The 72,089-nt window shown below is 39.0% G+C and overlaps 2 protein-coding genes across 9 annotated transcripts; both read right to left on the reverse strand.

Annotated features, from left to right (window-relative positions):
- Positions 1-1,850: 1,850 nt before the first annotated feature.
- YEATS4 (YEATS domain containing 4) lies at positions 1,851-10,862 on the reverse strand. The gene is made up of 7 exons (XM_042469931.1): positions 10,604-10,862; positions 6,953-7,072; positions 6,425-6,491; positions 6,226-6,320; positions 3,643-3,735; positions 3,484-3,571; positions 1,851-2,653 (listed from the first exon to the last, which is right to left on the reverse strand). The coding sequence occupies exons 1-7, from the start codon at positions 10,652-10,654 to the stop codon at positions 2,484-2,486; spliced, it is 684 nt and encodes a 227-aa protein (XP_042325865.1). The 5' UTR covers positions 10,655-10,862; the 3' UTR covers positions 1,851-2,483.
- Positions 10,863-14,086: 3,224 nt separating this feature from the next.
- Positions 14,087-50,949, reverse strand: CPSF6 (cleavage and polyadenylation specific factor 6). 8 transcript variants are annotated; one of them, XR_006103957.1, is made up of 12 exons: positions 50,794-50,949; positions 43,916-44,125; positions 41,971-42,074; positions 40,532-40,677; positions 38,487-38,660; positions 35,743-36,247; positions 34,345-34,437; positions 33,313-33,428; positions 31,792-31,945; positions 30,905-31,097; positions 30,075-30,125; positions 14,087-19,745 (listed from the first exon to the last, which is right to left on the reverse strand). XR_006103957.1 is itself a non-coding variant. In XM_042466841.1 (11 exons), the coding sequence occupies exons 1-10, from the start codon at positions 50,851-50,853 to the stop codon at positions 30,908-30,910; spliced, it is 1,752 nt and encodes a 583-aa protein (XP_042322775.1). In that variant the 5' UTR covers positions 50,854-50,949; the 3' UTR covers positions 14,087-19,745; positions 30,905-30,907. The 8 variants fall into 8 exon arrangements, 6 of the variants coding, with proteins under 6 accessions (XP_042322775.1, XP_042322774.1, XP_042322772.1 ...); XR_006103956.1 differs by having other exon boundaries at positions 14,087-29,731; XM_042466841.1 differs by lacking the exon at positions 30,075-30,125.
- Between the last annotated feature and the right edge of the window lie 21,140 nt (positions 50,950-72,089).

Consider the following 72,089-nt stretch of genomic DNA (forward strand, 5'->3'; position numbering starts at 1 on the left):
TACTTCAGAAAAACATCATTATGCCTGTTACCTTCAAAAGTGACACACTGGAATAATATTATTTCTTATAGTGTGCTGCTTATAATGCCACGCCTTGCACATTACTCATGAAAACAATGAAGAAATGTTTCAAGATAATTGAATTCAATATGGAAAAAAGCATACCCATCAGCTTTGAATCCAACTGATAGTAAGCAACTTGTGAATGCAAATATAGATCTATGAATAGAAGAGCTTGTGAGCAGGTCTGGGATAGAATTATAGAAACAGAGTTGGAAGAGACCACAAGTGCCATCCAGTCCAACTCTATTCTCCCATGCAGGAACTCACAATCAAAGTACCCACACCAGATGGCTATCCAGCCTGTTTAAAAATCGCCAAAGAAGGAGACTTTACCACTCTCTGAGGGACTGTGTTCCACTGTCAAACAGGTCTTATTATCAGAAGTTCCTCCTAATGCTTAGGTGGAATCTTTTCCTGTAGCTTGAATCCATTGCTCCTTGACCCAGTCTCTGGAGCAGCAGAAAACAAGCTTGCTCCATCCTCAATGTGACCTCCCTTCAAACACTTAACAGGGCTATCATATCACCTCTTAACCATCTCTTCTCCAGGCTACACATACCCAGCTCCCAAAGTCTCCCCTCATAAGGCATGGTTTCCAAATTGGATAGTAGTAACCTTTCCTGCTCTGGATCCATGGTGCACCTTCCAGAACAGATTTACTGGAGAGACATGAGAAAATTCTATTACACAAGTGGATATCCACTCATACACTAATCCCAACCACTCTGTGCTACTGCCACTCTTCTTCTCACATCTGATCTCTTCTCATTTGGTTAAACCACATTAGATACTGTATCACTCTTCTTTGCGAAAATAAAATACACCATAACACAATCTAATTCTGCTAAGTTACTTTTCTCCTACTTGGAAATTTACCTTTCAGTAAAACAACTTATTGATTCTGGTGTTTCATTTGGGAATCTTTAATGTTAAGGAAGTCTTCTAACACCATTAGAAACATGCATGATCTCCACCCTCTCCTCAGATTTAGAAAGACCTGACAGATGAAGTACACAGTGGGCAATGGTAAATTTACACAAAATGACATTTAACACTAAAAGTCTCAACAGCTTAATTAGCTGACATCCTGAACCTTACCAAGGTCAGCCCAGCATAATATTCTCTGCATGAGCTCCAGCAATCAGGCATTCCGTGTGAACAAAGCAGGCTGAACACGCAAATAGGGAGGATCATGCAGGGAGCCCTCATCCCATTATACCATGAGGTTTTTGCCTTGCCTCTTTTAGTTCAGATCTTGTCTTTTTCAAAAATGGAAAGGCATCCTGGTTGCAAGTAGAAGTTTTTATGCAGCTGATAAAGCCACGGGTCTGTGTTGGATATCTGTACTTCTATCCAAGAGAATGCAAGCAGTTCTTTCCAAGAGCTTATTGCTTTTAAAGGCAAGAATCTGAACATAATGAGGGGCTAGCTTGTCCTGGGATATGGGGTAACATGAACAGCTTTGCACCTGCATACATTCAGGCTGAATGTCTGAACAGGGTTTATAGTTCACTTAAAATTGGTATGTGATTCAATAATGAAGCTATCTTTCTTTACCTATGAAAAAGTATGTTTGATTTTACTCACACTAAGCAGAAAATCAGGAATTAGTTAATTTGCAACAAGCTGATAAAAAGGCAACAGCAGTTCTTTTTTTTTCTCCTGAAGACTAAACAGAATAATGTTCACATCAAATGGTATGTCTTGCCAGTTAGCAGTAAGTTTTATAATCTCTGATAAAGAAGCATTATTATGCAGTCACAAGCACTAAAGAAAAGATATATCAATGTTTCATAATGGTATTTTTTATTCATGGAACTCAAAGCAATAGGTATAGTTACTATCATCAATTCACTTAGAATTATGATCAGTTTTCAATTTGCACCAATGTAAAATCCATCAGTGATTCTTCTTTCTGCAATGGCACATTCGTTTTATCAATGATTTTGATAAAGTCAAAAAGAAGTGGCAAGTAACAACACAGTTACTTTATCTACCAGTGCAACACAGAATTTCTTTTTATCTAAGTCAACAAATGCTTATCATGTAAACAAACAGTATGTTTTCTAAACATTTTCTAACCAATACTGTGGTGAGATTTCACATAAGGCTCAGCAAATTACAAGAGGAGCATGTCTATTAACTCTCAAGGATAACGGGGGGTGGGTCTATTTTTCCTTCTTTTTTTATAAACAGAGCACTATGCTATTAAAAGAAAAAGAAAAGACAATTGTATTTAAACTATGAAAATAATCTTTATTTTAAAAAACTTTTAATAGTGAAATGTCATATGCTGAATCTCTCTCGCATACACATTCTCACTCTCCTACCTTTGGAGCCTTGTTATATGCCATCACCTCATATGTTAACAATTTAATTACAAGAACAGAGTTTAATTCCAGTCCCAGAGCAAATATAAGCTATATCTCTTTAGACTGATCATCATCCTCAAGTTTCTTGATTTCATTTTTCAAGCAGTTGATAGTTTCACGACTTGCTTTTAATCTTTCTTTAAGTTCAGCAATCTCAAAACTGGTTTTTTTCTTGGCAGCTTCTAGCTTCTCTCGGGTTTTTACCTCTACATTAACAACTGCAAGGAAAAAGGTATACAGCATTTATTACCAGTCATAATCACTCCAAAGCATATATGAATATTTAGGAAAAGATCACTATCCCATTTCATCTACCGTAATTTTCATGCATTGAAAGACATTAAGATGTGTACACAGATACTGTATTTAACAAGCTTGATTTCTGATTTGAAATTCAATTCTAGGTGGAGCTTAAGAATTGTATGTTAAGAAGCTAGAATTTATGTTAACACACATGACACAACATTCTGCACTAGACTGTTTTTAATTTTGCTAGGATGCTGCCATATGATCTGTGTATAGGAAAGGTTTTCTTATACAGTAAGCCCTTGGGATCCATTCAGGTTTGATTTCAGGACACCCGTGAATACCAAAATCCATGGATTCACAAGTCCCATTGCTTACAACAGTGTAAGAAAATGGTTTCTATTATATAAAATTGCAAAATCAAAGTTTGCTTTTTCGATGTTTAAAAAAATGTATTTTCAAACCATAGATGGTTAGATTCATGGATGAAGAATCTGTGGATACGGAGGGCAAACTGTACTGCATTTCAAGACTGATCAGAATGCACAGCTATTTTCTGCAGGTTGATTGACCTCTATCTGCACTAACAGAGGTGGAAACCAGATGGGGTTTCATGCAAATTATAGCCATCACAAAAATAAATTTAAATAACAGTAAATTCTTCTTTCAAACTATATTTAATATAAATTATAAAGAATCTTGTAAAGTTGTGTGCCTAGGCTTCCATCCTCAAAAATAGTATTTAAAAATCAAAGTCTAATTCAACAAAACTTTGCATGTAATTGTGGCATTCAACACTTACACTCGGTTTCATGCTTATAAGCACCAAGCGTTAACTGACGCGATGTGGTCAACAGCTGCTGCATCATAGCAGTTGGATCCTGAAAAATCTAATGAAGAAAAAGTAATGAATTTCTCAAGCTAAGATAAACACATTTTCTTTGATGCTTTGTTTTCTTACCATCTCATCATAAAATTCAGAAACTACAGTTTTCTTCCCCAAGATTGCATTAGTATCAGATTGAAACAGCTTCAAAAGATGATACAAGGTCACCTGTGCAAGAAAAAAGATCTGTTTACTACAAACTACAAAATCTATGCTACAAGATAATTCAATATTTTAACTTTCTGCATATCAAGACAAGTTTTAATACTAAAAGCATAGTATCACAGAAAAACTAGTTATCTAGTCTTATATATTCAAGCGTTATATTTGTCCATGTGCGTTTCTAATTTCTAAATTTGGTTTCAAAGCACAAACATCAGTTTTGCTGTGAGATTCAACATTTTAAAAACCATGGCAAGTTACAGACCGCCTGTTTGGGGCGGCCTGTAACTGGTCCTTTCCCCGCTGTATCGGGGCCTCAGCTGCCATAACGGCAGCCTCTGAGGCCCCGATCCGCCGCTTTCCAGGCTGCGGGGAAGCAACAAAAGGCCGCTTCCCCACGGCCTGGAAAGGGGTGTCCTTGGGGCTTCATGCCCCAAGGACACCCGGTGGCTGCAGGCCCCTTTCTCATTTGTGTCACTGGTGCAGCCATGTAGAGGCTGCGCCAGCGATGCAAATCCTGGAAGGAGCTCCAAAACAGAGCTCCTTCCGAGGCTGCAGAAAGGGTGCCCCAGGCACCCTCGCACAGCCCCACTACGTCACTTCCGCACTGCCCCTTTTAGAGGCGGCGCAGTCATGACGTAGTCATGGCGGCGCCCATGTGTATAGGGCACTGCCATTTTCTACGCGCTCTGTGCGTATTAGGGTTAGGGGTGTCAGGAAGTGACGCCCCATCCTAACCCTAATACGTGCTCCATGCGTACTTTGTGCACATCTATAACGCGCCCATGTTTTGTAATAAACACTGTTATATATATATATATATATATATGGTCTCTCTGCACTTACACTATTGCTATACTGGTTTAACATAAAGCAATGGAGAGATTAATGGCTGAAACCAGAATATCCCTGCCATCAGAGATGTAGTTACACTGGGGAGGGGGAGAATGAGGGCATAGTCCTTCAAACAAAAATTCTGCCTCCCAGATTCAATTTTTCTTCTGTCCCCTTCAGTTTCTAGCATTAGAGGAAAGCACAGAAAATGTTCACACATAGAGCTCTTGTATTTGCTACATTCACATTTCCTTTGTAATTTTATCTGCCCCTTTTTCTTTGGATGCCTAAAATGCATTTCTAAATGGTCAACTCAGTTTTAAGTTATTGCAATATTAGAAATTTGGGGACAGAAGGAAAATTTCATTAGGGGGAATAGAATTATCATTGGGAGTCCAACACCCTCATTTCCGCCACAGCAACACCCCCACCACCCATTAACAAAAGGGATTAAGATCCACCTGTGCTTCCTGTTGAAGAAAGGTGATTTTCAACTATTCTTCCCTTCCTCTCGCCATATTTCCTTTTCCACGCAATTTACATACTGGAAGATCCAACAGCCATTTGGAACAGGTTTTCTGGATCCTGAAGGGGGAAGGAAGAGAGGGCAAAAACCACCCCACTCCTCCAGCAGGATCATACCAGAAACAAAGTTCTGTTCACAAGAAACTAGGGATCCAATCCAAAAGAACTGAGCTACATCAAGACAGTGTTCAGAAAGCCATAGTTCATTGCGCAAATCAGGTAAACCTAAGTACACTAGTGATGCCCAGCAAATAAACAGATATCAAAATTGGTACACTGGGCTGTTACTATGGGTTTAAAATGAAGAATTTCAGCAGACCCAGTTTCTCTCACTGTAACAGAGAAACTGTACAGCACGGCATGAGTGCAGGAATAAGGGTAGGCTGAGATGGTGTATGGAAGTGGTCTAGAGCATGCAACCTGGGAGCACTGTGAAGCAGCCACCAGCACCATTGCTTGCCATACAGTTTTTCCATTTGAGCATACATGCACATGAGTGGCTAGCTGCACCGTTGACTGATCATACCATTGAGTTGTCAAACACCCCATGATGCAAAAGTAGAACAAACATGGCAGGTCGCCAATAATGCAATGGATGTAATTAAAACATACACAAACAAGACAGTCCAATGGAGGTATGGGGTGAAGGGGGGGAGTGGGCATGTGTGTATGGCCTCCATGATTATTCTTTGCCAATGTGTCACTGGGTGCACAATCATTGCATGGGTGGTGAACCACTCATGCGACTGTGTGGCTAGCCACACAGGGTATCCAATGGGAAGGCAGCTGGGCAGGAAGAGAGAGGCAATTGCCAGTCCCAGATGGTGTGTTTGTGCGATGATGGGCATGCATGGTGGGGAGGTGGGAAAAAAGAGGAGTGGCTTGATATGGCATAGTGCAGACTGCCTGTGTTTGGTTCGCCATGGGAGCGGGTTGTGCAGATAGACTTGTCTCCAACCAGTTTTGGAAAAACCAAGATCAGCTTGGTTTTCCCTGTCAGCTCAGCCCCAAAGGCACGCTTCCGAAATGATTCCAGCAAAGCATGTAGGAGCCAACATGTAATCAATACGAAACACCAACATAATAATTAGATATGAAAAACAGGACTTTATTATTTGTGGTGGAAAGATTACTTACAGGCCTTTCATTAGGGTCGATAAAAAATATCTTGATGATGATTTCAAATTCACCCCACCCTGTTTCAGTGATTTCGTATGGTGGTTTAGTTACAACTAAAATAGAAAAAAAGAAGAAAGAATGCAAACCACACAGTCTTTGAAAAGCGAAGAAAATTTGTACCTACTAAATAAAATAAACAGATCACATTTAACCATACCTCTCAGTGGATTACCATAGCTTTCATGTAACTTAAACTGGATTTTCTTTACGTAAGCAGACATATCCTAGAACAAATACAGCCAACACTTACTTACACATTCAGAAATACATTTTATACTCCTTCATTGTCCCCTTCTAGTCTGTTCTCTCTGCAGCCTACCAGATTGGTTTAGACTATTAGCTGTTGTTAAACTGTGGCTTCTTGCAATATTTGTGGGACCTGTAATTTTCCCCCAAGAAGCTTTCTGAAATAAACTTCCAAGGCTGAGTAAATTTACTAAGAAATGAAGTGTGTTCAACCTAAAGATAGCAACGAAAGGGGATTCCCCAAAGGTCAATTGCTTCAGGTCACCATTTTCCCCAGGTTATCCCAGTAAGTTTTTTAAATATAACTATCATTTGTTTACTGTATAGTTTCTGTTTTTGGAAACAGCACTTATGCTTACCTTAGATAAATCTGTATAATATTGTACGTTTTTAGGATAGGGTTAAAATATTATTTTATATTTTCCTCCTTTTTACATACCTCATTTCTATAAGGTTTAACATAAACTGTCCATTGATGTGTGTGTCCATCTTCTTCTCGTTTCTTCCCAAAATAGCGTGCAACATTCCCATACACTATAGGCTTCACAATAGTTACACCCTTCAGAAAGATTTTTAAAAGACACACAAAATAATTTTCAGGAAATGGTCACTTTTCAGATGAGCAAGTTTTCTATCACTCACATAGAATTATAGTAAGGTTCATTTTTCCCCTATGTGTGTGTGTGTGTATATGTGTGTACACACACACACACACACACACACACACATAATTTCCACATAAATACATGTGCAATTATCAAAAGACTTATATCTCATCCTCAGTGACAGGACCTCAGGGAAATGAATATTTAAAACCAATTTAAACAATTTAAATTAAATGAAAACAAAGGTAATTTAAGTGGACTAAAACATTTATTTTAAACTGAACCTTCTCCCTGTCAGATTAGCTCTCATTTGAATTTTTACAAATAAGCAGCTACAATTCTGGGCCTATTTTGTTTTGTTTAAGGAATTCAAAACTGCCCAAGTCATGAAGAGTTTATCACACTAGCAAGATCCCATGGGCAAAATGGATTTAAATGCAATTTAACGTGAAGAAAACCCAGAAATGCCTGAAGTTTATCACACAACCTCTCAGTTAACATGAAATAGTGTGAAGTTAAACCACAGTTAAGGGTGGAGAAAACTGGCAGCTTTTTACTTTTGGAACATCCTGAAAATAAAAAGCTGCCGGTTTTCTCCACTTTAAATGCGGTTTAACTTCGCGTTTTTTCATTTTGGGAGCAATTCGGTGTGATAAATTCCCCAACTTTGCAAGTTTTGTTTAAATTCGAATTTAATTTAAATCATGTTTAACTCCTGTTTGTCTGTGGGATCACACTAGTGTGATAAAGCTCATAGACACACCTGCAACAAACTAAATAAAATGTCAGTTTATGATTAACTTTAGTCCAATGAGTTCAAGGAGTTTACTTTATATAATATGATTATTTAGATTCAACCCAAGTTTTCAATCTCTCTTCCTGAATTCTAATGAGAATAGATTTTAGAACTTCTAGTTAATTACATCTTCCAAAATCCACAAAATAATAAGATACATATTTGAACCTGCCTTCTGGTAGTTGTTAAATATGCATTGTTATTGCCGAGCCAATATGGTTGTAACCAGTGCTTTGAAGGGACATATTTATTATTCATAATTATTTATTTCACTTGTATGTTCCACCTTTCTCTCACAATGGGATCCACGAGGGAATACATGTGCCAGGATTTGAATATACAAAATAAACCACTGGGACTTGGATGTTATGGAAGAAGAACTGGGCTGCCAAGGCTCAGAGGCTTAATGCACTCCATCTCAAAAAAGGACACCTCAGGACTGCAATGTAGCAGTGCAATCCTTTCTTATTATTATGCGCCTTTGAAGTAGTTTCGAATTCATGGCGATTCTGAGGAAAACCTATCAGGGGATTTATTTTGGCAAGTTTTCTTCAGAGAAGGTTTGCCTTTGCCTTCCTCAAAGGTTGAGAGAGTGTGTCTTGAGCAAAGCCACCCAGTAGGTTTCCATGGCTGAGTGGATATTCAGACTCTGTTCTCCAGAACCACAATCCAATGCTCAAACCACTACACCAAGCTGGTTCTTGCAATCCTATATAGGTGCCTATATAGTGTGGAGAACAGATGGATTAGCTTAGCAACAATCATGAGCCAGCTGCCCTCAGCCAATGAGATGCTGGCAGGGAGAGATTGAAAGCTCAGCTGTGACAATTAAGAACTTCGGATAGGGTTTGGCTTTCAGAGCAAGAGGGTCTTGCTATGTCCAGAGAGGGACAGTTATACGTAAAGCCCAGAAGGGAGGGACATATAGGGTCCAGTGTTGAGGGACTCCTTACACACAGAACTTCCAGAGAGGGAGTTGCTGCGGGGTCATATCCTGAGGGATATTTAGCCTTGGCGGCTGGTATAAGTTTAAGAAAGAAACCTAAAGTGAAGGACAGTGTGAGAGTCCTGGTGGATATAAATTTGTTGATTACAGGAGAGAGTGGGGAGAAGTTAACTAAATCTATAACTGAATAAAACTAAGAAAACAATATCTGTAAAATAACACACATAAATATTTGTTATTTTCAGATATTGTTTTCTTATTGATACCATATCAATAACCAAAAATACTGTTTAAACCTTCTTGTAAATAAAGTTTTATTTGTTTGATTCAAGGAGGACTTGTCTGGACTTGAGTTAATGCCATGCTACTCACATTACAAAACTCGGGTGGCAGAAGTGGGATTAGAAAACCCCATAGGGCTGCCATCTTAAGGAGAAGAAATGAGGTGAAGGAGTGTTGTCTTCACATATTTTGGTGGCAGCTTGACATCATAGGAGTGGATTGTGGTGGGTGCGCATCATATAAATTTGGTGGCAGCAGTGGGATAAAAAGGCCCAGGGTGCTGTCATCAGTGAAACTTAGTTGTGTGTGTCACAGTCCTTCACCTCAAACGCCAGCGAAGGTGGAGGGACCTCTGTATAAAGTAAAAATAAGTATGTGTAACACTGTAGAAATAAAGCAGTTTGACACTACTTTGCCATGACTCTATCCCATGGGATCCTGGGATTTGCAGTTTGGTCTGAGAGCTTGGGTGCGATGGGAGGCAGTGTGGTGTAGTGGTCTGAGCGTTAGACTACGGTCAAAAACGAACCACAGAAATAATCCAGTTTGAGATCGCTTTAACTGCGCTGGCGAAGTGCTAGGGAATCCAGGGAACTGTAGTTTATTAGAGCTCTCTAACAGAGGCTAAACATCCCACAAAACCACACTTCCCAGAATTCCCTAGCATTGAACCAGGGCAGTTAAAGACGTCTCAAGCTGATTGTTTCTGCGACGTGGTGCATCCTAGACCAGGGTTCAAATCCTGGCTCAGCCATGAAAAACCCACTGGCTGACTTTGGACAAGTCACACCTTCTCAGAGGATGGCCATGGTTAATATGTTCTCTCTAGGAATATCTGGGTCCTCCAGTGCAACTCTATGGTCAACTTTAACTCAACATTGCACTGAAAGACCTAGAGATTATTCCTAGAGAGACCACTCTACTAGGCCTTTGTAGCTCCTCCAATGTCTGTTGGACGTTGGCCTCAGAGTTGCTCTGGAGGACCTAGAGATTCCTAGAGAGGCGTCCTCTCAGGTAAAAACATGGTGTTCCTTTGTAATGTGCAGCTTTTCCATATTCACGGGGGTCTTGTGCCTCTAACCCTGATGAATATGGAGGGACAAGTGTATTTATTAGCTTGCTGTATGTATAACCTCTCTTCAGCCAGAAAGGCTCTCAGGGCGGCTTAGAGATAGTTAATTAGACATCTCTCAGGTTTACAATCTAAAAAGGACATGGCCCAAAAGGAGGAGGCAATGGCAGGGATATGATAGGTTCCCCTCAGGCTCAGGGTAGAACTTGGAAACGGAGCCCCGCCCACCTCGGGGACCTCCCTGGCTGTCACTCAAAAGTGACCGTTAGGACCAACGGGGGCGCGCGCGCGCGCCTCCCCGCCCCTCCCACTCCGTCGAGTGCGCGTGCGCGAGCAACCCCGCCCCTCCCCTTTCTCTCTCTCTCTCTCTCTCGCTCGCGCTGTGGCACCTTCACTCTCCCGCCGGAGTCAGGCCCGAACTCAGCCATTCTCTTGAACATATTGCACCGGAAAGGCAGGCTCCTCGCGCCGCTCGAGGGGCAGCAAGGCCCAGCTGCTCAGGGGGAAGCCTCCGCCATCGGCCCTCTCGCCTTACCAGGCACCCGTACAGTCGCCGCCGCCGCCGCTCCTCTCTCCACGCGGTTATTCCCGCTCTCCGTGGCTCCCATCCCCGCCAGGGCTATCGCCCGTACCCACCCACTCCTCACCCACCCAACTGCTTCCGGGTCAGGAAAGTTCAGTGTAGCAGCCGCCACGACGCATGCGCACTACAGGCTTAAAGCGCCATTTTGAACCGTCATGGTGCTCTCCCGAGGAATCTTGGGAGTTGTAGTTTGATGGTGACAACCGAGCTCTCTCGGCAGACCAGGCTAAGTTAGTGGCCGGACGCCTTCGAGTCGACTTAGGGCGAGCCTATTGTGAACCAGTTTTCCTCCTCAGAGGGGGCTGGCCTTTGCTCTCCTCCGAGGCTGAGAAAGTGTGACTTGCGCAGGGTCACCCAGTGGGCCTCCATGGCTGCGCAGGGACTTGAGCCCTGGTCTCCAGAGAACCCTAGTCTAGCTCTCAAATAGTCACTACAGCACACCGGTGGATAAGGAAGCCCTATGGACGAGTGGCCTTCTTCGTGTCCCTTGTAGAGAGGCCTTCACTGAAAGAAACTGGCAGCATGGGCTTTCCTAGGCTGCAGTCTGCTTCCTCAGAGAGTGCGCTCCGACCCTGCTTAGTTTCCTAGACCAGACGGGATCTGGGGCCTTTAAGGGCACTTTTTAGGGCCTGGAATTTAGGCTTTTCTTTGGATGTCTGTGTATCTAATTCCTGAAATCAAGTTTTAAGTTGCTGCAATGGCAGAAATGTTGAAAGTGAAGGAAAATGTCATGGGCAAGGACTTACACCTTTACTCCCTTCCTTGCCCAAATATCTCTCTGTGAGAGGGTAGTCGCCCCACCTAAATCTGCAAAACTCTTTGAGCCCAGATTGGTGTTGCAAAACATGGTGCAAGGCATCCAGCTAAACATAGGCTGCATCTGCACTGCAGAAGGAATCCAGCTCAAGAGTGTTGCAACTGCCCTGGCTCAGTGCTAGGAAATCTGGGAAGTGTAGCTTTATCATGGCACCAGAGCTCTATGACAGTGGCGGCTCAATGTCTCTCAAAACTAGTTGCCAGAATCCCCTAGCACTGGGCCAGGGCACTTAAAGCAGTCTCAAACGGGATTATTTCTGCCATGTGGATGCAGCCCAAGTCTGTGTTATGTCTCTCTATGTCTACTTCAAAGGACAGTGTTGTTGTCCTGTGCCTTCCAGTTGTTCACAATTTATGGCAGCCCTATCACATACATTACGAACTCAAAGGGGCAGAAATGCAACTAGAAGAATAAAGCCATGCAGCCCAGCTGTGTCAGCCACTCTTTCAAACAGCTGTGCAATTGAAAGATATGGGGAAGCTATTCCATATACAGGTGGACCAGGCCAACATACTCTCCCACGATCCCGATGTGGCAGGAAGACCCCTATTAAATCCTTTTGCCCACTTTTTCAGCTGCTTTTCTCTCCTCCCTTGTGTCCTGACTTCTGCTGCTGCAAACCAAGTGCCAGAGTAGTTTTGTGGTGACGTCCTTCCCAGTAATCATAAAAATCATCATTTTAAAACCCATGAAAAATAGCCTATAAAACGATCTGTTAAAATAGTATTTAGTAAAACATAGTTTCCAGAACAGTTATGTGTATGTGTGCATGAGTAACTGAATTTTGCCAATGACCATAGTTAAATCTTTTTTTTTACAAAATCAACTTTGTTGTTACAGTGAATGCAAGTACAACAACATAATCAAACAACAAAGGATGATAAAGTATCAACTTGTAAAATGGCTATTTTTTAAAAAAATTAAGACTTGTGAAACCCAAAATGTATATGTATGGTGGAGTTCAGAAGCTAGCACTTAAGCGTTACAAATATATATAATGGGATCTTCTTTGATGGGGAAAGTATGCAAATTGTTGGTGATATGTATCCACAGATTCAAGCAGCCACAGCTTGAAAATATTCTCTCTCACTCACATACACCAATAAGCAAAGCTTTATTTTACCATTTTATGTAAGGGGCACCACTAGGCCACTGCATTTAGTGGCATTTGAGCATCCACATATTTTGGTGTCCATGGGAGGGACTGGACACCAAGGATGAGATTCTAAATGTGATAGAGAAGTTTAAAAAAGCCAAATAATGTACTGCACAGAGAAAGGCACAAAAGCTAATGTGTAGCCACTGATATCGGTGATTCCCTTTTGTCCGCCTGATGCAGCTGTACAATTCAAATCTACTTTGAGGGACAGCTGTACATGTAAAACAGTAACATATCAGAGCTTCTACGCAGCAGTTGCCATTCACAAGGTTAGAAATAAACACTATCAAAATAGGCAGACCTAATGTTACATTTTCCACTTTTCAGTGTCAAGGTAATTTGGTCCCCATTTCATTTCAAGAATAAATTGATAGCTTATGTTTTACAGGCCTTTAGTTCTTCATTTCAGGCGTATACAGTAGGCCCTCCGTATCTGCTGAGTTGCCATTAATGGATTCCAGCATCTGCGCATGGCAAGCTGGTGGTGGGGCGTCGGAGGAGGAAGAGGCAGTGGCAGCAGGGAAGAGGAGGCGGCGGCCTCCAGGGGGTCATCTCAGCCGGGGAGGGGCTTCTCCTCCCACTCAAAGCCTACCTCACCTTCCTCTCCTCCTCTTCCTCTGTTGCCCAGCAGACATGGCAAGGCCTGGAGGGTCAGGAAGCAGAGCCTCAGCAGGGCCAGAACCAAAAGAGACCATGAGGTCATCCGGCTGGGCCCCAGAACCTCCCTCTGGGAAGTTGCACTCTGGAGCACCATCCTTGGACCTTCCTACCTTGCAAGTCTTCCAGCCCCAAGGGATGCCCAAGGCTCATGGTTCCCATCACCCCCATAAGGCCTGGACAAGCCCCTCTGACCACTCATTGGTCATGCGCTGTGGGAGGGACATATGGAGTCGGAGGGGCTCGTTTAGGCCTCATGGTGGTGGGAACCACAAGCCTTGGGTGTCTCTTGGAGTGCTACTTTCTGGGGGGAGGCTCTGGGGTCTAGCTGGATGACTGGCCAGTCCCTTTCGGCTCCAGCCCTGCTGAGGTTCCTCCACCTCACCTCCCAGCCTCATCATGCCCATTGGGTGACAGAAGAAGGAAGAGGAGGAGAGGAAGGTGAGGTAGGTTTTGGATGGCTGGTGAGGCAAAGTGCCATTGTCCCCCATGGTGGCGCGGCCATGCAGCCACACCACCATTGAGGTCAATGGGACTTGAGCATCTGCAGATTTTGGCATTCGCGGGGGGATCTGGAACAGATCCTCCGCAGATACCAAGGGTTGACTGTACTTTTATTTCAAAATAGCACACAGTCAAAAGAATACAAGGCAGTCTTAAAGATTTATCAAATTTTATTTTTCTCCAACACAAGGTAACTTCTTTTGCAGTTTAAAGACCAAATCCTAACAGTCACCTGAAGACTGGAAAGAAAAGTAATTAAGATAACTGAAGCATTAAAAAGTGTAAAAGTGAAATGAGTTCTGAAAAAGTGAAATGGAGTTACATTCAAGAGAGAGATGGGGGGAGGTTACACTACATATGTAAATGTGGTAGGTTACCTGCTTACCTTATGATGACATTTCAGTGTCAAGAAATGCAACACTACCAAATGAACCATGTATTAGGTCATAATCATTACGTACTTTTAAAAAATTGGTCATGCACTAGCGGGTATAAAACCTGCAATATAGCAAACTGTCCTTTAGGTATACAAATTATTAGTGGTAGGTATACATGTGGGTAAGATACAATGTAGCCGAACTGTAAGCTAAATCATGTAAAGAAGCTTGAATCAGTCTGCTGAATTTAAAGGCACTGAAAAGTGTATTTATAAAAATGTATTTTTAAAATTCTCCTTTTAAATTCAGTATGCTTGCAGTGTGTAACCTTAATTCATTCTTTTATATTTAGAAAGCCAATCACAGAAAACAAAAATTCTAAATTATTATTTAATCTATTTGTATAATGTGCATGATAGCAAAAATGATATCTCAAAGCAGCATTTAAATACATTAACTTATTAGTGTAAAATGCGAGATTGCTACTATAACTTTTGTTTTGCGTCATTTGCTCAAACTTCAAACAAAAGTAACAATGTACAACTGCAGTGAAAAACCTGCCACCTTTGGTCTAACTTAACCCTTAACACCATAAAGCTGTTGACACTGCAAGTTCCCCTTTGCTCTCCTAACTCTGGAAACTGCTTCTTCATTAGTTCTGTGTGTGTTTTGCTTATATATAAACAAGTATGAAGGGGAGAGTAGTAAAGTGACAAGAATGGCACAAAGAGTGCTCTCTCTCTCTCTCTCTCTCTCTCTCTCTATATATATATATATATATATATACGCGCTACCAGATTCCCCACCTCAGTGTGATTTAGGCCAGTGCTACTCAAACGTTGTGAAACCTAAACCAGAGCTGGTCTGTGGCAGGTTTTGAAGAAACAGCTGTACCTGCCAAGCACAAATATGCTATCAGTCCCTCACAAACTAGTAAAAAATAATTCCAGGCCTCCACCCACATCACATTGCCTGAGAAGCACTGATATAGGTCAGTATAATAAGTGGAAAAAACCTATGCTTAATATGATTCTCAATTAGAATAAGATATCAACTCAAATTCAAAAAAGTTGACTCAGAAAATACAAGATATATTCATGGAGTGGCATTCTTTTTATTTAATCTAAGACTTCTTAATTAGAAAGGGACTAAGCAGCATGCACTTAGATGAGGAAAAGAACATGTATTCATAAATTACAGATACACGTGTATTATTCTCTCCCCCCTAGAAAAGATGTGCTGATAGTGAATATATACAGTATTTCTTTTTTAAAAAAACCCACCCTTGCATTAGCTACCCAAATAGTAAATCAATACTTTCTGCTGCTTCCTCTCCCTTTAAAACCTGTTAATGATGTTATTTTCAAGAACTTGAACATTTTAAAATAGTTAAAGTATTAGTAAAATGTACATTTTACACAAGACATTTAATGATGTAACATTAAAAGCTGTACTATAAGACTGTATGTTCTTTACATCAGTCTACATCAAACAGGGAAACAGTGTGACTAATAAGATCCTATATATAAAACTTGGGAAGTATGCTTAAGCTGCACATGAGTGAAAAATGAAACATCATCCAATATTAACAAGGAATTTTTAAAACTGATGTCAACACACATTTAAAACCTGAAATTTATAGTGGTGAGGAAAGAAGAGACTTAAGTATGTAACTAAACATACTGAAAATAATTCAAAGCAGTTAAGATACACACTGAGTAATGGCAAACAAATCAGGATTTTCTCTGGTAATACCACTCAGAAATTTAAACACCAATATGCTTCATATGCCCACTGCTTAGTAGGCCATCTGGTCTGACATCTGAATAAGAAGAAAAGGCAGCATATTTGTTTGTCAACTCTATTTAAAAGTGCTTTGTCTAAAACATTTTCTCCAGACTTTCTCCAGGTATTATTACTAGCTCAATATACAAAGGGATCTTGTACTACCTTTGAGACAGAGAAAGACATTGCTAGCAGAAACTGTCATTAAGTCTCAAAGAATGCTCCCAACTTTGCTTTTCTCAGTTAATCTCAAAGATGCTGTAAGATCTTTTTGCATACTGATCAAGATTAACATGGCCATGTCTTTGAATTCTAGCTCAAGACAGTAGAAGAAAAATTAACTATTTGCTCAGCCAATTAAATTTCTGGATGTTGTCAGAAGTACCAAACTCTATAATGTGTCCACACTGGAAACTCATGTTACACTGGCAATGCAGGCAGATGACAACTCAAATATCTGGGGCATTAATCAGATCTTTTAAGTAACTATTTAATCTTTTTTTCCCCTTTTCTCTTTTTTTTAAAAAAACCCATAAAATACAGTTGATTTCACTATGAAAGCCTTTATACAAAGTATCAAGTACCTGCACATTATTTACATTCTCCAGTAGCTGATTAAGTAAGTCATTAAAGCCCACTTCAATAACCCCTTCCTGAGGGAGCTTGTAGTGTTAACAAGCCTAAAGATGATGTACAGATTTCTCTTTAGAGCTTATTGCATGTGGAATGCCTTCTTTTTCTTTAAAAAAAATCTTTGGACCTCTTTTTAAAATGTACCGAGAATTTAGAAGAATTCTCATTTGAGAAAATACATTTTATTCACAAGACAATGATTAGGACTATACTAGGTACATTAGACCTATTCACCCGACACATATCAAAAGGTTATCAAAATCAATCAGATTTGATTTTTGGCAGATCCATTGCCTGCAATGGAAAACTTGAGAAGACTATGTAAGACCATTTATACAAAACAGTATCTTCGTTGATCAGTGATAAAATGTTATGCTCCCAAAAGCTCAATTATGCCTTAGAGTTGATTTCGATTAGTGAATATCTAAAATTATTTCTCAAACAAAAACGTATTGATATGCACATCTCACTTACCTGCACTTCCTTCAGTTTTTGTTATTTTCCAAGACAATTCAATCCACAATCTCTGCCCACCATCCAGTTAATTACAATTAATAATATACTGTATTTTTAGAGCTGAGTAACTACCCAACTGACAAGCAATTACACAGTATTTCAGCAACATCCCACTTCTTCATTATTTTGAATCATTCGCAGATTGATTCTCTCAGGGAAATGCCACACTTCTATTCATGTCCAAACAAAGGAAAAAACTTCAACACATAAATTACATGAACTCTGATCCCAGCATTAAAAATTAATGTGAAACAGGAATTCATGATTTTCCCCATTCATTTCAAATTCTCAGTCACCCTTTCAATGTATAAACAAATCAGAAGCTGAAGGGGATTTAGGAATTGTCATCTTCACATAACCAAGAGTGTAGATTCAGCCCAAATACGTCTCTCACAGGAAATTAAACATTTGACATAAGAAATATGTTCGGACCAACAAAACCTATTAACAAATAGAAGTAAATCACGATAACTTCCAATTTTCAAAAATTAAATGGCAATTTTTATATAAATGGTTATTCATTAAAACTCTTCAACAAGAAGTTTTAACTCATCCACACAACTCTAGTTACACACAATTTAAAATATACTGGCAAAAAGTGAAACAGCCAATTCCACTGGCCTCACTTATGCAAGTGACAAAGATACTTCTTGCGAATGCATAAATTTTTAGTTATATTGAATACAGTCTTCTGAAATAACAGGTTTGGGTTCAGACATAAATCTTACCTAAGGTAGATCCACTGCTATCAATGAGACTTAGGTTATTCATGGCAAAATTATGTTTCCTTTATTTTTGTGGCTCTACTCCAAGTATGATTGTGTCTGGATCATCCCCAGTAACTTCAGCAGAAACTTATAACCCAACTTTATGCACGCCTACTAAGAAGCAGCCTTAGGCTCAGAGGATTTACTCCCAGATAATCTCACAGACTACAGCCTAAGAACCAACCACTTGATGCATTATGCCTTCTAGTCATATACTTGTTTTCTATATGTGCCAATAAATTTTAAAAAGAACTATTGTACAAATGTGCTGAGTAGAAAAACATGATGGGTCACAGTTTGTCAAATTGTGCTTTGTGACAAGGTCAAATTTGATTCTGAAAATTTGTGAAGTGGCTTTCATTGAATTTTATGTCCTAGAGCAAATCTGTATTCTGAGTGATATTACTCTGCATATGTGTTTGTGTGAGTAATTCATATGCAAGATTTTACCACTAATTGAGGAGTCCATAGCTATAAAATCCCAGGGTATTTGAATAAACATTTAAAATTATAATAGTATTTTGAAATAACCAGAAACCAGGCAGGTACTAGTGTAATCTCACAAGGAAAATTTAAGACTACAAAGCAAGCAACATACTTGTCCAACATATATGTAAACTCTACTTTCTTTAGTTTGAGGAGTGCATTAAATGTCCATTTATTAAGGCAAATTAATACTATATTAGTTATACAGGGGGTGTATGTATATGCACCTTGTTAATGCATGAGTCATGTTGCTTTGAAAAGCCTTTCTGAAATCTTGATCTTTTTTATTTTTCAAGTGGGAAACATTTTCTTCAAGTTGCTTTTAACTGGCATACAACTATGTACAGACTCTGAAGGCAGGACATAAGCATTTTAAAAAAACTGCTGCAAGCAACTCATTTGAAAGTGACCAATTATTTTCCCAACTTTGTGTCCATATGAACTTGGCATTATGATCAAAATTTAGTTTTAGATTTCATCTTCTCAAAAGAAAGTTCTTATTTTTTGGATTACAGAATACTATGTACAGTTTTTACATTTTTATATACCTTTCAGCAAATTCAACCCATCCATACAAAAATAGCTACCAATTAATAGCTATCAATTAATACCACTATTCTAGTAACATTGTATGCTAGACACAACTGCTATTCATTCACCAAATACAACAAGTTGATGCATATGCAAAAAATATGCAATGTTTTGTTAGAGACATTTTAACACCATTAAATATTGTTAAACACAAGACGCTCCCTGAGGTGTAAACATCAAATAACTTGAACAGCTTAACACATCAGCCCCATTAAATGGTTTATTACAACACTACATCTATTGTAATCAAATTGGTGCTTTTTACAGACATTATCATTTGAACATTTAAACAAGAACTACTATAAAAACAAGCATTTACGTGACTGTTTTCCAATTGCTTGCACATTTTAATTGTCAAATGTATATAACCAGTAATAAAGTTGCAAAAAGCTATACGTTTTAAATCACACAGGTTCCTTCAAATAAAACAGCTAAGCAACATAAAAAGGTAAGAGATCTACTGGTTACCATGTATGCAGATTTGCCTTATTCAGATCTATTCCTGTTCATTTTATCCATGAATCTTTACAGGGTCTGTTCGATCACAAGATGCAAACTGCAGGACAAGCCTCTTTCCACGAAGTTTAGTTTCTTGTCTGGTGAGGCGTTCTTCTTCCTTCAGCTGTAATGTGTCAAAATTTGTGATGTAGATTTTGCTAGATCCCACAGCAAGCAAAAAATGGTTGGTTTAACTATACATACACAAATCGTGCTTTTCAGATCTATTTCACCATAATGGAAAACTAACACAAGAATGTGGAGATAGCAGGTACTTGCTTGAAAATAAATGACAACTGGATAGTTTATAATGACTTACAGCATTTAGGGTCAAAATGCTACAGAAAGTTTCATGAAAACTTACAGTAAGTAGGAACATTCCTCCAGAGTAAAAATCATGAACATATAAAAATAATGCAGAAGCCTCTATCGTGTTTTATACACCATATTTGTAAAATAAAAATAATTATTTACACATATAAAAATAAATGCCTACATGACAGGTAAATTGCACACCAATTCTAAGCCAGCAGTTTATCTCCCTGATAAATCACAAATATGTTGCAGAGCTATTGTGCCCACTCAAGAGCTGATGGAAGCTAGGGATATCTGAACCAGCTCTCATTCTGTCAAATCTTTATAGCAAAAAAATAAAAATAAAAAATAAATTTAAAAAATGTAATGCCTCTGCAATGGATAGGAACCATTTCGGAACAGTGCCTTACTCATACTGGAGCGCTATTTGTGCCTTGGAAGACCCTAAGATCTTTCAGACAAAAGATCCAAAGGCTTCCATATTAAGCAAGTTGCACTCAAATAAGCACCCCGAGATCCAAAGACTTAAGTTAGGCCAAAAATGTGCTATTGAAATTCCCTTCACTTTCAAAATAAATTTGTCATAAGGTGCAAATGGGGAGGGGTATGTGTTCAGGAACCAAGAAATTCAAGTCCTTGAACACATTTCTTTGGATCCAGGTCAATGAAATTTAGTGAGGCTCCACATTTTTGTTAACAATGATAGTGGCACATGTAAGACTGGTGTTTCCCTCAGCAAAATTGTAAAGCACAGCTGAAGTATTTACATCTTTAAACATCTGTGTCTATGCATCAGAGTACTCCAGCCAATCAGCATTCCTGGGTGCATATACACATATCTTTACAGGTGCAAATAAATTACTCACACTGGAAAATCAAGGTTGCCAACAGCAATTCTACTTGTTTAACAAGTGTGAGCTACATTTCTACATGAGATACCATATAGTTGTTAAAATGCTAAAGAAGGGGGTATAGGAAGCCTCTAATAGATCTTGTTTTAGAAATAAAGTTGAAGAATCACAACTACCTATGCTGATGCACAAACTTAGGTAGCTTTACATATGTGTATTTTAATTTCATTTTTAGTTGGAAGCAAACTCAAAATAATTTTAGTAGTGTTTACACCCAAGTAAGGAAACTGATGTTTGCAGCCTGAAAGCAAATACTGCCAATAATCCGAATTAAGGGAATTGGTCTGATCATTAGTTACAACTAGAACACACTACATAATTACGGAACCTTATACCATTTTAAATGTGATGGAAGCATCCTATGGAATCCTGGGATTTGTACTTTGGTGAAGCAATACAGTTCTCTGGCAGAGAGTTATGAATATGAAACTATAAATCCCATGATTTTGTAAGATGGAACTATGACAATTAAAGTGGTAACAAAGTGCTGTAACCGTTTGGTGAGAAAGAGACTCCAGTGAATAGGGAGCCTTATTAAGTCAACACACTTTACTTGGAACTAACAAGTGGATTCAACTAAAGTTGTAGGTTCAATAACTACATAGCAGTAAGTTGTAAGTAATCCACATCATTTCCCAAAAACTTTTATGAAAGTACTGTTTAAAAGCAAAATATTTGCAAAGATACACATTGGTAAGTAATTTCAAGTGCAGACATGTGGATCAAGAATTTCAGAATGTACAGTAGCATGCAGCTGTCATTCTTACTGCTTAATACTATTTTGATTAGAAAATAAATTCATGATAGTAATGAAAAATTTAGATATTTTTCTCCCTGCACTCACTACTTTTAAGAATGTCTAGACATTCATGTTCTCGGTATGCAGGATTGGCAGATAACTTTCATTAATTTTGATTTAATCAATAATTACTAGGTATAGTGCTTTCTGATGCAACCAAATCCTTAATTCATTTTAAAACTTAGCAAGGTGCATCAAACTGTGTGTCAACAGGAGCCAATGGACAGAAAAAGTTATTAGTGCACCTGCAGAATCTCAGTTTTAGAAGAGTAGAATGACAGCTGCAGAACTGCTATAAGGTTTTCCACACTTGCGGACACAGTATTCAGCTGGAATCAGGTATCTACCACTTCTAAAGAAATACTGAACAGTTAAATGAGATTTAATCTAACCATGATATACTAAGAACCTAGCCCAGTTTTCACCTGATACAATGAACACATTTTTTAAAGAAGTATCAATACACAAATTAAATATTTAATGATGTGAAAAGTTTTCAAAATTTATCAGGAGTTAACACCCATTCTGTTCTTTATTTCATTGTGGATAAATAGGTCAATAAATTTGGATTTAATGACTTCTACTTTAGGTAATCTATGAAAGCTACACCAAATGATTTCAATATTCTGTAGATTGTGACAAAATGGTATCATAGAATATATCAAGCTGTAAACTTTTGTTCATAATTTGAAAATGTTTGCAATGATTTAAAGTAATAATAGTTTACAACTGTACAAAAATATTGCTGTTCAGTGAAGTTTTACATTTCTATTAAAATTCTTAGCACCAAGGGCTTCAGAATATTAATATGACATCGGTATTAGAATATCTCCCTCCATTACAAAAGCAGATCATATCTGTCTTCAAAAATCATATTAAAGTATGAGTGTATTTCCTATAGTCATTTTTATTAGGCAAATTTCAGTGTATATTTTAAATCTCACACCTTTTTTGTGCAAAAGCTTCACTAGACAGCAACAAAACCTTAACGACTTTTGAGTACTCAAACATCTGTTGCTACTAACCACTTAACTGAAGATGCAAAAATAAACAAGGTTTAGGAACTGCATGTGATACCACATTCTTTGCTCCATCCTCCCAGCCAGATCCTTCTCTTTTATCACTTCTCTCTAGCAACTAAACTAGCTTGGCAATGCTTGCTTATATCAACCTTGGATAAATGAATTCTTCTGATGTTCCTAAACTCACTTGGAAACAACAATTAAGCTGGGGAATGACCAATGACTGGAAAATATTTAATGCAATGACAAATAGAGAAGAGAGCAGGGAGGATTTGTGCAAGATGGAGAAAACCTTATTATGTAAAATGGTATGCAATCTTATGGGCACACAATTCCTAAACACTGATTAATTTTTACATCCGCAAGGGCTCAGATTTCCCTTTTACTTATTCTTTCAATTCAAAGTCCATAATGTAAGTTGAATTATATACAGTTCTTGCATAAGACGTAACATCCACAATGCAACATAAAATACAGGATCTTATTTTGTGGTTACACATAACACAATAATTTCAACTCACATTTGTGCCTCATTAAGTTTTCTGTAATCAGCGTGGTTTCTACATAAACCTAATTTCAAATAAGGCACTCTGTTTTTCTAACTAACTTTTTATATTACAGACACTTTCCCCATTCAGACTCTTTTCCTATTTAACTCCTTTTCTGGGGAAGGAATGCATCCAGCTGTGTACATCAATATAAATTTATGCTTTCCAATTTCTCTATATGCCTAATGGAAACTATCAATTTAGTAATGCATGCTTCCAAATTAAAATCTGCTTTATGGCCAAAAACATTTGGACCACATTTCTGAAGCTACTTATACAGATTTATATTTCTAATAAGAATATAAATGCTATGTGCTTTGTCTATGGTTTGCAGGTGTGTAGTATAACATACATAACCTTAGTTGACATTATCAAGGCTGCATCCACACTGCAGAAATAATGTAGCTTGGCACTGCTTTAACTGCCATGGCTCAATGCTAAAGAATTCTGGGATTTATTGTTTTGTGAGCAATTTAACCTTCTCTCTTAAGATATCTCTGCTGCCACAATGAATTACAAATCCTAGGATTCCATGAGATGGTGCAATGACAGTTAAAGTGGTATAAAACTGTATTAATTCTGCAGTGCAGGTGCAGCCCAAATCACAGCTTAGTCAAACTTTCACCCCACTCAATACACAAAAATATAATCTCAGCAAGGATTTACTTCACAAAACATCCACCCTCCAGAACTACACAATTTAGTTACACTCAACTTGTAACTCATAATTAACATTCACAGTAAGGCATGACAAAAACTAACAGTGCAACAATAAAATGAACAAAACTTTTTTTAAATCAATTCGTTCTCAAACCACAGTAAGCAAAAGAGAGTCTCTCCGATTCACCTGCTCAATAAAATATCCCAACCATTTGTGTACTTCTCTAAAATTAAGTCATCCCAGAAAAGGCAAAGTAGTCAAAACAGGTTGTTGTGCATTTACTAAACAAAGCTGTACTCATAACTTATGATTATGAAAAACAGGATCAATAAGAAAACTGGATTAACAGAAAACCAGTAACACAAACTGAACAGAAAAAAATTACTAACATGCACAGGATTATTGTTCATTACAGTAGTTTAAATTTTGACAAACTAGAACAAAAACTTGCCAAATTCATAGGTGAACATATCTACATGATGCAAAGACATTTTTCAATTACCAGCTCCAAATAGTATCAGCACAACCAATACCATAAATGAATTTGTCACAGCAGGAAGAGATATGATCTCCCACATTGAGAATTTCAAATACAAATAAGTAATATGCCTCTTATTATTAATGTTAACCTTAAAAGAAGTACCACCCAGCAAATAATTAAATACAATAGAATAGATTTTGGTATCATGAAAGGGGGACAAGCTTAACTATTGCGACTTTGTCTCTTTGCTAAGAAACCCTGTTTTCTAACCATTTCATTAATAAACATTAGATCTTAGAGAGGGAACAATAATGACTAATCAAAGGATAGCGTCTGTCCATTTCTATCATTTCTGGGCATGTGTCTGCAGTCTGTGGGCTAATTTTGGTTCTGGCAGGCTGCATTGTTACTCTCAGCAGCCATCTGAAATTTATTCTGGCTCCTTGGGGGTATTTCTGGGATAATTTTGAGTAGTTCCTCAAAATACCTTCTGAACTAAAACTGCATTCCTCAGATCATACTTTCAGGCAAAAAAAGTAACAGAACTTTTGTGGGAGGGGGTGAGGTTCAGTGAGGTCTGGGGATCCAGGATCATCAAGGCTGGCACATGGACTGCATGTTTCCCACCCTTGATCTATATGAAAGAAGGCATTGAAAACAGCCATTTGTGTTACTAAGATTTAGTGGTATCATGAACAAACAGTAAAGCAAATACAGGCTCGTTCATTTGACACACAGCACATTATTACCCTATTCCGTGCTTTAATATGCACAGTGTTTTTGTATAGTGAAAATGGAACACCATGACCATTGCAATTTGACTTTGAGAGCTTCAGACTTTTATAGATTGGACCTATATGCATGTAACTCCTTTCAATTCTAGCGTAAGGCAGGCTAAGGAGGTTCCAACACTCCAAATACTCTAAACACACCGAAGAGAGTATGAATGGGGAGATTTTAAAAATTCCTTTCTAGGGATGGAAGCTGTTTTGCTACAGGCTTGCAACAGAGTTCTTTAATTACTGTAATGGTCTAAACATAGAAATGACAAGCATATAAACATTTTTTTAAATCCTAAACTTTACATTTAATGTAACCTGACCAAAAATAATCTTTTGTTTTGTGAATTCATACTGTTTTACAATATGAAATTTTGCTTATAATGGTTTGAGAACACAGTATAGATAAACGTTGTGTCAAATGGAACTCAAACTATACATACAATTCTATTCAATGTCAGATGAGTGTCAATTTTGGCTTTAAAAACAAATCACTCTAAAAAAAGTCAATCCATGTTGCATCTATGAAATTGGTTAACTATTTTATTTTCAATCCACATCACATCAGCCCCAAGGTGTGAGAAGTTCAAAAATTACGTATCTCCTACCAAGAAAAGTACATGGGTAGGAGAAAGCATAAAAATGAAAGCATATAGCTCATTGCAAGCAATGATCTACAGTTTTCATGGGTAGATTTCAGTCCTAAAATTTGGGATTATTTGTTTTATTGCTACATATTCATGCTGCTGTTACTTTTCACCTAGATAGGTGTATGTTTCAACACAAATAGCTTCATGATCTGCTGGTTATTTGCACAAAATCTGCTGAAATTTCTAGCAGACCAGTACAAGAAAATAAGTACATGTAAAATATTCACAATTTTCTTGTACTTTTATATTGACAATATACAAAAGACATAACAAAAAATACAGAATTTCATGAAATCATTCAAAATATCCAAGTAGGAGCCAGAAGTACATTGTCAATGTATATTAAAGAATCAGTGTATTATTGAAACCCATATGAAAACTCACTTTGAGATCATACAGAGTACTGTTCAATAAGCAAACAAGAAATCTAGAAAAATGCATCCAAGTTCAAAGATGCTGCAGATTCAATTAATTACTGTCAATGTACACTAAGCACGAATGACAGTGGCTTGGATTGAAAGAATTATGAGAAGAATGAGAAAATGAATCTGTACTGTCAGATGACAACTGGCCCAAGAGCTAACAGGAGACTTTCCCCAGTACACTACCTCAATGTACCAATCGTTGTGTTACAGAAAAATAGTAAAAAGAAATAAAGTATATTTTACAGATTCTGGCAGACCACAAAAATGTTTCGAGAACTCATTTGTTCAAAGTCTTTTAGAAGTGCTTGTGCAGACTATTTCCTCTGGACTTAGGAGTCACTTTTCCCATAATATTCTTCCACTATGTCAGAAACTGTTATTTGTAAGAAATGAGCAGTATCTTTGGCTCCAAGCCAACACAATTACAGTGTGCTCTCCATATCACCCAGGATTTGGCCCCCCCCCCCCCCGATACAAAATATCAGTGGATCTCCAATTCACACAAATCTTTGGAAGGCAATGCACGAACCTTTGTGTTGGCGCAAATGCATGCATGCGTCACACTAACTTTGATGGGGCACAGCTAGATGCAGATAGTTAGCCTGTTGATATGGCAGGCCCACTGTAATTAAAATACCTCACTGTTTCATTTATGGTGAAAATATTTTAAATACCCAGTAAGTCACGGGTGGAATTCTGTTGGTTAGCCCCAACTACAGTAGACTCATTTAATCATTGGCTGAATAGTTAGTCAATACAAAGGTAAATCCAATTGATTCAATGATTCTACTCTAGTCAGGATTAGCAACAGAATCCAGGCCATTATGTTTAGTGTCATTTATACATTTTAGTTCAATGTCACATGCTAATTCACTGATAATAAAGCTGTGTCACTCGGCCACTAGAAAGACAATTATGTCTACTTAATCATGACTTACAAGGGGATACACCAATATTTAACATTGTAGCAATTAAGTAAAACATCTGACTACTACTTACAGCATCCAATTTAAATGAATATATAAAATCAAATTTCATTTTAAAGTCTTTCTTTTGAATTCATTCATCAATAATATTACCTTACTGTATTAGGATAAGGTACTGGAATTTTAGATGAACATACAAATTATGTCATGCATGTAGTTGAAACTCAGCCTGATAATCTAACCTGTGTGCCATGAAGAAATTTGCTTTTCTATAACCAACACAGAAAACAACATTTGTTTCTTCAACCTCATCCTGTGTATAAATTCTGGAACTTCTAAACAATACAGATTGTATAATTACATACAATTTAAAGCTCTGACCGCAATATGCATCTATTAGAGAAACAGTTTCAACTTTACAGAAACCAAAAATCATTTAAGGTAACAGACTGCTTTTATAGTGATGTGATCAACACAGAGCACTCCATTTATATTGTATCTCCTTCCAGCAGACATTTAGTACCTTACACCATTTTACTAAAGCAAGTACTGCTGATTTTCTTATGAAACAATTTTAATTTATATCCATGTATATAAAAGTACATCCACTTGAAAGTGTAGCTATTCTAAATACCCACTGTCTTTCCAACCGCATACTTTGGAAGTTATGCACATTAATCCCTTCTAAATATTATGAGGCTAAAAAGATGTATGTGGAATTTTATGCTTATACACTGAGATATGATACTCATACTAGTGACACATGCTCATTTTAAGCACAGTTGTGTCCCAATGGTTTCAAATAACTGATCAGAATTGGATCTCTGGTCATGTACAATAAAGATTCCCAGTTGTTACAGTGAGGCTGGAACCTTACAGTCCCTCCGGGGCTTGCTGAACTGCAGCCCCCATCAGTTCTCCTTTGGCAATGTTAGGACTGTTGCGTATTGTAATCCAACAACAGAGCCATAAGTTATCCACAGCTGCTCTTAAGCAAAGTGGTTACTTATTATAACCAAGGCAACTGAAGTATGTCTTCACAATAAGATCAATAATCAATCAGTAATGCCTAGATTTACAGTAGAGGAACTGCATAACTGAAATTCAGTATAGATGTTTACTCTAACTTCAGTGTTGGTTATGAAATTCTGAGCACACAAAGTAGACACATCATTGCAAGGAATTGTTTCAAATTGTTTGAACTGCTTTAGTCTCAATGCATAACCTAGTTGGGCTAAAAGATGTCACTGAAATTTAATAAATTTTGAGATCAAAACAATATGAATATGTCAGCAACTGTTAATTTTAATAAACTTTCTAACCTTTTATATAATATCCAGGCCACAATTCTAGATACTATAGGCAAGCTGGGGCAGGCCAGTGGGATTTTGCCTTATTCTATTTAGCTACAAATTTACCACATCATATCAAAATCCCTTCAGTTGCAAAACGAGTTGCCAAGGGGCATAGGGGACTTCTGTACAAGAAAATTAATTTTTAACCACCCTACTTCTGCCTCCCACCCCAGAATACACAATCACATTCTTTGGATCTTGATGTTAGCACATACAGGTTAAGTATTTTGTTCAGAACTAAAATGTAATTGAAGAATCTTTACCTTGGACATGCTGGTTTTAAAATATAATTGTAAGATATATCACCTTCTTGCAACCACTATGTGTATCTACAGAAACAACTTGGTTTGAAATGTGGGTTCTTAGCCCATGAGAACTACTACAAAAATATATTTGTTAATATTGAAGCTGTCACAAGATTGCAATATTTAATGCTACAGCAGAAATGAAGTAGTTATGGTCCCTGATATGCACTGGATTATAAATTCCACTATCCCTGACAACTAGCCATGCTGCCTGCTGTGATGGAAATTTACATTAGCCTGTAGAATGAGGAAAATACAGCCCTCTAGATGATGTCAAATATCAACTATCAGAAGCTATTTCTCCAGAAATGTGGAATATGTATCCTAGATATGATTAAATGGTTTTCCCCCTTTCTCTGAATCACTGGAGCACTTGTATGTACATAAATACAGAAAGCACAGAAAAGTTGCAGTTCCTCTGCTGTGAAATAAGGAGAAAACTATAATAACTAATTGGTTTTATTATATGTGAAAAGAAGAGGAAATGCCTATTTAAAACTTTAGTAGATAATGTATGATCTCAGAAAGTGACCTCAATAGTAACATTTCAGTCTATTACTTCATCACTCCTTCAGTAGGAAATTACTAGATGTAATAAAATAAGATCAGCAGGTAAGTCCATAGTAAGTGTGAGGAGGAAAAAAACCTGAATCTATTATAGTCAAGCATTAATATGATTGTCATTAGCACTGTATAGTAAGAAAACCTGACACAATGTTCATTTATGGTCTAGCTGCTAGAGTCTCGGTTAACATTCTTTTCATTTCATCATAGTGGTATGCTGAAAGCTATGGGTATTTGTACCTATAAGGATTTGAATAATCTAATGGAAATGAGCTGGGGTCAGAAAACATATTAGAAGTTTGTGGTTGGGGAGAGATCCACAACAACTAACTAGTGAAATTAGTATGGAAAGAAAGTGTGATACCTAACTAGCTGTGGCATGGAGTTCCATATCCTTGCATTTCTTCTTAAATCAAAACCAGTGTCAGTTTCAGAAGGCCAGCATATTTTTTTGAGTAAAAAGAAAAACAAGTGGGGTTAATTTTGAGTGGGAAAACAGCAAGAAAATTGTGTCTTTTCACAGAGGAATAAAACACATGCAGTCAACCCAAGCTATTCATCTATACGAAAGATCTGCAATGTCAACCATTTGACACTATAAGGGGGAAACAAATTAAAATTGGGTATTTCTTCCTTTAACACTTTTTTTTGGGGGGGAGGGGGTATCATGAAACTGGACGCATTGTTTACAATAGCTACCAGAACACTCACTGAGGCTGGCCAAGACCATCACAATTACAACTTACCCCATACCATGTTCAGACACACTTCAAATCAAGAGAAGTCAGTCCCTGAACCTGAGAGACACAGGAATTTAAGAACTAAAAACTCATATGATTTATGCAATCTGGCTTCTTTTGGTAACTATTGTTTAGAAACCCACAATCAGATGCTTGGATTCAACTTCAGTAGTTTCAACATGACTAACGTTAATTCATGTTTCAGCTGGACAGTCACATTCTGTCAGCAAGTGAGTCTATTTCAAACACAAATAGCTCAAAGGACTAGTTACAAGACTCCTCTTTCTGTTTAAAGTCATAACTTGTAGTACTACAAAAATGGCAACAGTTGACCTTAGTAACTGCAGCTATTTAGGAACCTCTCAGTGCAGTTTTGGCATGCTACTGTTGTGCAAGGGTACCTATATAGAAGTTATAGGCTAAAGGCAAGATCACTTAGCTACATGATGCCCATACCCTGAAAGAAACTTCATGCATTTTTCCTTTTGCAAAGTGTTTATGGGATGGGCTTTGAGAACAGACCTATGTAAATCCTACAGATATTTTTAAAGCTATAATCTCAAACTGCTGTTCGCATTGTTATATTTAAAGCAGAACTGGTAAGAGCAAAATTTTAACAACACACTGAACAAAGAATGTTCATACAATTTACGAAAGGAGGAGGAGAAAAAAAGGGGGGAGGGAAATAAGTGACGTATTAATGCTTACCTGGCTGTACCTCACTACAGATAGTGTGTTTGGCAAACAATACTGATACAATTTAAAAGCATATACTTTTTGTCTAAAACTATTTCAACATTGGTAAAAACATCTTATCTGAGAAAGAATATGCCCACCTCTTAACGATGTCGATATTCTCGTTCTCTGTCACGCTCTCTGTCACGATCTCTGTCACGATCACGATGTCTCTCACGTTCACGGCTTCTTTCTCGGTAATAATCATCATGGCGATCTCTGCTACGAGATTTGTGGCGCCGGCTTTTCTCTCTTGATCTGCTGTGGTCTCTCTCTCTTGATCGCTCACGTCTTCTAAAAGAAATTATTTCATTAATTCTCTCAAATTATGTATATTTTGTAGAAATAAATCAAAAGCTCTGATTTTATGTAAGTCCCTATATACAGAGCAAGGGGAGGAAATCCTTTTCAGCCCAAGAGTGGAATAAAATGTTTTTGAGGGATTGCATTCCAATGACGAGCAGAACCAAAGACAAAAAAGATGGAACCAGAACTATCAGCATACTTTCAGTTAACACCCCTACTAAGAATAACAAAAGGTTTGAAGAGGCATTTCAATTTTTTAGAATTGTGCAAACCCACCAAACAATGCTTTTATTGGGAAGGGCATGTCATAATCTGGTAAAACAGAGGATTAAATTCAGTTCCAAAACAGATTACATGCCACTTATATTGTACATATTCTTTCAGTGCAATGAGGCATGCAACATTGGTCTGTACATCACATCCAGATCCTACATCCATTTTGTGCAAAGTTGCAGCAAAATTAGAAGCTTCTCATTTTGTCATTTCAGGAACGGAACCATGCCATCTCACAGGGCTCCATAGTGCCGATGTTCTAGCACCCTCTTGCATCAAAAAGGTGCAACACATGCATTTCTGAATCAAAAAATTAAGAATGTTACTATATGAGACATTGCAAGTTTAACTTCACCCCCCTCAGGAATTTAATCCAAAATGTCTATCCATTGCTACACAAAAGGTTTACCTTGACCCAGAACCATAAGACTTGGACTCAATTCCATGCAGGCAATCTTGCAGAGAGCTAATAAGTACTTTGCAACGATCATCAGCAGATACTTTGGACTGTTTAATTAATGAAATTGCAGTCACCAAGGTTTCTATAGCACTTCCATACTCCGCTGGAAAGGGGGAAAAGAAGTTAATGAACAGATATATGATTTCTTTAAATCAAAACCATTTTCTGCAACTGTTGCAGCATGAACTGAATGTACTAACATGAATTGGATCTAAAGCCTATATCTAATAAATAGCAAATGGGATGAACAAACATGTGCTTCTTTTATACCACTTCATAGTATGGGCTGTGGCTAAATTAACTGGATCTTTCTCCACACAAAGACTCACTTCACATTAAGAAGCCCTTAGTCCCAGGGAAATAGGTTCTAGATTAGCGCTCATCCTGACAGATCAATTTTCTCTGTGCAAGATTAAGTGGTACAAAAATATTCCCTTGTTTGAGCACTCAATGTAATATGAAACAATACAATTCATCTGCTCCTTTTGGTGTTAGGCATATGTTGTTGTTGTATCTCATTCTTTTCTCAAAACTGGGACTCAAGGTAGGTAAATTGTATTATTTAATCTGAATACCACTCTTGCATTTTCAAAGGAAACAATTAAGACAGCTTTCTCAACAAAGATAAAACAATTTGAAGAGTCAACATAGTAAAAAACATTTTAAAAACAGATATTAAAAAGAACCAATAGAGAAAAGACTCTTTAAAATAAAAACAGGTAAGATTTCTGGAAAGAGCATGTTTTAGCATGTGATGGAACAGTGGTCAATTGAGGGCCAAATGAGCCTCCAGTGCTAGGAAGCCACAACAAAAAGGGCTTTTCACATGCTCTTGACATCAACAGAAAGAGGGGAACCTAGCATACAGAGAGATTCATACAGGACATGGGGGAGGAGCCACAACCCATGTTTCCCTCCTAGCCACCTTTTGCAGCAAAACAGCTCTATCTAGCCCCCACTGTCCTTCAAAATTGTTCTGTGACATCCAGACATTTGCAGTTTACTTTAAAACTAAAATTGCACAAGAGGACCATGCAATTCTGCCTTAGAATTTTACTCCTGGTATGTCTTATATTCAAATGAAATTGCAGCTTTTTGGCCATCACAAGAACAAATTTGGTGGTGTACCACAGTGCAGTGCCATCCCCAAAAAGTTGCTCTCCCCTGCTATGGGGAAAACAGTGTTTTAGATAGCATGGCTGTAATCCACATACAGCTTTATATTAGTGCCATGGAACTGTGTCTTGAAACAGTTTGAGTATACTGTATCAAGAATTCTCTTGATGAGTTATGGTGGCAAAACCAGAAGTTATGTCAGTAAGTACCTTTGACCAACATTATGTCCTGCCAGCATTTCAACCACAACCCCTAAATAGTTACATTCCTCAATGTTTACGTATATTCTTCTAAAAACTAGTTTTTTAATGTCAGATTATGGAACCAGATAGCCACTAAAGAATATATACTGACCAGCACTGGCATCTGATACTGCTCTTGAAATGGCACTGCTAGAGATAGCCCTATTTCTATTCATGATTTCTTCAAATTCTGCTTCACTTAGAGGTGTCCTTGCAGCATCTATTTCTCTGTAAACACACAAGTTCAAATTTTTTACATCCAGTTAAGGCAGTACAATTTTAATAAGCAACCTTAAGCAAAATGATATGTAAGAGAAAAGCTTTTTATAAAAAAACCCAAGATGTTTACAGTGCAAAAACCTGCAGACTAGAGAGAAATAAAAGTAAACTATCACAGAAGAAACCACTCTGTAATGAGTGTTGAAACTTCAGTCAGATGATCTACTTAAGCAGTGCTTTCCATCTTCAGAAAGCTATAGTGAATGTTTATGAATGTGCTGTCAAGCAACTGAGGTAGAGAGAAATGTGACCTGCCCAAATCAGTTTAACAAAAAGTCCCATCCTTAACAAATAATTTTTTATTATTATAATACATGTAATGAATAGATGTCAGCAAGCATTAAAAACACTCCACGTTCTGTAAGGACAATCATGCTTTTAACACAAGCAGTATGATATGTTGTCTGCATACTTAACTAGTTGCTTAATTAGCAGAACTTTGACTCAGAACAAAATATTCAATTCATTCTGCAACTTGAACCTTGATATATCTACACTTTTCTGCATTAAAGCAAAAATCCTGAAATTTGACAATTCTGTACTTGAATGGATACGTACAACCCTGCTTTCTCCTCCTCCTCTTCGTCTGTGACATAGACTAATCTAAATCATGTAACCTGACTGAGGCACCTAGGGAACAATTCATGCCTTAGGATTTGATGTTAGACTATACGTATTTCATATTCCTTCCAGCACTGTAAAATTAAGTGGGTTTACTTGCTTTTAAGAAATATTTCTTGCAAATGTTAGTTCTTCTGGTAGAAAGAAAATGCAGAATAAGCAATGCTATCCTCTTAAGAGCAAGAAGTGGATCAAGATCCTACAGCTGATTTAGCATAAGAGGAAATGTCTAAAAAATTCATACCTCCCTGCGTTTTGAGTATTATTTTTCGTTTGTCTCCAATACAATGGCATATGTAATTGTTCTCTTATGGACATGTTATTTCCAGTGAAACGCCTATGGTATATAATTGACAATTTAAATATAGTTATGGATTGTAGTGAGATCATCATGAAAATACTGGACATTCTATGCAGAGGTTCTACTTCTGCTTTCACCACCCTCAACCCTCCCTTGCCTAAAAGAGCACTTTCTCAATAGACAAAAATTACAAGTTTTTCATTATTGTTATGAATCCCCTGCATATATTTTTCAAGAATTTCTGCCCAATGCTCAAAATTACCAGAATGCTGCCTCAAAGCACTTTACAATTTATACTTTTAGACAGTAATTCTAACAAACGAACTAAACTGCAATCGATATGCTTAAGTAAAGGTTATACGATTTTTTTTACAGATCATGCAAACAAAGCCAATACTATATGCACACATGTACACAGATTTGATATATTGATATAAACAACTGAAATATACTGCAAAAGACACAGAAGACAAAAATAACATTAAGAAAGAGACTGCCCAAGTAAGATTAACATGAAATAGTGAGAACATGGAACTATGGAAGTTCACCACCTTCTAATAAAATGTAACCAGTAATTGTTAGATTAAAACATCTTTCTTGTTAGAGACTTTTGTTCAGTTCAGAGATATTACTATATATATTGTGAGTACTACCAAGAAACTATGCTGCAATTTTTTGCAGATCAAGGAATCTTTCAAAGGTAAGACTTATGCAAACACAAGTAGAAAATAAACTAATGCTAGCAGATCCTCAAAATTATGTCCACAAGACACAGATCAACAACTACAGCAGAAACTGATGTAGCCTTTCCCTTGGGAAGGAGAATTACCTAGCTTTCTAGGTACCTAAGGCAGGTGAACACTTTCTCATCTACTAAATTATACGTTTTCAATACCTTTCAGCAAAGAATACTGAGCTTTTAGATATCTGGGTATGAACTGGTAGAAGATGCTGCCTAGTTTCAAAGATATTTTCCTAGTGGGAGGTTTTAGGATGAATACTCACACAGCTTGTTCATTTTCACTTTTTATTGCCATTGTTGAAGTAAATTCCTCCTGCCTCCATAGAACTTTATGTACAGCAGCATACTACACTTACAATATGACATGTAAGGATGTCTGAAAGGTCAACTATGGCACAGCAGGAAGAATACATTCATACGGAGAAGCAAGGATGAAAAAGTTTCAGAATACTGATTTAATAGCATCATCACATTGGCAAACACCTCTAGCAGGCACGTTACTTCCCTGAAGCACATGGAGAAAAAATCACCTGAAGGGACTAATACTGAAGAGCTCTTAAAGAGGAATAAATATGCTATCAGTGGAGAAACGCACTCACCTGCCTGGTGGCCCATAATCACCTCTGTCATATGGTGGGGGTCGGCCATACGGGTCTGAAGGTGGTGGACCACGGCTGTCTGATGTAGGTATGCCACTGTTGGCTGGTGGGGGGAAGAAAGCTGGATTCACGTGTGGGGCTGGTGGGGGAGCACCTGGTGGTGGCCCAGGTAAATGCGGAGGAGGAGCCAGTGTAAGGGGTGGTCCTAGTGGACCAGGTGGACGAGGGGGGAAAGGGCCAGGAGGTGGAGGAGGACCCTGTTGTGGGGGTGGAGGGCCCGGTGGAGGACCATAGCCTGGAACTGGAGGAGGAGGCCCAGGGGGAAGTGGACCCAGTGGAGGTTGACCAAAGGGTTGTCCTGGAAACAGAACTGGAGGAGGGGGGCGGTCACCACGATTAGGAGGACCAGTTAATGGAGGAGGTAGAACCTGGCCAGGTGGAGGAGGACCTGGAGGACCTGGTGGGCCAGGAGGACCTAGCGGTGGACGTGGAGGAGTCTGTCCAGCTAAATGGGAAAAAAGGGAGAAAATTAGTAGTTAGCATCCTTCAGGTAGGACTTGAAAAATTACTAGTAATAAGCACTGGAATACTTACTGATATTTGTTTTTGTGTGGGTGAAAGTACAAATATAAACATTAAATGAAGCATTCACAAAAACAATATGTACAAACGCAAACATCTGTCAAAAGATGATAATTTTAATCACAAAATGGAACGAGGCAACATGTACACAGCAAGAGGACACTACATCGCAAAAAGAAAAAAATGTAACCTCATACTATATGTACTCAACTATAAGTTGATTTCATGTATAAATTGAGGTCAAGTTTTGGGGCCAAAGTTATTGATTTTGCCATGACCCATGGATACGTTGAGGGTAAAACTTGGAGGCTCCTTCAGTTGCTTCATCGTTTCAGTTCTTGTTTCAGCCAGACACGTTGGCAGGAGAGGGACTCTTAAACAAATGGCAATACCAATAAATCACCTAGGACTCTTTCTGCTTGGCTCCAGAGAGAAATAAACTCCCCACTGCACTGCATGAGGAAATCTGAAAGAGCTGCTAGCACATTTTCATAGTGACCCATAAATAAGCCAACCTGGGATTTTGGGGTCAATTTTTTGTGCACAAATTTTTAGACTTATAAATGAGTATATACAGTAAACATTTCTTACAATAGCTTTTGTTCTTTGAGAATGGGAAAATATTGAAAATAAGCATAGCAGAATATACATCAAGAATGTTAATGAAACTATCCAGTCATTTTAAAACACACAAATATCTGTTCTTGAGACAGATCTCTTATGATAGCATAGGCTGCCTCAAAAAGAGTTTACTTATATGCTAATTCCATCATTTTATTCAAGAGAAAACCTAAGAGATGAGAACATTTTAAGAGATCTGTGGAGACCATCAGAACTTATAGGCTCTTCCCCACTTTCCCATTCCAGCAACAAGTATAAATGGGAAAAATAATTTGTATCCCCACTTTTTTTGGTTATTCTATTTGCACTGGATATGATTCTACTAAGCTTTTCAATCAATAAAGAATGCATTAGTATTTCAAAAAGAAATACTCTAATGCTCCAGTAACACAGCAACAAGTTGCAAAGCCAACCAGGGTTGCTACCAAAATTTTATTTTCCCATCTGCTGACCTTTCCTAAAAACAACTTTCACTGATTTTCCCTATGACCATTTATGCATATACTATATTACAAAAATGTTTTATTAAATAATTTTAAACCTATGCAAACACTGCATTCATTGTTTTACAACTCCAATGTGAGCTTTGTTAAGCATTAATTGTTAACTGAAGAAATGCACCTGTTTTGAAATTGCTGTAAAAACTACATCACAATTCTGAAAAGTGACTAATGATAGAATATTTTGTTCTTGCTGCATAGGTCTAATTTCCTTTTCCAGAAGTTGAAGAGTGGTCTGTATTCTAAATTGTATTTACCAATGAGTCTAAACTACTGTTTTACAAGAAACAAAGTTTTTAAAATATTTTTCTTTTTAACAATATAATTCTTCATATAAGGTCTGACTATCAATCTCATTTTTATTGGTAAGAGTATAGTAGTGGACTTTAAAGCTGGATAAAAGGAATAATGTTGGCTACTAAGTTTGTCGGTTATCATTTGCTGACCCCCATATTGACAAGTTTAACTCAACAAAAAGTATATCATTTTGTTTGGAGTCACCAACTGTGCAGTTGCAAGAAGATACTGAGCTTCTGCATAATAAAATAATTTCACATAAGGCACAATTTTATAATGTTTTATTGATAGCTACTAACTATACAATTTTGAAAATATCAATTTTTCAAAATCATAAGTGTGCATCATTAGATTAGTTTGTATGCTGCTACTTCTTTAACCTGACTGCTACAAAAGCAGACTATCATACGGCAGTGGCATTTCTTTAAAAATCCTTTTCATGAGGATAACCTAATCCCAGTTTTTTCACTGACATTCTAGACCAGGGGTCGGCAACCTATGGCCCGTGGGACGGATCCGGCCCGGCAGGGCCTTGGGACCGGCCCCAGCCCGGTCCTGCCGCCGATTGCCGCCCCCGCCACAGCTTCCGCGCCGCTCCGGGCGCCATTTTGAGTTCGGCCCCCCAGTTGTCTGAGGGACAGCAATCTGGCCCCCGGCTCAAAAAGGTTGCCTACCTCTGTTCTAGAGAGAGGTAACCTTCCCATTGAATATACATAAATGCACAAAATGCATGTAAAATGTTACCTGGAAAAGGCGGTGGGGGTCCTCCTGGTCCAGCTGGCCCAGGAAATCTATCCCCTCCAGGAAGGGCACCTGGAAAACGACCTCTCCCTCTGTTACTTGGTGGAAATGTTGCCCGTGAACTCCCTCCTGGAGGCCCAGCTTTTCCTTCCCCAGACATCTGGCCAGACTGTGTAGCTGCAACAGTGAAACAAGAATGTCTGATAAACATGGAATCAGAAAAGGCTTTCAAATAACTGGATTTTTTTTTAAATTGTCTTTTAATTTTGGATTGCTATTTTGCCTAATTTGTTGCATTTTAACTTATGGGATTTTTATATTTGTTGGCTATGTAGAATATTTTTAATCAGAAAAAAGTGCAGGCTACAAATTTCACTATAAATATATTTAAAAATCTGAATAAACAATTTGTGAGTTAAAACATGCCTTGCATATTAGTGTTTTATATTTATAGATTTTGGCTTGGCTCCAAAAAGCTGCTATAACTACGCACACCCAGACATGATTTTTGTCTTTTTCAGACCCCAATGCAATATTCAATACTACTTCTGAGGTCTACTTCAGAGAAAAAACAATTGCAAAGCCCTACCCAGAGACGCAGAAGCAAATGCACAAATCTTTGTATCCTGACCTTTGTTATTCTCTCAGTCAAAGTTACACTTTTGCAAGCATAGATCAATGGAATCCATCACCTACAGAGCAGGCACTAAAATACGAGACTTACTTGAATCCTATATCTATGACGCTTGTGATGATGAAAAATTGAGATATGCAGAATGCAAAATAAAGCATCAGCAATCTATGCTAAAATGCCTTTTTGTAGTTATCTTCAAGTGCACAGAATTTTACCCATTAGAAATTTAACTTCCAACTAGGAGGTTAAAAAAAAAGGACAGGAACCTAGCCCTTATATTATACAGAACAGCAAAAATGCATCTTCAGGGTAAGAATAAATTATTCATTATGTTTCCTGTTATAGTTCCTTTCTCCACATACAAGCAAGAAAAAAATCTAATTATACCATTAACAATCTTTTAATAATACTGCAATCCTTACTTACCATTGCAATATGCAAGTCCATTAGCTAAGGCATCTGCAAAGTTTAATTCTGAAAGTCGCAATCAGCTGTGAAAACCAGGGTACCTCACCACTTCCAGTTCCTTCTTTCTTTACTATAAGGAGCTTAGATGTGAGGGAGAAGTACAGCCCAGAACACAAAAACATTTTTGTATTCTCACAAATGGACACACATACAGTGGACCCTAGTTATACGCTGGGGTTTGGTTACAAGATCCCATGTGTATAACAAAATCAGTGTTCGCTCAAGTCCCATTAAATATAATGACATAGCGAAATGGTGTCTCTTATAAAAAATGGAAAATCAAGGTTTGATATTTGAAAATTATACTTTTTTGGAACATTTTCAAACCGTGTATGCTTGAATCCGTGTATAAAAAAATCCGTGTATAAGAAGGGCCAGCTGTACTACAAGACAAAAATCTCCTTCAGGGCTGCTCAAGATGACTAACCCAGAGTTCTAAGCAAACCAGCATGAGGCAACAACACAAAATTGCCAACTGTTCTCCATGACAACCATCTTAGAGAATTCAAATTAGGCCATCTATCATCTGAGCTGGCTAATGGTTTAATCCAGAATCCTGTGGACTGACTGCATAACACAGAAAGTGTTTTGAGAAAATGTGATGAGATTAATATGCCAATCCTGCTTTAAAGTAGTATTTCAAATGTATATGGATTAATCAGCTTTTTTTGTGTTTATATCTCCAAAAAGTTAAATTGTAGTATAAAATGTCAAAGGAAAAGAAATGCTCTTTTGTCTCCACAATACTGTGCTTTCAATATAATCAGAAGCAGTCTGAACAAACTATTTTTCAAATAAATCAAACTTCTGCTAGCAGCTCCTAAAAACCTAATAGCATTTCAAACACATCTACTTCCTTTGATAAAGTGAAAAATTTCTCTCTGAAATAAACTCTTTCATTTCAGTGAAATGAAAGGGTCAAGAAAAAAGTCAAGAAAAAACTTACTTTTTCTTGACTGCAGTTCAAATTGACTCAGAAACTGCTTATTACATGGGGTTACAACAGGATTTTGGCCATGCAATTCTCTTTTAGGTAAGAGATCCATCAGTTTTTTCGAAGATGTTTCAGATCCCACACCTACAAGAGCAAATCTGAAAAGAAACAGAAGAAATCAGTTTTGGTGTATGAATGAAAACAAGCTGTATAATTCAAACAGGATCACAAAGGATAAAATGAAATATTTTCAAAAAAATCAAGAAGATAAGATTCGAGTCTGTTTTTTGTTCACTAATGTTGGGGAAAAACTGAACATACCATATATGATAAACCTATAAGGCACCAACTAATGAATAAGAGACTAATTAACTTTCTAATACAGTATACAATGCAATAGTCTTTATCAGCCACACACAAGAACATCTCACTGTACCCTCCATTTACTATTGGCCATGCAATCCAAACCTTCTGCTACATCTTGTCTCCTATGCTCAGAACAGGCTCTTCTTCTATTATACCACCTTTTTTCCATACACACACACACACACACCCCTCCTCAAAACCAACTTCTTCAGCAATATTTTCTAAACATTGATGCTGCTTTTACTATTCTTCAGTGCATACTCCAAGTTAAACTTAGTCCGTCTTTTCTTCCTTCTGCCCTAGATCATATTCTGTCCAGAGAGAAATTAGAGTTACAATATGTCCTCCTTGGCTTCTTATAAGAGCCAGACAGGGGCTGGCCAAGTGGGTAAAGGGAGTGGCCAGTGCCTCCTTGCAACAAGCCAAGGTCCCAAAATGCCTATAGAAGGCACTTGTAAGGCATCTGTTGAAAAAGCCTTCCCTGAGACCCTCTCTAATGAGTAACTATCAGCCAGCATCCAACATTCAATTACTAGGCAAGGTAATAGAATGTATGGCGACCTCCCAGTTCCAGGACTCGAATTCCACTTAAATCTGGTTTCAGGCCTTGTTACAGGACCGACAGCTTTGGACACCTTTCCTGAGAAATGGAGCGTGTCCCTGTTGGTTCTGCTGGATCTCTCTCAACACCATCAAGCACGGTATCCTTCTGGGCTATCTGGCTGGCATGGGGCTTAAGAGGCACTGGTTTACAATGGCTCAATTCCTTCCTGGCAGGACAAACCCAGAAAGTGGCATTGATGGATTCCTGTTTGATTCCTTGGACAGCAGTGTGTGAGTTATCTCAGGGATCCATTGTCTTCCACATCCAATATATACACAAAACTGCAGGCAGAGGTCATCTGAAAGTTTGTTGCTCGGTCCCACCATTATGCTGATGACATCCAACTCTATTTCTCCATGGGAGGTTTAAATATTTTTTTAAATTATGATGACAGTGTTTGAGACATCCTATTATATTGTTGGCAATAAAATGGAAGAACACTGCATATAATAAAGAATACTGCATTTAATCAAGTTCTTACCCCTTGGACTGGCCATTAGCACGATTTTCAAAAAACTTTATCTCCAAAATATCATTTACACCAAGGGAATGAACGGCTTCAGTTAGATCTTCATCTGTGGTCCACTGGAAAATATTCATAATTTATGTCTCATTTGTTAACATAATAGCAAGAAAGTGTTAAACATTTCCACTACACTACCTGTAAAAGTAATCCTTAATGTAATGCACAACTGGACATCAATTTTGCATCTATGATCCATATTAAAGAATATCAAAACTGGTCTACTTTTAGCTTTCTGGAGGTTACTGCAATGTTTATTCCTAGATGATATTTTATAGATCAAAAATAATGTTATTATTAAGCTTTATTTATACAGCACTGTAAATTTACAGTGCTTATACATACAATTAAAATAGATAAAATAAATCTGCCTATGGTGTACATTCTACACAAATAATTAAATAATACATATTAATTCATGTTAACATTCAATAAAATAGGGCAGACAACAATTTAAAATAAGATCAGATAACAATCATGCAATGGCTGGGGACGCTTCCCAGAACAGTATAGTCTTCAACTCAGTTTTGGAGCTGGTTAAAGAGGTGATGACCCGTACTCATGGGGGAAGGAGGTTCCAGGAGTGAGAGGCAGCAAGTGAAAAGGGACGGATCCGGGACGGGGCAGTGAAAATCCTAGGCTCGGATAGCAGACCTTGATTACCAGAACGGAGCACACGAATGAGAAGGTAAGGAGAAAGAAGCTCAGATAACTAAGGAGAGGCCAGCCCATGAAGGGCTTTAAAAGTCAACAAAAGAAGTTTGTAACGAATACGGAAAGGGAGGGGGAGCCAATGGAGGAATGATAATAAAGGAGAGATGTGATCGAAGCGGTGAGCAGACATGAGACATCAGGGAGGTTGTGGGCATGGGGTAGCAGGATCTGGGCAGGGCAGTGGAAAATAGGGATTCTCGGAGACGTCTCATCCACAGGGTCGTCCTGAGTCCAAACCGACTTGAGGGCAGCTAACAACAATTAAAACAATACAAAGTTAAAATTTGAAACATACAAAAGTTTTTTTTAAAAAAACCCATAATGTTTATTTATAAATTTATTTATTTTATAAATAGTAGGTAGGACTACATATTGCTGATGAAGAAATAGTCCCCTAGTTGCCATTTGCTCAATTTTGATCAAGATTGCTTGCTGAAATGCATTCAAGGCAGAACGCGAAGGTTTCTAGCTAAACAAAAAGGTTACAGTGCTAAACTTGAAGATGAAGAAGAAGATGGGGGTTGATTGGGAGTTATGGGATTGTATATTTAATGTTGGATGTATATTTTAATGTTGTAAGCTGCCCCGGTTGCGTTGTGCACAGGGGTGGGATATAAGCTTCCTGCACAGGTCGAATAGAGATATCATCAACAAGAATAGAAAAGGAATATTGGACAGTAGGCTTTGGTGGAAAAACAAGAAGCTCTGTTTTGGACATATTGAGCTTCAGACGCCGGTGCTGTATCCATTGAGAAACAATTGTAAGACAAGATGAAAATTGCTGTTCAAGACCCGGTGGAAAGATACAGCTGAGTGTCATCGGCGTACAAATGATAAGAAAAGCCAAACAAACTAATGAGTTTGCCTAGTGACAGTGTGTAAAGAGAAAACAATAAGGCATCCAAAACAGAGCCCTGTGGAACTCCAACAGACAGCGGGACGAGAAAGGAAGCCTGAATGTTAAAAATGTTTCAATAATGTCTCAATGCACTTTGTTACATTCCAACTATAATTATTACTAATTCAACTCCACATTAGAAGGACTAAGGCCCACTAACAGAACACATAATTTGCATTCAAATGAAGGTATCAGGCATCTTCAAGTAGCACTCTAGTTAAAACTGAGCTGGACAGACTGACCCTCTGACATGGTACAGGTAGTTTTCTGTGTTTCTAGCTCAACACTCACCCATGTAAGATTCCCAATGTACAATGCAATTCTCTTTCCTGTATATGTATAGACAACATTTGGTGCTGATCCTTTGCCTACATCATCTCCGACAGAAGGTGGAAGAGAGTCCATATAATCACGATCCTCTGGTGCATCGCCGTTATTGGCAGATGGAGAGATAACGTCGTCATACAGATCTATTTGATCATGCCCACCATATTCAGCCTCCTACAAGACAAAATTATAAATAATCTGAATAGTCCATTTATATTTTTCTATGCAAATTGGAACACTTATTTATTTATGGTATTTACATACCAATCTTCACAATACATGTTGCAAAGCAGTTTACATAAATAATTTTAAAAAATCAATTGAAGTAGCAGAGAGCCAAGAAGACAAACAGATAGGTCCTTGAATAGATCAGACCAGACCTCTCCTTGGAAGCAAAGATGATCGAGGTGATACTATCGTATTTTGGCCACATAATGAGAAAGCATGGATCACTAGAAAAAACAATAATGCTAGGAAAGGTAGAGGGTAAAAGAAAGAGAGGAACAGCACAGAGAAGATGGAGGGGGTTATGGGCAAGGGCTTACAGGACCTGGGCAAGGGGTGGAGAATAGGGGTTCTTGGAAATGTCTCATCCACAGGGTCGCCATGAGTCGAGGTCAACTTGAGAGCAGCTAAGATCAACAAAGCAGAATGACAGCTTCTTTTCCAATGCTTATTACATATTGAGGTTACAAGTCTTAAAGTAATCCTATTTAAAATGGTCGGCCTTTGTTGTTGTTTTTTACAATAACCATAATACCCTAACAGCAGTACACCAAAGCATCAATTAATGATTTATTTTTATTCTTGTTTCCCCAAGAGTACATCATATTGAAAGATACTGTATATATTAATGTATAAGTCTAGAAATGTTAGTTAAAACATTGGCCCCAAAAACCAGAATTGACTTAGTACTGTACTGTAATTCTAATTATAGTGAAAGGCAAGAATACAATGTCCCCTCTACTCTCTCATCCAGCTAGCCTTTAGTGTGAATACAAATAGTTATGCCTCCTGGAATTTAATAAGTTCTTTGGCAAGGTTTTCTTTTGCTTCATCCCTTAGAACCTTTGCTATATGCCCCTACGTTTTACCCTCGACTTATCCATGGGTCATATCAAAATCCATAATTTTGGCCCCAAAACCTGCCCTCGACTTATACATGAGGTCAACTTAAAGTCAAATACATACAGTAATATATATCTACATTCTGGGGCATCACTACCATCTTATTTTACTAATATATCACCCACAAGGTTAATGCTGATTCACAGCAGTTTCATCAGGATCTGTGCCTGTCCCAGAGATTAAGCCTAAGGATTTTGTAACCAAGTACCAAATTACAGTTTCACAATCTGGTTACATTCTTTTCTGCGTTTTCATAATGTAAGTTAACCAGAGGTAGCTCAGATGAGCAGAACATAGGGGGAGGCTGCTGCTTACTACTTGTTCTTATGACTTATGGCTTAAGGTGAAGCCTATCACAGAGTTTTCTTGGCAAGATGTGTTGAGAGAGGGTTTATCTTGCCTTCCTCTGAGGCTGAGAATATTACTTGCCCAAGCTCACCCAGAGGGTTTTCCATGGCTGAGTGAGAATTTGAGACCTAGTCTACTTTCATAATCTAATGCTCAAACCACTACACTACACTGGCACTCTTCCCCTTCCTCACCATTTCCCTATCAACTGTTTTTCCCTCTGAAAAATCATCCCACAGGCTGCTTCTGACACCCCACTCCCACAACAAGGCAACAGGAGCAGTTCAATTCTGAATTGAGAGAAAAAGGCCTTGCAAGCAAAGACTACAGTTGGTACTATCATAAGCATATCCAGTGAGGACTCAATAGGGTTTTCTTAGCAGTTGCTTGCACAACATGGAATTCCTGCTCTAATGAGACTCGTTTGGTCTCCTCTGTTCCCCTTCCACCAACAGGTGAAGAGCATTATTTTTATCTAGACGGGCACTTGGCTATTCAGTGGTTGATGCAGAAGGCCTTTTAACAGGGGATGGTGTCCTTTTATTCTGACTGTTTTCTTTTAAAACAGTGGTCCCTAAACCTTTTCGGGCTATCACCCCCTTTCTTCTTGGGCGACATCCCTAGTGCCCCTCCCCAGGGGTATTTCTTGATATTAGTTCTACTGTAAATTTAAAAGAAACAATCTCGCTTGTTGCTCCCTTTGCACTTGGTCACCTTGGGAGCAGCTGCCAAGTAGCTGGCTGTGCAGCAACCAAGAAGCCTCTCACCTGTGCTGGCCTTGTGGCAAAAGTCCGTGTGGGCAAGGGGCTTCTCAATTGCTGCTCAGTTGGCTGCTCCCAAGGTGACCAAGTGCAAAGAGAGAAGCTTCTCCCCAGTGAGGAAGACTCTCAGTCCTTCTTTTTGGGGGCAGAGAGGGGTGCAGCCGGTGCGGGTACAGAGGCGGCATTGCTCTGCACAGGACAGTGGCATGGACAAGGAAAGGAAGATATTTTAACTATAGGAGCTGTACCAAGGTGAAAGATTCTTTCCAATACTCCTCCCGCTCCTTCCATAGAGACATGTCCTCCCCACACAGCTTCCCCGCACCAAAACAACATTGCTTCTTCTGCTACCTCTTCTCTCTGCCAGTCCAATGAAAGAAAGCAAGAGCTCCAACCAGCCAGCCAAGTCCCAGCAAAGCTCACAAAGTCTCAAAGTTCCTTTTTGTCACCATTTCTTCCCCACTGCCACATGCTCTAACTCTTTGCTCCAGACAGTCAGTCAGTCAGTCCCAAAATCACACCGCTCCAAGCCACAAAAGCAATGCCCTGCACTCATGAGTTTCCCATCACTACTAGCGAAAGATGCAGCTAAGGGAGTGAGCTTGCATGGGCATGCCAAGAGCAAGAGACAGCAGCACCACATGAAGCAATCAGAGAGGCTGCACTGTGATTTTAAGGGACTCTGAAAAGTAGTGTCATGCAACCCTCATACCTACCATAGTCCTAAAGTCTTGCGCACCAACTGAATCCCTTCTGATACCCCTTTTTCTCTCACTGCCCCCCTGGATCTTTCCACTACTCCGGGGGGGGGGGCACAGTGCCCACTTTGGGAATCACTGCTTTATAAGCCTTTAAATCATTTTCAACTAGTCCTGTTTTAAAAGGACAGTTTCTTCATTTTTATCTATTTTTATGATCACTCTTGTCTTTATATTTTGTTCTAATCTATGCTGAGAGATGAATTGAAGCTCACACTGGGAGAGATGTGGGATATCAAATACACAAATAAATAAATCCAGTAATTTGGGATTATTTTTAAAAACAGTGCTGGCTAGAGATGGGGAATTATTCGTCATGCTAGATATAAAGGCCCCTAAATGTAAAGTAACATAACCAAAGTGACCTAGCAACAAGAACAATAAAGTAGTCTGTTTCATGCTGTTGCAGCAAAAAGCCGATGCTAAAATGCTGCTTTCATTGACCTTGAGACTCAGATAACAGCAAAAACAAAAGTTACAGAGATCTACTCTTTGAAAAAACAGAACGCATAAGAAACGCTGAAGCAGTACCTGGTGCGCATGCTGTAGTACTGAGGGGCTCCACAGGATTCCTTGCTTGTCTAAAAATAAAAAGCTAGAAGCTATTGTAAAAAGTCAAGAAAAGGGCCTTGCGGTAGAGGACTCATCCGGAGGTAATTTTTACTGACCATAGCAAGCAACTAATGCAAGCTTGCATTACTCATGGGTGACTGCCTGCCCATAACTCCACCACTATGCCTCTCTCATGTTCTCAGGGCAAGCTTCCCTTCTTTCTCATTCAATTGCTACTGCAACTTTAATGCAAAGAAAGTCAGACATAGGGTCTCCTTGGCTAAGTGATATTTTATTCAAAAAGAGCTAGCTTCCAAAAGATAAATCCTTACAAATAATAAGTATACTAAGCTGTTGTATTAAAAAACAGATGGGGGGGGGGTTTAATTGTCTAGATAATGTGATCACTAAGGAGGCATTTAATACATTTTATGAAAGCAAAAAGCCGAAGGCAACCCTGATGGCCACTTAGTTTCATTCAAATGAGTCTATAAAGATGAGCAAAAATTAATGTAACATATGTGCTTTTGAGTCACTTTTGACTTAAGGTGACCCCATGAATTTCATATAGCATACAGCACCTAAATATAGCATACAGCACCTGCTATTTCCTGGCAGCTTCTCTTCCAAAAAGTGAGAATTGACAAAACACCCCTAATTTGTATACATATAATAGGAAGCAGAACTCCAACGCAGAACAAATCTAAAGGTTTATATCTGTTTTATATATCAGTTCTGTGACTATGCCTACCCTCCTCTGATTTCTTGGAACTACAGCTTGCTGAGGATGATTAGAATTCATTGTTAGAAATATCTTTTGGACAGCAGTCAAGGCTGGTGGAAATGTTTTCAGATAACTCAAAGAACAAGGTTCAAACTGCATTTTCATTTAGGCAGTGAAGTTTTCAAAATCTGACAATTCACACACCACTGATGACACAAATGCATTTCATTACCTGACACTTGATGCTTCAATGAGTGCAGCCGCCTGTAGTGATGAAAGGCTGCAGATGCATCTGCTCCATCAGACCTGGGGGGGGGGGATGCTCCCTACATATAGCCCCAAATTAAGTTAGATCCATAAAGTCTATCTCCCCTTACATAAGTTTATCTTCCCTTATAGAGTTAACTATAGTGTTGGAATAATATACATTATACAATGCTCCCTATGGTTTTTGCTTGGTTTTACTTGTTACAGAATTCTCTCACCAAGTAAGACCTGGCCCTTTTTTTGTCATTTCTCCCACCAAAATAGGAAAGGAAGTTAGGATTGCATTAAATCACCAAACAGTAATAAAACCTGTCACTCCATTTACCATACGCAAACATCTTCCACAGCTTCTAAAAGCGAACGCAGGCAAGCTAGTGGCTTCAACATGTTTTGATTACAGCTCCCATAACCCTTGGTGAGAGGCTATGCTGGAAGAGAACTTCAAAACACCAACGGCCAAACTGAAAAGGTGCTTTTAAGTTTCTGTTTGGATATTTTTCAGAGATGAAAAAACACAGCCAAGAAAGGATGAACAAATTCATATGCTGCCCAGGTTGACGACTGAACCAAATATGCTATCAGCTCACACACAAGTGAATAAAATGTCCCTCACAACTGCCAATCACACACAGTCTCCTAGATTTTTCAGGAATAAAACCTCTTTTCTAATTTATTGATTGATTTTTAACATTAACAATCTGATACATCCTCAAAAGCATTATAATAAACATTCAGAAAACACACTGAAAGAGTACTTTCGAAATAAAGAGAGAAAAGAGAAAGAAGAGAAAAGAGAGGAGAAAAGGATGCATATAATTTAAAAACAATAGTGGTTTGAAACCCCCCCCCCAAAAAAAATCCTAACTGCAATGAAAAGAAAAACAATAGAAGGGGAGAAAGTGTGAGCAGAGCTAAGGAAAACAGAGAAAGGGAATGCAAATTATTCTAAACCAGCTTTAGGGGAAATAAACCCTAAGGTCCTACAATTGCAAAGGAGGACAAGGCACCACCCGATGCAGAACATTTGAGGAAAAGCCTAGGACATGGCCAAATAAAGGCTTGGGGAAAAAACCCTAACATAGATGCCAATACCTGCTTCTTAATCATGCTCAAAATGGAGGACAATCTGGAACTCCTCCTGGGCAGAAGAATGAAATGGAGGACACATCCTGGAAAGGGGAGGTGTGTGTTCGGTTGCCCTAACATTTGGGGATCCTTCCTGGACATAAGGCTGAAATGGGAGATGTGTCCTGGAGCAGTGACATTGGGGAATCCCTTGCCTTGCAGCTGAAAGGGGTGTTTGGTCACCCTGGCCTTTGGGCATTCCTCCTGGACAGAAGGCTAAATGGAGAATGGGCCCTGGAAGAGGAGGATGTGTTCTTGGTCTGCCTCCATCTGGGAATTCCTGCTGGACAGAAGGCTCAAATGGAGGACGTGCTGCCTGGCTACCCTGGACCCCTTTCTCCCCAGCCTCCTTTGAGAGAGAGAGAGAGAGGTTTGGTCCTGAGGGGCCATAAACATCGCAGTTCCGCAGAAGAGCCTGCCTGACCTCCAGGGAGAAGGAGATCTGGGCAACAACAAGAAAGAAAGAAAGAAAGAAAGAAAGAAAGAAAGAATGAATGAATGAAAGAGGAAGGAAGGATAAACAACCACAACTAGGGCAATGTGAGGAGAAAGGCAGAGAGAAGGAAGGAAGGAAGGAAGGAAGGACAATCACAACCACATCCAGGGCAATGTGAGGAGAAAGGAAAAGGAAAGGAATGAAAGGAGAGAGAAAGACAAAGGAAGGGAGGGAAGGAAGGAAAGAGAGGGAAGGAGGGCAATCGCAACCAGGGCGAGGTGGGGAGAAAATAGGGGAAAGACGGAAAGAAAGGAGAAAAGAAAAGAAGAAAGGAAGGAAGGAGGGAGGGAGGGAAAGAACGGGAGCCGAAGAGCGGGGTATAAGTACAGTAAATACATATTATTATTATTATTAATATTCTATTAAGGAAGGAAGGAGTGAGGCCGGGAAGCCAGCACAGCCAGGGCAATCTGAGGAGAAAGGCGGGGGAGGAGAGAGAGAAGGAGGGAAGGGAGGGAGGGAGGGCCCCCTGCGGCCCCATTGTTCCCCTCCCCGGGGCCTGGCTGAGAAGGCGGGCGAAGGCCAGGCGCCGCCACTCTAGGCCGCGCCCCCTCCTTCCCTGGAAGCCTAGCCAGGCCTGGGCGGGAAAGTGGGGCGAGAGAGGCTGCAATGGCGGCGGCGGCGGAGGCGCTGAGGGAGGCCTTGGGAGGGCTCTCCGCCCGCGGCGCCGGAGCGGGGCCCACCTGGTTGAATTCCTCCCCCACATCGGCGTAGATGTCTATGTGGTCCACGCCGTCCGCCATATTCCGCCTCTCCGCCTTCCCCGCAGCCGCCAGCCCCGCCCGGCACCGCAGCCGCCGCAGCCAGCGTCGGGAAGCAGGGGGAGGGCGCTTAGGCGTCACTTCCGGGAGCGAACAGGGCAACTTCCGGCAGGCAGGCTTTTGTGTAACTAAGCCCTCTCTTCTTCGCACCCCTCCGCCAAGGCCACGCCCACCGAGGGGTGGCCACGCCCCTCGCCTCGTCCGTTGGGTTGCTGCTGCTATGAGTCCCTCTTTGTCCAAAACGAAACACACTGCAGAAATATAATCCCAGTTTGAGGCCTCTTTAACAGCCCTGGCTCAGTGCTACTGAATCATGGGAGTTGTAGTTTCTTGTGGCACCAGAGCCCTATGTAACTCTGGCAGAAAAGGCTAAAATGTCTCACAAAAACTACATTTCCCACAACTCCCTAGCATTATTGAGCCAGGGCAGTGTAAAGCGGTCTCAAACTGAGATTGTTTCTGCTGTGTTTTGGACCACCTTTAGACTCTCTTTCTCATATATATATATATATATATATATATATATAGTGTTGCTATTCTCCTTTTAACTGCTCTGGCTGCCTGCTGTTGCATTCTGGGGTTTGCCTCTCTGGCTGAGAATTCTCACTAAACTGCAAATCCCAGAATGCAAAGCAGTTAAAAGTGGAATAGTAGCACTATATAACAGTGTAGTGTGGTAATCTCTGTTGTTGTTTTTGCCAATTATTGGGGTGGGAAGTGGAGTCGAGTCTCAGTCTGCATCCACACTGCAGAAATAATCTAGTTTGATGCCACTTTAATGGCCATGGCTCAGTGCTATGGAATTCTGGGAATGGTAGCTTTGCTCTGGTGCCAGAACAAACTAAAATCTCATAGCATTGAGCCATGGCCATTAAAGTGGTGTCAAACTGGATTATTTCTGCAGTGTGGATGGAAAGAACCAGGGTGCTGCCTGTGATGTTGTATGCCTTCAAGTCGTTTCTGACTTATGGCAACCATAACTTGCTGAACCTGTCATGTTTTTTCTTGGCAAGTTTCTTCAGAGGGGTTCTTGCCATTGCCTTCCTCTGAGCGTGACTTGCCCATGCTCACCCACTGGGTTTCCATGAAGGAATAGGAATTCGAATCCTGGTCTCGAGTCGTAGCACAACACTCAAAACACGGTGCCACACTGGCTCCTCTGTGAATGTATCTCACCCTTTTAAATGTGTCTAAGGAGTTTATCACACAGGGAAAATCAGGGGTTTAAACAGTTAATGTTTCGTGAAAATCGCACAATTGCAATTAAGATTTTCACACACATAGCGATTAAAGAGTCATTATCCTGGGAATAACCAGCAAGAAATCATTCAAGGTATTTCCCCGTGAATGATTTGCTGCTAGTTATTCCCTGATTATTGCTGGGATATGACTCTTTAATTGTGACATTGTGTGAAAATCTAATCACAGTCACGCAATTGTCACAGGATATTCACTGTTTAAGCCCCCAATTTTCCCTGATTTTCCTCATGTGATAAAGTCCTAACTCTTTGAAATTTTCCCACATTAACCATCATAACGATATCTTGTGGCATTTAACTGTGATCTGTATGAATACATACAGTGGGCCCTTGGTATTCGTTGTTTTTGACTATCAAACCTCTATGGCACACTGGCTCTACCTAAGCTGTAACTGTGAGGTAAATGATGGGCATGAAGGGCACACAAAAGAGATACAAAACCTCAACCCAGCTTCTGTTCCCACTAGAGTTAGACTCATTGAATCCGTTGGATCTACCAAAATGCAGGCCCATTCATTGAAACTGGATAATAAGATGTTAGAATTTTTCTTCTGTTCTTTGCTATAAAAGGGGCTGGTTCTTTATCAGACTACTAGTTCTTATGTGTCTTAAAAGTGACTCTGACTTATGGTTTTCTTGTCAACATTTGTTCAGAGATGATTTGTCATTGCCTTCCTCCAGCTGAAAGTGTGACCAAATGGGTTTCCATGGCTGAGCAGGGTCTAATCCTGATCTCAACCTAGTTCAACACTCAAACCACTACACCACACTGGCTCTGCCTCTTAGTGCTAGACAGAGATCCGAACAGTTACTGGATTTTATAGCTTCAAACTGAGATCGTATATTTCTTTTTTTCTTTCGGAGTCCTATGGCACGTTAAAACATTTGGTGACATCCTTTGTACCTATCCCAAACTAATTTCATTAAGACAGCTTTTCTGTTCTCTCATATAAAACATAGAAGGTACTCTTTCGTGATGCTCATAACTTGTTTTTCTCCCCCTAACCCCAGATGTTTTTGGTGAATACAGTATCCATTGCAGTATTTGGGGGGGGGGGAGTCTAGCAAGTTCAAAAATGTCAGTGCTCAATCACTGTCACACTCTATAAAGTATTAATGCAACACTAGTTTTCTGCTAATAACAGATTTTCTGAATTCCATTGAACTGCCATACATTGTACAGCAGATGTCACTATAACAAAAGTGAAAGTAACCAAATTTAACTCTGCTATTCCTTTCACCTCCAATTCATAATTCTGTAGATATAAAGTCTACAATACTTGTGTGAAACATGGTTTTTCTCTCAAATATCTTACAGATATTTTGTGTATGTCTCCAACCATTCATATACACACCCACCCACCGACATGTACATATGCATACAACATTGTTATTGGAACATTTTGAATTTCAGTTGGGTTTGTGTTTTTATATTTTGAAAGTGAAAGTTTTGGAAGTTTTTTAAAAACCATACTGTTCCAAAATGGTATACAGTACTAATACTGCTAGAGTTAAAAGGTAATTTGAGTTATAATAGCACTTGGTTTAAAATTACAGTTCAGTGTTTCAAATGTAAAGCAAGACAACAGGTGAAACGATGATAAACTGACAAAGCATTAAAACTGCTAAACTAAATTAAGCAGAAATGTGACAGCAAAATAAATACATATTTATTTTATTTCCCTCTGAAACGAATTGATAGCTTTGAGTAGAAAGAATTTTATACACTCTTATAGTATTTACAACAAATAGTATTCTGCACTGAATGCCCCTCCAAATACTCCAGAGACCTAAAAAGAGGTCATCTTCTCAATTAACATTAAATTGCCTTCTTAAATTGTTGTCTCAAAAGGTAAGGGAGAAATAGACCAAAAGCCACTTAATAACTTCAGAAAAACTGGCAGACAAGGTACATGGGTAAAACTACTTAGAAAAGGAGGCCCAGCTAAGTAAGACTCCCAAGTTACTGTCATTTTGAAGCATCTGCTCTTCTGATATCTTAATTCCAAAAGCAATTTCATTCTCATTAATTTTAGGGGAAGTGCTGGGATTAATTTCTAAATACATGTGCTTAGATTCATGGGATTAGTGACTACATTTCTTATGAATCTGGGTAAAAAGTACTCCTCCATGTCTTACTTTCTATTACAGTATATTTGTGTACATTTGAGAGGAATGGATTTTTCATGGGTAAAAATATTAATATTTTCATATTTAGGCCTAAAACAAGTCAGCAAGGTTAATTCCTAAACACAGCATACCATGGGAAGAATACATTTTAAGTATGCATCCATTAAAGACATACTGTACCTGAGGCATCTGTGCTGTATGGATACAGGTATCCATGCAAATGTATGGTCTGGTCAATAGGGTAATTGTGACAGTATTTTGGCATTAATGGTAGATGTTTAAGAAGTCATGATGGAATTAAACTAAAACATTTTATTTAATGTAAGGTGCTATTGGGTCCAACCCAGTCAGGATGGCAAATGACCCAGATAGCTGCTACTCATATTTTTCATGTATTTCTAATAAATGCAAACTAACCCAGGAGTCAAGACCCACCACCAGAGTAGCAGTCTAGGTGCAGTGTAGTGATCCAAGGAGGCAGGCCAGAGCCTGAACCAGAGACATTTAAACCTTGTCTAGGAAGCAAAAGGCGGAGAAAAAAGAATGAAGAGGGTAGGAAAGAACTAAGGAGGATATCACACGACTGAAATTGGAAGTATAATCCAGTGTCATCCTGAAGGCAATCATGCGTATTCACGTTATTGCGTGAAAGGTTACCACACGCGATTGCTGACAGTCCGGACACGCTCCGAACACAATCACGTGTCAATCCACAGTTAAGTAAATTCGGTGAACTAGCAAAGTCACAAACCCTACTCCTAGGCAACTTAGCCTCAATGTGCTGTTGTTTGGTGTGATGTGTATGTCTCCTTTGGTCCTGGTTCCCCCTGCCCAATCTGGAAGGGGGGTTTCCCATGAAGCCATGCTGCAATTCCACTTCAATTTTGCTTCCGCTTGACCTTCACCGTTGCTGAGGGGGGGGGGGGCTGCTGCCTGTTAATTGTTAACAAAGTTAACAATTTCTTGCCCCTTGCAGTTCTATGTAAAGAGAGACTTTAATGCCCCATATTGCCCCCAAGTAACTAGGTGGGGTTCTTTAAGAGTTGGGAACTAAGGGCTCCTCCAGACTGGCCAAAAACTTCAGGATTTGATAGTTGTTGTTAACTGCCATCAAGTCGACTTCAACTTATGGTAACCCTATGAATGAGAGACCTCCAAGTCATCCAATTGTCAGCAGCCCTGCTTCGATCTTGCAGGCTCAGGTCCATGGCTTCCTTGAATGAGTCTATCCCCCTGGAATGCAGTCTTCTTATTTTCCCACTGCCTTTTTGACCTTACCAAGGACCATTTTCTAGTGAGTGATGTCTTCTCATTAAATTTCCAAAATACATATGACAGTTTCAGTTTAGTCATCTTGGCTTCTAGGGAAATTTCAAACTTGATTTGCTCTAGGACCCATTTATCTGTAGAACTCCCTCCAGCACCACATTTCACATGAATTAATTTTCTTCCTATCAGCTTTCTTCACTGTCCAGCTTTCACAACCATACATAGAAACTGGACGTGTGATAGCATGGACAATTCTAACTTTAACATTCAATTATACAGTCTTCCCTCCTGATTTGCAAACTTGGAGTCCACAGTCTTGCCCATTTGCAGACAGCAAGCGAGGAGGTACAAAATGGTGTGCGTGCCTGAGGCACGCACACAGCCATGCACACAGGAGCATGCCACCATTGAAATCAATGGCAACTTGAATATCTGTGTTTTTCTGGATTCGTGGCAAATCAAGAGGGACGGCTGTATATCTTTCTTCCTATAGTTCCTTCATAGCTGCCTTCCAGGGCTGAGTCTTCTAATTTCTTGACTGCATTCTCCATTGATAACTGAGCCAAGCTATAAAAAATCTTTGTTGTCATTGTCTACTATAAAGTGTCTGGTCATGATTTTTGTTTCCTTAATGTTCAACTGTAAACCTGCCTTTGCACTTTCCTCCTTGACTTTCTTCAGTAATACAGCAGGGTTAGCTTCCCATCTCTACATCCGTTGTCTCAGTTCCTTTTGTACTTCTGGGCAGTCCCACTGATGATGTCATGGGAGGGATTGTGACCATTGTCAGATTTTTTTCTAACCCTCCTTTTATCATTACATTTCTTATTACTAGATTTAATATTTCTCCCCCCCCTTTTTTTTTTTTTTACAGTTAAAGTGGCACTTTAGCACTATGACTAATTTGACTAATATGACAAATTTAGAAAGTAAATGTTCAAGCTAGAGGATGGGGGAATAGAGTTGAATTCATGGAGAGGTAACAAGGAAGGAAGGAAACCAACCCACACCACAGTTAACCATACCTTAAATGCAGGGGGAAGGGGGAGTGGATGAAACCCTGGTACATTTGGGCATGAATGAATGCTGGAGCAGGAACCACCATTACAAGGCATGAAATCCAGAAACACAATAACCTGACATTTACCAGAACAATTGGCCAATCTGGAGAACCTTAAGAAAATTATTTTTAAAACATTTGCTAGCTACACACACAGATTCCACAATTGTTCCTGGTGATGACTATAGTTGGCACAGATTTTCAGGTATCCTTCTCTCCAGAACACATGATAAGTGAATTGGATCATCTGTTTTAAAGAAGATTGCTACACGTGGTTTTTAAACTGCAATTACATCTGGAAAATGCAGTTTTGATAATACTTCTTGCACACCACTGTCTCCGTTCTGTAGTTGCTGCATTCCCCAACTGTGATTAGGGTGTCCCTTTTCATTCATGGGCTTTCCCCGTCAATGAACTCTCTATAGTGCAAGTGCACAGGTGCAAAACATCACTTCTGGGGAAGTGACATTATGAACAGCCACATGGCATCAGTGTCTCCTCCTCTCCCCCTATTCCCCCTCCCTCTTGATATTCCTGAACATCTCAATTACCTCCCTCCCCCCCTTTTAAAAAAACTTTTTACTTACATCAATATAGCAGCATTCTGGAATTGTGTGAGTTAAACAAATGAAAATAAAATACCAAAAGGTGTGCTGGGTAGGGCATAAGGGAGGGGATGGGGTTAAAGGAGACTCAGGAAGAGAGTGCAATGGCAGTAGCAGTCCTGGTCACATGATTCTGAAGATGTGCAATATTGGGACTCTGAATGTGATATGTTTCTCTTTCTTTCTTTCTTTTTTACTAACGTGATTGCTGCAAGAACAGGGCTTATATGGCAAAGCCCAAAGTAGCAGGTTATTAATTTAGAGGATCACTACAGAAAGTTCTCTTGATGTCACAATTATGGAAAAACCAGCCCAATTTACATATATTATGTCAATAGTACCAGTACCAGTAGTACTATGGTACCAGTAGTAATAGTACTAGTAATAATATTGCTTTTTAAGCTTCATATAGCTGCTCAGTGAGACTGCAAAACTGTGGACAATGGACTAAATCTAATATTTATCTTATGTAAAGTATATCCATTGAAGTAAATATGACTTGCCAGTCACAGCTGGTTTAAGCCCCAGTAATTTAAATAGGTCTTCTCTAGGTAGGTTTAATGTTGGCTTCAGCTCAGAGGTGGAAATTATGCAGCCTCCTATATATTGTTGGAGTGCAACTCCCGTCTCCACTAGCTAATAGTGAAGAATGTTGGGGATGCTGATTTAGCCCCTAAAATGTTATTAGACTTGAACTGACACACACAGCTTTTGTGGTTTCTCATATGGGCAACAGACTTTTAAAATTACTTTTTGGAACTACAATTCCCAGACTTCCCCAGCCAGCATGTAAAAAAAGTAAAATTTCCCAAGCTCTTCTGGCAACTTGGATGAGTCCTTCTGAGGTTAATGCATAAGTTCATTTAGAATCAACTGGTGATAAAATCTATTTGAGCAAGTGTAAGAAGCTTTGGCTCACGCCACATTCCCTCCCTGTGGCGATTTAAACAATAAGCTGCAGAGTTTGTGGAAAGCTTTGATACATTATTTTGAAGGCTTGCTCAGTTATTGCAAGAAACAAAGGTTCATTCCAAAGGTAGACACATGGGGCTGCCTTCTCAGAGCTTCAGAAAATAATCTTGCTCCATCTTCTACATGACATCCCTTGAGATGTTCAGTGATGGCTATCATGTAACCTATTTTGTACACCCTCCAAAAAACATGAGGCAAAAAAAACTGACACATAGCTTGTCCATTTTAGTTTAGCTGTTTTACTTTCTCCCTTTGAAAAAGCAGCTTGAAAAACAATTAATTATCCCTTCAAATGAAGAGAGAGGGTGAGGGTTGATGGACCAAAACAATTTGGGGCTTTCTGGTCAGGTTGTTAAAAATAACCATAAAAATCAAGGGTTTAGGATTGAAATGAATTAGAAATGACAGACAAGGTTGTGAAAGCCACTAATAAAATCAAGGGACATGTTTGAAATTGACAAATACAGAGGTGGGAATCAAGTCACTCTCCAGATGTTGTTGGAGGGCCGCTCCCAGCATTCCTCACTATTGCCTAAACTCCTGGGGCTGTTGGATCTTGTAGTCTAGCAAAAGAGGACCAACTGTCATATAAAAAACACTTTGTGCTTTTGTACTTTCTTGCACTTTTACTAGGAAACCCATCCACTTATTTTTTTTTAACAGAAAAAGTACAAAGAAAATATGAAGAAACATTAGTATAATCAGAAAAATTGTAACAATATCAAAATACAATTATAAAGAACATATCAATGACAAATAGTGTATATGTATTATGTATAAGTATTATGCTATTATTTCTTAGATTGTATGCCATGGGCAGGTTTACTTTATCTATTTTATTGTTTGTATGTACAGCACTGTGTAAATCTACAGCGCTATGTAATAATAATAATAGTGGGATTGTGTAAAAAGAAGCCCATGTGACAAATTATAACACACAAAGTAAGGAGGAAATCAAAACATATAATATATAACATAGGAAGGAGGGGGGGGAAATCCAGAAAACTGAAACCATAAACCCAAATCAATAAAGATATTGGTGGTAAGGATGCAATAGAAAGCAGCCATATTGTACTCTGTAAAAACAAACAAACAAAAAACAGCAACACAACAAACAATTATGGGTTCTAATCTATAGTGGTTCAGTCCACAGAATATAATCTTCAACCTACAAGGACTTTAATATCCAACCTGGAAGTCATTATTCCTGTCCATGGACTAGAAAAACAAGAAGTGGATGGGTTTCCTAATCAGTGTAGTAGCAAGCATATATCCAGTGCTGTTGTAGTATGAGTATAAGACTGCTCTGTTGAGATAAATTTCCCGCCAATACAAAACATACAATAATAACTCATTCATGGTGGTTAGGAAACCAGGGCTTGGACTGGTACCACCACAATCAGACAAAGCTCTACTGATCCTCTTATAAAAGACACTCTGTGGCATTGAGATGACACACAGCATACTGCTGCTGTTCATAAACTACTTACACATAACCTTTGGGATGAGTTCTTTCTCCCTGTCATGGAGAAATTCTCCTTCTCTTCCACAATCCATGGCTTCTACACTTTTCTCCTAGCAACCTTGTCAATACCCTTTCTAAAAACTGCACAACTGATGACAAGACTGACTTCATACATCATATTTATGAAACGTTCCATTCTTAAGCAAGAGCCTCTGGGTTGTTGGCTTTAGTAATGCAGGCACCATGTCTCCATGAAAGAGGTGAAGACTTATCCTAATTTAGGGACCAAGACCAGTGTTTCCCTTCTGGGATTAATTTATTCTTCCCTACTGCAGTTTATATAAGAATTAGGTTACATTGTTATCTAGGAAACGTTTTCCATTCTGATAATTTTGTACTGAATTGAATTTTTACTTGGAGAAGTGAGAGAAAAGAGAGGATATCTGTATTTAGAATTTAATTGAGTTCTAAATACAGAAATACTCTCTTTTTCTCCCAGCTCTCCTAGCCTAGTAAAACACATAACTGAATCATACTATCAACTCTCAGTTGGAGGTTTAAGTTCTGACTCTCCTAGCTCAGAGGTAAGGAAACTCTCATCCTCCAGATAGTCCTAGACCTCCGCTTTTATCATCCTTTTATCAGTCATAATTTCTTGGTCTGTTGGTGTAGGGTGATTTAAGTTTCCTAAGGCTTTAGCCTTTGCTAAGGAATCAAAAATATTGACCATCAAAAATGTCAAAGCCAAGCCTGTTAGAGTCTAGCTTTAAATTGGAAAAATAGCAGAAATGTGCTCTTGTCTAACTATGGCGCTTTACAGACTGCCCAAAAGGGTGGTCTGCTGGCGCCCTTGTTTGCTGTGCGAAGGAGCCGCAGCGGACAAACTGCACGGCTCCTCCGCGCAGCAAAAAGAAGCCGCAAAAAGCGGCTTCTTCTTGCAGCGCCATTGTGATGTTGCAAGGCACCAGTGGCACCCTTGCGGCATCACAAGGGTGCTGAGACGTGCGGACGCTAAGCGTCTGTCACGTCAAAATGGTGGCACCCATCTGTATAGAGCGCAGCCATTTTGACGCCCTCGTTACATGCGAGGGGCAAGGCATGTCAGGAAGCACCGCTCCTCATGCGTAGCGACAGCACCCCATAGGGCCCATTGGGAACACGCCTATGCTTTCCTAAGAACTGAGACTGAGTCTAAAAAACAACAAACACGTAGCTTGTCGTTTAAAACAAAAGTTTACTAATGGCTTTAATCTATATTTATATAAAAGCTGTATCCTAATCTAGCTAGTGAATAGTTCAGGTAAAAAGAAATCTTTATCTCACCATTTTTATAAAGAAAGTTGAGAGTGGAAGAAGACCAACTGTTCATTTGAAAATCTTGAGAGAGAATGTCTGTTAATCCCAAAAGGGGGAGAGGGCTAAATTAGTTTGAATGAGAGAGAGGGGAGTGTTTGCATTCAGGAATTCCCTATCTATCTAAGGAGGGGGTAAGAAAATGCAAAAATCTTAAAACAGCTGGAAATTGGATTTCTACAACCTCTGAAGATATACAAATCCATGTGTGGGCACACCCCCATTTTGCAGCCACCAAAGCAGCCCAAGAGACACCCAAAAACCTTTAGACAACCAAATCCACAGAAAAATGTGGCAATTTTGTTCTTGTCCTCCACTAATACCTACAGTTCCCAAATGCAACCATAATATAAGCTTGACATTTTCAACTGAAACCAGCAATTATGTTACATCACTTCTGGTTGCACTTGGAGTGACATGCAGAAAGGGAATGCCCCCATTCACAGTTGCCCACCAGTGCTAGGTCCTTTTTTGGGCCTAAATATCTTCTCATTCTGTCTTTTTGAATATTAAGGTTTCTTCATATGCTAAAGGGAACAGATCCTATCTGACAGTGGAAGCTAAGCAGGGTCAGCCCTAATTAGTAACTGGATGAAAATCCACCAATGAATACCAGGTGCTGTAGGCCATATTTCAGAAGAAGGAACTAGCAAAATCACCTCTGAGTTATCCTTGCTTAACAAAACCCTATGAAATTCATGGAGTTGTCATAAATCAACAGGTGACTTAAAGGCACACATCAGCTGATAAGGGGTCATCTTGGCCTTAGTCTGAGTCAGGCAAGCTTCTCTTCAAAGAGAATTCTATAGCCTGGGAGCAGCCACCAAGAATGCTGTCTTCCAAGTCTTCACTAAACATACCTGTGCTGGTGGTGGGTCTTAGAGAAAGCCCTCCTCTTTGTTTGTCCCATTAGGCATATGAAGCAGAAAGAAATTTTTTTTAAATGTTGTGGGAACAATGCAGGAATACCAGGGTTGATGTGATCCCCTCCATGTGAAAGGCCTCAAATGTAAGATCTCATTCATACTATGCAATTTTAGCACTATGATTCCACTTTAACTGCCATGGGTCCATCCACTGGAATCCACTGGGACTTGAAGTTTAGAGAGGGTCATTTAGAATTTACAACTAGAGAGCTCCTCTAGTGCCTCCCCAAACTCCAGACTATAGGATTCCACAGAATGTTGCAACAGCAGTTAAAGTGGAATCATAGTACTATCATATTGCAGTCTGCATTAGGTTCCAATTTGTGAATCTCAAATTTCTAGGGGGTAACCCCCTCCAAAAAAAAACAAAACAAAACAAAACAAAACCAGATACTTCTCACCTGAAATCTAGATCTAATTAATATCTTGAAAGCATAAGAGTGTCAGGTGCTGTCTCTACACTTAGCAAGTTCAACAGCAATTTTAATTACTGTATTATTGTTGTTGTTATTGTTTCATAAAATTTTCTCTGTAAACAAATTATTGGCAACAATGCCAGACTGCATCCACTGAGCAAGCACCCAAGAAACAAAGGTGGGACTGAAATTCAACTGACAAAAATCTCATTGCTTTCTCGGGGAGTTACACAGAGCGTGACGTTGAGCATGTTGGTTCAACTCATAGCTTAGCATGCCTTGACTGGAATGCCTTGGTAGCTATAAAGGCTAGAATTCTTTGGATTGAGAACCAGAGCTTGGACAATTGAATTATTGAAACTACAATTCTGTTGTCCAGAACTGTTGTCCAAAAGAATGTATGTTTGCCAAGATCTGTTGAGAACAAGCACATTTTGTCCTAAATCCAGTTGTTAGTCCTAACTAGAGTAGACCTATTGAATCAATGTGAACTTAGCAAGCAACATGTTTGCACATCTCATTGACTCAGTGACATTTCTTCAGTTGAAAGCAGCAGTTGGATTTAGGCCACAGAATTTTTTCTGTCCCCCTCCTTCAGCTTCTCATTGCACACAGTTTATTTCCAAAATATTTACAGGAGGCTCTTGGAATTTTGCCTTTGATAATTTATCCCATGTGCTCTGCATAAATTAGACATAAGACAGCTATGGAATTCAAGCTCTGGTGTCTATGACATTTTGAAAGACATGGGCAGGTGAGCCAAAAAGATTCATACAAGTCTGGGTTTGGGTTGAATATCTCAGTGGGGGTGTTGTTGTTATTTTGTTTTTCAGGTGTGTTGGACTTCTGCTCACAGAATCCTTCACCATTGGCTGTCATGCCTAAGTTGAAGCCCAGAACACCTGGAGAAGGACGAGAGTGGATGACTACTGAGATTTATGATTTATGATCAAACCTACTTATTCTTAATATTATCTTCTTGTTGTTTTTCAAAAGCAATCTAAATATGTTCTCTCTCCTTTTAAAATTCACTATCAGTTACGTTTACCACCTGTTAATGTGACAATTTTAATTCCACTGGCAAGCAGGGAATTATAGGTACAATCAATAAAATTTGATCCTTTAATATTAAAAAAAAATAAAAGACATAGTGCCAAATCATTTGGCCTTCTATATATAATTATTAAGTGAAGGGAAGGTCTGTTCATCTGCCTATTATAATTATTTGGGTCTGAGGCAATTTAATTTTTCAGAAGTGTGAGACTAATAAGTGTTTAAAGCTTTTCAGAAATATATTAGCCACGGTGAATGTCTCATGCCAAAAACATCCAGTCATGACCAATGGCCACCACATAACTAATGGGAGTAGGGTGGCTATCTTAATTGGAACAACAGACAGGTTCACTGTTGCTGTAATATTCAGTTGCAATAGGTCACAATTGTACAAACAGTGACAAAAGCAGATACAAGATAAAGTAAATATACTTCAATGTAATTTCCAAAGCTTGGAATTGCAAATAAGGTTTTTCAGGGTCAATAAAAACTGCCAACACTGGCCATTATCTGAGCTCCCTTGGGGAGGGCATTCCAGAATTGGGTCAGCAGAGCTGAAGGGCCCTTTGTCTAGCAAACATAACTCTCAAGTGAAAGGAAAATGGGACTTTGAGGAAGGCCTCAGTTTATAACCATCCTTAGAGTATAAGCAAGGTGATGCGGCATGAACTGGTAGATCACTGTGGTAGATTACATACTTTGATTTCCAAAACATTTCTAACAAAGGTTTATTTCACTAAGGTATTGCATCTGTCACCTGGTACTGATTGATGATGTTTTCCCTACTTGGTAAATGTGGGCGTTATGTCAGTGTGTATCATCATGATTGATGCCAGTCATGTTTCTACTAGTTCTATGATATTATTGATGTTACATTTTTTTTTTACTTCTTTTTCCGGTGAGGTGCATTATAGATTAATGTAGCTACTGGTGCTGGTTATCAAAACCTCATGAAGAGCCCTGCTGAATCAGTTTAAAGGCATATCCAATCCAGCACTGAGTATTTTGTTTCTATGGTGGCTAATCAGATGTCTATAGGAAGCCCACATTGGCTTTGAAGCAAACAAAATACACCAACAGTAGGCAGTGGGGATAATAGGGATGGAGAGAATATTCATAATGATTCATTCCCAGGTTGGAAAATGGGTTTCCTGGCTGTCAAGGTAACCCAACTTACAGCACATTAGTGTAGCCCAAACATGAAGTTACTAAGGCCTATCTCATTGTGACCAGGCTATCCTAGTTGGTGACCCAAACCACTGCTGAAAGTAAATGTGCACTCATAAACATTGCAGCCATTTAGGCTTCCAGGGATAAACTTGGATCCAGAAATACGCTCAAACACCTGGGTCTTCATCAGGAAGGCAAGTATAGCCAGAACATGCTGGTTTTTTTTACTTTTCTGGGGACTTTCTGCCAACAGTGCCTCCCTTCTGTCAGGCTTCAGTCTCACTTTTTTGGCCATCATCCAGCTTATTAATGCCACATACATTGCTCCAGATTCTGCATCGATTCACCAGATTTAGATGGAATGGAGAAATAAAAGTGGGTGTAATCTGCACACAAAGATTCCATGAAGCACCCAATTTCATACAAAGACAATGAACCAACCAATATCTATAACTTCAGGAAGCTTCCCATTCCAGTTTCAAATGTTGTCAGTTGACATGTTTGGTCTGTAGCTCACAGAATCCCTTAGCCAGCATATCTCTCTGACCTGCCCCTCTCTTAGCATTGCCTCCCTGACTTCTGCTGATCCAATCTCCAATTTCGTGTCAGAGAATGAGAAAATCCATGTGTATGTGTTTTAGCCCGTTATACCTTAAGCTTAGTACAACCCCTAGATTGGATAAGAGAAGAGTTCTTAGCTTCCATATTGTCTTTCCCCTCTTTTACTTTGAGAAACAGCTTGTATCGAATATAAACTGTTCTGCTGGCTTCTGCTGCTATCTTTTTTCTGTCTTTTAAATAAAGCAATAATTGTTTTAGGTACACAATCAGTTTGTCTTTCTACCTCATTCTTACTTGGAATCACTTTGGTTAACTGTCCATTTTTAAAACCTTCAACCTGAAAGATTCTGCAGAGAGATAGTGCCTGGAAAAACTTTTTCCCCAGACCAGTAAAACCAGTGCACTGCCAAATCAGAATAATGCAAATATATTCCAGTAGAAGGCAAATTATTTCTGCTGTGGAGTTTTCCACTAATCCCACCACAGCCACCAAATGTGAGGTTTTCCACTAATCCATCCACTGCCACCAATTGTGAGGGCTTCCTCCTATCCCCACCTCTGCCATCAGTCTGAGGATCTCTTGTCCCACTGCTGTGGCCATCAATTGTGGGGGGCTTTTAGATTCCCTTGTGGTTCCTGTGCAAGACTTTATTCATTTGACAGTATGTCCCCACCAGCCGCCACCACCCTATATTAACTGTTGCCACCACAGACATCATGTCTGAACTCAAGCTTTCAAATACTGTAGCATTCTCAGAGGCTAAAGTGCATAGTACAAAAATAATAATTTATTAAACAGAAGTTGAATATAACATCACAATGTACATGTTTAATACAGTTTGAATCTCCCTGATCCAAAATGCTTGGGAACAGAAGTGTTTTGGATTTTTCTGGATTCCAAAAGACCTGTACTTGCATATATGTACACAATGAGATATCTGGGAGATGGGGCCCAACTCTAAATACAAAATTCATTTATGTTTCCTATAGACCTTATACACATAGCCTGAAGGTAATTTTATATACAATATTTTTAATAGTTTTGTGCATGAAACAAAGTTTGTATACACTGAACCATCAGAAAGCAAAGGTGTCCCTATCTTAGCCACCCATGAAAAAAGTTTTATTTTTTGAAATATTTTGGTTTTTGGAATTTTGAATAAGGGAGACTCAACCTGTACATCTAAATCATATCTTTCACTCTCTCTTACACTCATTTCCTAGCTCACTCTGACCCTAACTAATCTATATCTCTGAGCCTATCTTTCTTAATTTCTAGCATCTATTTCTAACTCTAATGGATTTCTAATCCCAGCGTTGACAGATCACACTCTCCCTCAGACATTCAGCTAATTACTACCCCTCCTAACAAATCCTTGCCTCATAAATTGTACTGTAGATTGCATACATAAGTATACATTGGAGATTATCCTACAGGAAATCTACACCAGGATGGATGCGGGTTGTAACAATCTGTAACAGATCTTATCATACTGCCCAGTATCTGTTTGCCTGTGTCCAATCCAGGTTTTTCCAGCAGCCTTTCAAGAATGGGATTTTCCCATTCTTGAAAAGCTGCTGGAGAAGCCCGGTTTGATATGGGCTGCCTACAGCCTGGGCACTGGGCAGTGCGATATGATCCGTTCCAGACAGTTACAGCTCATTTCTATCTCAACACAGATTTCCTGTGTGATAATCTCCTTCATCTTACTATAACTAAAACTGCAACAACATTTTTCTACATAAATCCAGAACATCACAGCCACAACCCCACTTCCCAAAAGATTCTCAAATACAAAGACCAAATACCCAAGTTAGAGGCATTTCGTTCTACATAATTAAAGCACTAGGAGCCATCATATTGAGTATTGTACTGTACTATGACTCTGTAGACCAGAGTTTGAATCCTGGCTTGGCCATGGAAACCCACTGAGTGGCCTTGGGCAAATCATACTCTCTTAGCCTCAGAAGATGGCAATGGCAAACCCCCTCTGAAGGAACCTGCCAAGAAAACCCCATGATAGGTTCACCTTAGGGCCACCATAAATCAGAAATGTCTTGAAGACACACAACAATTATAGCACTATGATTTTGTTTTAATTGCAGTGGCAAAATCTTATAGAATTCTAGGCTGAATGTGTGTAAGTCATCCGTGATCATTGTTTGGTTTTCTTTATGTTCAGTATTAAGCCTACCTTTGAAGTATTTCTTTTTTGACTTTTTAAAATAATTGCTCCAAGTCTGCAATGCTTTCTTCTAGTAGTATGGAATCATCTGCATATATTAGACTGTTGATGCTCTTTCCTCCTATTTTCACTCCTCCTTCTTCTGAGTCTAAACCTGCTCTTCATATGACTTATTTTCTGCATCAACAAACTGGGTGATAGAATGCGGCCTTGCTTGACCCCTTAAACTACAATCCCAGGATTCCATAGGATATAGCCATGGCTATTAAAGTGGAATCATAGCACTGTAATTGTGTAGTATGAAAAGATAATAGGGGGTGTCTATCTTGACAATCTGAACATCATGAGAAGAAAACACTATCAATGATCATGCCTTTTGCATTCATTTGTTTAAAGAATTAGATTCCACCCCACTGGTCTGGTTTTTATGATTCCTGTAGGATTGTTTTCCCAGGGGGGAACTTGTCCCTTTCTGCTAATCTCTTTATGTGGATTTTCCCATAGTCATTCTTCCCACACCATCTCTATAATAACAGCATTTGAAGCCTAAAAGGACTGTAGCCGAAACAACATTCTGCGAATCTGTCTCTCCTCTATTTCCTCCAGGCAGAAAAAACTGAAAAGGGAAGCCCAAAATAGAACATGCTATAAACAAAAGTGGTCATTTAAGGAGAGAATTGTAACTTGGTCATAATTTGGAGTGGAGGTTTCCCACTGTATCACTATCACTATTTCTTTTACTGATGAACATGACAACATGTTTATTTTGCATAGGCGGCAATCCTCAGTCAAAAGACTCATTTTGGTTGGGCCATAAGATACAATCAAGCACTAACATTAACCATAGGGAATGGCATAATGCATAAAGCTTCAGTCCAGTACTCATATACCTCCAGGTGAATGTTACTGAGCACAATAGATCCGTGTGTGTGTGTGTGTGTGTGTGTGTGTGTGTGTGTGTGTGTAGGATGCCTGGCAAATAGGTTAAATATACATTTGCAAATACACTCAATCATACTATTAAAATTCTAGTCAACGTTATGTGTACATCACCTATCCTTCTATGAGCACATATACTGTTCAATATGTATTTTGATAGAGAGGAGGAGGAGGAGGAAAAGGACACACCATCAATGTGCATGGTCTTTATAGAGTGTGAAAGGCAATGTCCCTATCCTGGAAAGAATACACTAGAAAATTAGCCACAGAGAAAAGAAATAGTGCCAGAAATAATGAGGGAAACAATATGTAATTGTTTCAAAGAAAAATAAATGTCTTTGATATCATCTTGAGACTAACCTTTAAAGAGATTGTGAAGCTGAAAGCTTTCATGGCTGGCACCCATATTTTTGGTGAGTTTTTTGGGCTATGAGGCCGTGTTTTAGAAGAGTGGCAAAACGTCAGGAATAAACTCTTCTAGAACATGGCCTCATAGCCTGAAAAACCCACAAAAACCTTTAAAGAGATTATTTTTTACAGAATAACATAAACTTTTATAGGCAACAACCTATTTTGCTGATCACTGTTCCCCAAAGAAATTTAGGCTATTTTGTCATGCTCAGCTTTTAATTTCTTTTAAGCAACTAAGCAGGCTGACAAAGCGGTGAGTTATAAATTGAATGAATGAATGAATGAATGAATGAGAAAATAGAGCTCCCTTTCCTTTTCATGGCCAGTTATGGACACAAAGTCCATCTTCTGTGTTTATGCCATCCTTTTGCAACCTGGCATCCTCCAGATGTCTTGGATTCCCACTCCCACGATTCTTGACCCTGGGAAAGACTGTCTAGACATTAGTCCCAAACATAAGTAACAGCAGGAAACATTCTCACATCCATAGTATGGTAATATCTTTCTTAGGTCAATCAAAAGGTACAAGAGTTATGTAAATTCAGACATTGGTAGATGCAAAAATTATAAAAATTAAAGGTTCTTTCCCACAATTTGTGTCTGTTGTTCTGATTGTACAGCATTTTCCATCAAGCCATATTGGGAATCGTCATAGCAGTCATTCTCCTCTTATCTTTCCTGGCAAACATCACTATTTAATTGTACCTGATGCTATCTTATCAGGTCCTTCCTGCTGTTTCTACCAGGATAAGGTTTGAACATGTTACTCATTTAACTGAAAAGTCACAGAAAGACAAAGAGTTGCATGAGGAAACCATTACTTTGAAACAAAATATATTTTGTTTCAAAGTAATGGTTATCTGAACCAAACAATAGAGGTTCAGATAATACAGTGTTACCCCGGGTTACGAAAATAATTCGTTCCGCCGCCGCTTTCGTAACCCGAAAGGCTTTCGCAAGCCGAAACCCCATAGGCGCTAATGAGGAAAAGCCGCGATTTGGTGCGAAAAAGCGCCGAAAAGCACCAAAATTTCTTTCGTAACCCGAAATAACCTTCGTAACCCGGAACAGTTTTTTTCAATTGGATTTTTTCGTAACCCGGAAATTTCGTAAGGCGGCGCATTCGTATCCCGGGGTAACACTGTATGTTTATCTGAACCTCTATTGTATTTCTTTAATGACTGAATCCAGTAAAAGTTACAGAAAGATAATGCAATTCAATTTGGGATTTTGGGGGGGCACAGGGCAATCCTATATGTTAAGGCTGGGCAACTCGTGGCCATCCAAATGTTGTTGGAATTGAACGCATCACTGCTGTGCAACATTGGTGCCAAGTTAAGAAAGACTACTCTGAAAGAAGTAAACACTCAACACTGAAAACCTCAAAACAATCAGATACTGTGCCAGCCATGATGAGCACATGTTGCCAACACATAGAAACAGCCCATAAACCCATGATGATGGGGAAGGATCCCTGGTGCATTACTTACATCACAACACACACACATTATGTTGCAGTATTCCAAGTCCATCAGTCCCAGTCACAACAACCCTGCTAGTACTGCAGTCCTCAGGCATCTTTGCATGCACAAGTGTTGTTATGGATGCTTACAGCCAGTATGTTTTTCATAGTCCAGGTCCCTGCCATGTTTCACATCCTCACCCCTTGTGCACAAAAGCTTTTGCCCAGAAGGCTGTATTTATTCTCTGCAGGTCTCCAGTTGAGGGAGCTACATAGGTGTTATGTTATAAGGCTTCCCCTTTCTTCCTTCTGGATGAGAAACAATACCTGTGATCAGTGTGGCACTAGAAGAATCGAACTTTTCTGGGCAGGAACATCTTGCTCATTCTTGTATTCTAGCTTGTGGCATGTTGTGGCATCAGTGTATCTAAAATATGTTTTGTGTGTCTGAAATAAAATTATAGTGTCTTAAGTCAGCTGGTTCCTCTTATTTCTTGCTGCCATGGGGGCATGGCCATGCTACTGCACTAGGCAACATTGTCACAGTATTGCTGTCATGGATGCTATTAGTTTCATTCTGATATGTGCTCTTTTAGCTATGTGTTTACCCTTTCGGTTCTACTCTCCCAGGTTAGTTGTAGTTTATATGGGGAGATTTCGGGTTGTGGGATCTATGGAATTCTGGGATCTGTAGTTTGGTGAGGCACTAGAGTTCTCTCTCCCTAAAGAGCAAATTCCAAAATTTTATAGGCTGTTGCTCTTGCAATTAAAGTGGAATCAGTGTCCATGGTGTAGTGTCAAAGGACTCAAGCGCAGTTTAATGAATAATTGACAAACTGTTAATTACCAATCCCCTTATCATTTTGAACTGAACCCATAAGCAGAAACATCTTCTATGTAGCTACAGAAACCTTGAGCAGCTTCAATGGCATTTTTGGCTCTGTACACACTGGCACTATCTTATAATCTTAAATGCTCAGACTCACTTAATTTAGGTTTTTAAAAAACAGAACAGCAGGCAACCCTAAAATCCAATGATACATTAATATTATTCTCTAGAATCTTTGTAGAACATGAATGAACAGAACGTGGAAGTTCCCAAAAACAAGAGGAAATGACCAATGATAGCTCTTCTGTTTTACATCCTAACACCCCAAACTTATGAATATGTGACCACATGATACCACAACATTAATTAAAATACCATCTTTATTATTATGAGGATGGTGTGCAAATCCTCAAACTGCTTGCCTGTATTTAGCAATATTGCATTCTTTTCCTGGAATGAAAAGTATGTTACTTTTTTCTGAAATGAAATGTAGGAACACTGTGCTATATGTCCTAATGCTTGATGCACTTCTGACAATTCCAATGAGGAATGATTTGTTAGGCTACCATGAGCCTATCTCCAAGCATGTATATTTGTGCTTGCTTTAACTTGTCACAGCATAGTATAATAATGTTCCATCAACAACGCACTTAAATACCAGATATTTTCTGTACAAAATCATTTCTTAATTGCTATCCCAGCTTCAGCAAAGGATTACATGTTTAAACAATATCCAAGTCATTTTTTTTAACTGAAGAATTTTGAGTGCAGTTATAGTGCTCTCGGTGTCATTTTTTCTGGTCTTTAAAGTATCGATGTGGCAATGTCCTTTGGTACATTTGTTTACTCTTCATTGTCCTATACCAATCTATGTGGGTTTCTCAGATGGACTTAGTGTAAAGGAATTTATGACAGTCTATTCCATTTGAGGAGTTCAATTTAAGAGGAATGAGTAGAAAGGAATGAAGAAAGCCTTTTTTCCTCAAAGAATGTCAAGGATGTTAGCTGAGGTATTTAAAGCAAAACTGAGTTTACACACCCTGCCTTCCACTGTCATTCTCCAGGAGGTTATGTGATACATCCAAAAGTGACTTTTTTTTATTGCAACTCCCAGAATCTCTAGCCAGCACAATATTTTCCAAAAGCAGCTCC

The sequence above is a fragment of the Sceloporus undulatus genome, chromosome 5 (assembly GCF_019175285.1).
Source record: "Sceloporus undulatus isolate JIND9_A2432 ecotype Alabama chromosome 5, SceUnd_v1.1, whole genome shotgun sequence".
Lineage (NCBI taxonomy): Eukaryota > Metazoa > Chordata > Lepidosauria > Squamata > Phrynosomatidae > Sceloporus > Sceloporus undulatus.

Excerpts from the sequence above, each read along its gene's own strand:
- YEATS4 (XM_042469931.1), bottom strand. The coding sequence starts at position 10,654 with ATGTTCAAGAGAATGGCTGAGTTCGGGCCTGACTCCGGCGGGAGAGTG. Across the intron at positions 3,736-6,225 it reads TCGACCCTAATGAAAGGCCT|GTGACCTTGTATCATCTTTT; the intron begins GTAAGTAATCTT and ends TTTCTTGCACAG. Across the intron at positions 2,654-3,483 it reads TTATAAGCATGAAACCGAGT|TTGTTAATGTAGAGGTAAAA; the intron begins GTAAGTGTTGAA and ends TTTTCCTTGCAG.
- CPSF6 (XM_042466841.1), bottom strand. The coding sequence starts at position 50,853 with ATGGCGGACGGCGTGGACCACATAGACATCTACGCCGATGTGGGGGAG. Across the intron at positions 34,438-35,742 it reads GATTATGGGCCACCAGGCAG|GCGTTTCACTGGAAATAACA; the intron begins GTGAGTGCGTTT and ends TATATACCATAG. Across the intron at positions 33,429-34,344 it reads AATACTCAAAACGCAGGGAG|AGAAATAGATGCTGCAAGGA; the intron begins GTATGAATTTTT and ends GTGTGTTTACAG.